Raw genomic sequence first — 72,089 nt, forward strand, 5'->3', positions numbered from 1 at the left:
CCCTTCAGTATTTCAATAGCTTTTTCTGCTAAATAAAATATGGCCACCATTAAAAAAGAATACACCACACTGACGGTATCCCCCCCCCCCCCCCCCCCCCAAGTCATGATTGATAACACAAAATTAAAACAAAGTATGGACTTTTACTCTCGTAGTTTAGTAGGTTGTTTAAACCCTTCTCCTTCAATGATAAAACGATTCAAAACTTTTACAGACTGAAGCCTCTATCTTAGGGATACATTTTAAGGCAGTATTTATATTTCTTATAATAGTTAATTTTGGAATAGAGAAATGTAATTGTTGTTTTGAGTGGGATGTAATTTAATTAAATTAAGCTTCAATGTACTGTATATCCAGATAAACAAATAGTATTATGATTAAACACGAGAACATAAAATGGTTGCATATTTTAACACTGGGTTCTCAACTGAAGGCAAATGTGGCAGTAAAGCGCACATTATAATTCCATAGTTCATGGGAAACGTCTAATTTTGAATGTAAATCTTAAGATGGCATGGGGGGTGGGATACCCCCGTCTTCCGTGCATTCCTATAACTGTGCTGTCAACACAGGTCAAAGCGATGTGCCGCCATGATGCCAAACAATGCATTTGACGTCACAGGCCAAGAGAGACATAGGGTATCCCCCCCTCCCCCCCATGCAATACGATCTCCTCACATCAAAACAATGAGATTTAGTTTCAAAATCGGTTCAATTTCCATTTAAGTGGATAATACAATATGATTGGCAGCCAACCATTACGAATTATTCTCAGCCTCAAAGACCTCAATGTGATCTTCACCATTGAATCGTACAATACAGGTATATATACATATATAAAAAAACGAAAGTAACACAATATTGTGAATGTTTGATCTTCCTGTACAAGAGGAAAATGATTTACACCCAACATAAACGTCCGTACCGTTCAACTCATGCGTCATGCATGACTTCAGTCTGATCAAAAGTACATTATTTTAATGTGACAAGATGACGACTCAAACCCAGTTAAGACAAAGGCGACGGATGTCACACGGTGACAGGATAAAAGGACGTCTCACAGCTCTCGTCCATGCGACTTCCCGCGAAAAGGTCGAAGGCAGCCACAGCGGCTAGCTGGCCTGCGTAGCGGCATGAGCAGCGGAATGAATGAACAGCCAATGGAATGTCATGGAGGAGGCCTAGGCAGAGGCGAGCAACAGCCACTGTTTAAAGCCCGATTAATGTGACCCGCCGGTGTCGCGTCGGTGCCGAAATGCAAGCTTGTTGTAGATCGGCTCATTTCAGGGTAGGCGACGCCGACACACGTCACGATAGCGTACAGTATAAATCGAGCATTGGCGCACAGATCTGTGGGTCGGATAAAGCCGTATTTATACCCCTTCTTTCAAAATGCTTCTTTGTTCGGGAGTTCAACCTTACTGACGGGAAAAGAGCTGGTCGCGTTGCAGATGATTGACAAAACAGCCATATCATCCTTCTTTTTGTGGTCTCCTATGCATTTTTGCACAGTTACAAACTCACCCTGACTTGTATCTATGCAGTATATACTACATTTAACTGATTCTCAAACGTTTTCTTTTTAATTTATTTCAAGGATCCCAAGTTTGGTTAGGCCACTGACACCCATAACTCAAGAGAGTGCACAACTGGAACCAAATGGACCCTTACAGGTCCATTTGGTTCCATTTGTTCACTCGCCGAGTTACAAATATACATAAGAGTTCATTTGTTTCCGAACTAACTAATCTAGCTGGGGGAACCCAGGACCCTAGGACCCCTGTGGGTCACTCTGAGAACCACTGATATGTATATTTAAGATATTTTTGTAGGAGTATAAATTCAGCTTTGGTTCTCCACAAAGGGGACCATCGTTTGGCACACTTGGCAAAATGTTTGTGCACCTAGATCAACACCTAGAAACTTAAAAATAAAAATAATAGAATTAGTGATTTAAAAACATAAAAGAAAAAAGAAACAACAACTGCTGAATGTCTGGCTGTCGTGTGCTTCCACGAGGAGGGATTAAATATCCATTATAAGTGCAAAGAACGCTAACAGTACAGGAGACATAACGTGTACAGTTCTGATATGAAGGCTATTACTATTGCTTGGTCTGTGAGATTGTCAGGATCAACAAGTAAACTGATTTTGTTGACAAAAGCAGTACTTTGAAGTAAATGACTTTAAAGTGGGAATGATTGATTACATTTTAGCTGCACAACAATTGCCGACAACTTTGAACGATCAGACGCATTTCGCAAAAACTTCAATTGAATCAAATTCATTGATCCTGATTTTGACGTGCACTGATGTGACGTCACAGTTTGTACTCTCCCTAGTTCGACGAACGAACCGTCGCCAGCAGCGTGGTCAAACTCGAATAAAGCACATCGAGGACTTTTCTTGTTACCCTCCATAAACTAACATAACACTTTGTATGCAAAAGAAACGTTCTAAATTCACATTTTAAGCTGCTGACTGTAAAACTAGATAAAACAAACAAAACAAAACATAAAAGGCCTAACAAGGATATGTCTCATTTTGGCTACAGACGGATTGTCAGCCCCTGAAAACCAGCGGCCAGACAACATTTCTGATAATTAAACAAAACTTTGTCTCCGATGATCTTTGTTAAGGCCTTGGCAGCTGCGGTTCTTAACACTATGCGCATAACTTCAATACTTGTGATGATCATATCACATAATAGAAAATAGCACAGTTACCAAAATATACAGTGTATATATATACATATAACAAGAGAGACTTTGCCACAATCTAAAGCCTAATTTATACTGGGTGCGTACAATGGTGTCGCTTACCAGAAATAGCTACAGAGCAATGCTTTTTTGAAATTATAAAGTCTATTTTTGGCATGCGACAACGTCAAACGACTGAGTATGAACTAAGCATGACACAGAGCTCTAAGACGCTTCTCCCACGTGAAGGGGGGGGGGGGGGCATTTTATTTAGACTCCGAAGATTTGTCGCCGCCAACACGTTTTCAGAACGATAAAGCAATGGTCACGAGCTGCTGTTTTCATAACACTATTGTTATTGTTAAATTCTGCCGCAGTGCCTCTTCAAGGACACTGGGGGGGGGGGGGGGGGGGGGGGCAGTAGTGTTGTTGTGTCTGGTGTGGTGCGCAGGGCTAGGACTCAGTGGCGCCGCTCCAGTGGCCGAGGCTCGGCACTGCCATGGCCCGGTGACGCCGGGACGTTGTGATACACAGCGGGAGTTGACGTCACAGGCTGATGATGGATGACAGGGGCGACATAAACAAGCCACAGGTGCACCAGTCATGGTTGATGGGACACAGCACAGGTTGACAAGGGGGGGATGAGGGAGCAGGGAGGGGGGAACAACGGCACACCAACACCAGGCTGAGATGGATGAGTGGTGGGCTGCTGGGCTGTGACAGCCGATCTACAAGCGCACAATATACCACGCTGTGAAGCATTGTGAGCTTGACAATCTGCTATTTTAGGTTGCGCAACTGCCCCTTTTTTGTGAAAAACGCGTCAGGTATTTACAGTCTTGAGGCACTCTTCACATTAGCAGACCGTCCACTGTCCACCGACCACAGATACTAATGCACTTTATGAGGCAAACGTGAATCTGATGACTATACATAAGGGCATTATAATAATATGATCCTATCAACGGGACCCGCTCAAAATATGCCTTCCTGGTTTGGGTTTGATCCGTGTTTTCACAGGAGAACACCGCAGGAATTTAATTGCTTTTTTCCCCGTCCTCTTTTTAATTTCTATGGTAGCTTTTATGGCCATGGTGATAAGCTCTGAGCAGAGCTGGTGTTTTCTTCAAGCATTCCTTCAGCAGCACAGCTCTGTGGTTCACAGAGAATGAGGGGGGAGGAGGAGGAGGGGGGACACACATTGACGCATCACACACAGGCCAAACGGGTGATGTCCATGAGACACTTGGAATGGACACGAATGAACGAACGCATGAACGAATGAATGAATGAGATTCAATACACATGCAAGACTGGACCGGCGGCAACATGGCAAACAAAGACTGGACCGGCGGCAACATGGCAAACAAAGTATGCTTAAGGCTGAGAAGCACGACATCGACACGTCCTTCTGGAAACCCTCCCTCGGCCCCGAAAAGGCCGACCCCCCCCCCCCCCCCCCCCAACCGCCCCGACCCCCTCCGTCCCCCTACTAGAAGCCAAAGTCGAGGACGATTTGGTCTTCGAAGATGGCGATGAGCAGCATTATTGCGAAGCCGGTCAGCATGCCAATGTTCTGCAGGACAAAGTGACCCATATGGCAGCGCTTGTGGTCCTCGCTGTCCCCGTGCAGCATCTCCGGAAGCTGCAAACAACAAACAAAAAACTATTTGGACCGAAAGAAAATATTTTCTCAAAATGTAGCACTGTGGCTTCACTGGCAGGGTCACTGGGAGAGCCCTTTACAGATGCCAGTGATGTTGTTTGAGTTAATTAGCTCTATATATTCCCATTGTAATTACTGCTTCCCAAACAGTGGGTTGGGGTCCATGTTTCGGGCTCTAAATAAATAAATAAATAAAAGCAGATCACAAGTTTGCAACATGGTTGTGAAGTGACTTGTTGTGAGCTTTTAGTTCTGCTATTTTCACTAGTTTGGGTCCTGGGACATTCTACACAAAATTAGGAGTCAAATATGACTAGGTCTAGGGGTTGCGTGGCACTGGTCCGACCGCTCATTAGTCCAACCATACTAACCCTATTCCCAAACCCTAACCGCACGTGGACCATACTAACCCTATCCCCAAACCCTAACCGCACGTGGACCATACTAACCCTATCCCCAAACCCTAACCATACGCGGAGGTTTTAACAGTCCATGTAGTCAGACTAACGGGATGCCGGACTAATGCACAGTCCCCAGGTCTAGACCGAACTTGACCTAATGTCTGCTGGACAATGACACCCGGCTTGTTTGGCGTCGTGGAGCATAAACAATGGCAGCTTACCATATCCACCAGAGCCACATAAAGGAACATGCCAGCGGTTACAGCGAAGATCCAGCTGGTGACGTTGTGCGTGTTCTGGCCCACAGTGATGCCGATCAGCATGCCCACGTAGGCCATGAGGGCCGACAGCAGGTTGTAGACGATGGCTTGTTTCACAGACATCCCCGCCTTGATCAGCACAGCAAAATCACCTGTCGCCACGAGGGAGAGAAGTCAAAGACTTGTAAACAGGACTCACATTCACATGTTCATTCAGATGCACCAAGGTTATGGTGATCAGGTGATTCAGTTCTTGTAAAGCAGGTTTTTATTTTGTTAAAAGGCTTAGATCGGGGTCCCATTCCCATAGATACAAATTGCATCAAATGGGGGCCTGTGGCCTAATGCATAGTAAAATGGGGGTTCTTCAAATTAAGTTTGATCAGGAACAGAAGTCACACACTACAATTTCACAATCTACTTTCACATTCTGGTGCCTAACTTGCAAACTAAAGCACCCCATTCAAACACACTCCAGACACTTGCCACCCCATTCAAAACCCACTCCCCACACCTGCCACCCTTTTCAAACCCACTCCCCACACCTGCCACTGGTTGCTCTCTGCTGGGAAAACGTATATGAGAGAAGAACAAGCACGGAACAAAAGGAAAACATGTAGTAATGTCCCTTCACATCCAGTCATGATTACACATGCATGCATGTAGCCTTTCTAGCCTCTTCAATCTCTGCCATCCCAGATGTAGAAAAGGGCCCTTAGTCTCAGCGGAAACGGCCTGGATTTGTAGAGAAAGAGATGCATAGAAAGAAGAAAGAAAGACAAAAAGGGGGTGGCCTACATTCCCTTGCACAGTGGAACGAGCGGCCTCTTTTTCCTTGCTAATTACCACCATGAATATATTACCAACTCCTCACTCATCCATCAATCACATCTGGTACACAGGCGGCGAAAAGTTAAAGAGAGGCGAGGAATGGAAAGGGCGGACCCGTGTTCCGCCTCGCGCTTCAAAGTTCTTCAGGCTCCCTCTCTCGGTTCCTCCGGTTCCGCTCCGGCACGTGCCCAGAGACGCGCTGCTCGCCACCGCCCGTCCACCGCAATTAACACACACATCATCGCCAATTAGCTTCACTCCGGGAGGCTAAAGATCTCTCGTAATGATCGTCTCTGCCTCCTAGCTGCAGCTGCCGCCGCTTGTGGGGGGGGGGGGGATCTTTTGTCTGGAGGTGGAAGCGAGCGAGAAACCGCTGGCTTTCGTCTTGCGCTCGCCTTGAATGGAGCGGGCGGGGGTGGTGGTGGAGGGCGGGGGAGGGGTTGGGGGGAAATTAGACGGTGGCGGCGCATCAACTCAAGCCACTCAACAGGCGAATAACATCCAGAGCAGAAACGATGAAAAACTGTGGTGGGAGATAGGCCTCGTGTTCCTTAATAATTAATTGTATATTTGCTGAGGGTACAAAACATAACACAAAGAAAAGAAAGGGAGGCGCTGTGTGTGTGTGTGTGTGTGTGTGTGTGTGTGTGTGTATGTGTGTGTATACACAGTACATGCGTGTCTAGATTGTATTGGTTATTGGTTGGGTTTTTTGTACCTTTTTTGTGTTTTTGTTTCTTGTTATGTCTTTGTCTCCTGCCCCCCTTCCCCAAAAGGAACAGGGTCAGGGCAAAACACAAATGGTATTTTGTTTTTGTCTGTTTTGTTTCTCCCCATGTCCCCTGTCCCCTTGTCTATCCTTTTGAATTAAATTTCAATTAAGTTTTCAATCAATCAATGTGTAATGTGTATGTGTGGTGGGGGTGTGGTTTGAGTGTACGAAAAAGCTTATGTAGAACAACTTGTAGCCTAGATAGCAACACATGGCAGTGAGAGTCGACGCTACAAAAAAAAAGCACTTCTTCATAACGGTTCCCGGCGGTGTCGGCGGCGTGCCCCAAACACGAATGACTAGTCTAGTGTTTCTGCTCCACAAACCCTTCCGTCGGCGTGGTGGCCCGTTTGTACCACATTTGTACCTGTCCAGACGGCACTAATAGTAGGATGCCGTTAGTCAACACAAGGGGGAGGTAGGCAGCCGGGAACGTGGCCACTTAATCACTCACTACCTGGGCTATGGCATGGCTGACAAAGCTCCATTTATCACATAACACATTCTGACCTGAGATCAGATTAAAAAAATATCTTCTACATCCTGACAGTTTTCTGAAAAAGCTATATGTTTCTATGTCAGTCGTTCTTCGATTTTTCAAAAATAGCAGACCTACAATCTTGTAGATCTGCTATTTTTCAATAGCTAAAGCGTGACATAATGCTAACACCAAAAGGGGTTCCCGCCCAAAATGGGTTAACACATAGCGGGCTATACACCACGTACAACCAACCAACCATCATCACTGCTGATATGGGGTCTGGAATTCTCCTCTCAACTGATCTTAGACACATACACACAAACGCACAGGCACATTATTACTATACTAGTGAAGACATAAACATATTAGGACAGTTTCTCAGCGGTAGAGCGGCTGGATGGAACCGGGAGGTTCCCCAGGCGATCCCGGACTCCCCCAGAGTTAGTGTCAAAGTGTCCTTGAGCAAGATGCTGAACCCCTAATTGCTCCTGATGTGCAGGTTGGTGCCTTCCACGGTTTCCTCTGACATCGGTGTGTGAATGGGTGAATGTAATACACAATCTCTAAGTAAAGCGCTTTATATAAATGCACCATTTACAGTAATTTTATAAATGCCATTTTTTATCTTTCGTCCTTTTTACCCCTAACCCTTAGGTGTCACCGGAAATAGCCAATCTACAAGTTCACAGCAAGCTCAAAACGTGTCAGAGCGTGACAGGTTGTTGTTGTGAGCCTGGGCTAAGTTTTGATGCACAGCACCGGGCCCACAAACTACAAATCAGGCATAAATTCCTAATCCTAACCCGAATATTTTCCGATTTGTAAGCCTAACCCTTACAATGTCTGTTTCTCATAAGTATAGCAAAACAAGTAAACACGAGCTCACATGCACACACAAACACGGCCCTCCTGGTGTTAAGGCACAAACATGAATGTTCTCTCTAGCTGAATTAAACTTTAAAACGTCAATAGGCCCTTGTTTTGTCACAGAAGAGTGCGTGACATGGAGGTGTTGGGGGGATAGCGTGTCAGCATATCCTTGTTTACTGAGCAGTGAGCGAGAGAGCACCGGGGGACCGCTTATCATCCACGCTGACGGACATATTGACAGGCATGTTTTTGCTGCCGTCAGGATAAAGAAACACTGTAACAAATAACCCACAAAAAAACCCAAGGAGTTTTATTTTTAAAGACGACGAGGAAAGAAATCGCTCATGCCCTTATCAACGTCAACGTTATTTCCAGGATTAAAACAACGGGTTTGTTGATAGATTCCCAGGGTTTCCAGGGTCATGGGAGTCAACACAAGCCCAGCACAAAATTAATAGTCTAAACATTTAATCTATGAAAGACAAAACACCAGTGTGACAGCTACACCAGCGTGGCAGCTAAACTGTGAACTAATTGCTATAGTTTATATTTTCAGTATATAGAGCGTCGCAGTCCCGCCCCCTACCAGGGCCCAGGAAATGATTTCCCATTAATTTTCCTCATAGACATTTCAGAAAGACCTTTTAAGCCTCGTACAAAGCCAACTCGAGTTGTGAGAAATCATGACAACAAACAAAATAATTCGTTCCGAACAAATAATTAGAAAGAAGAAGAAAACAGGCAGGTTAAAACACTTTTTTTCTTGTTTTTCTTCTTTGTAATTATTTGTTTGGTTCAAAATGTTGTTTGTTGTCATGATTTGTCACAACTCGAGTTGGCTTTGTACGACGCTTAAAAGGTCTTTAAATAAATAGTCTAAATAGACTGACGCTCTATTAAAGAGCGCTATAGCAATGATTACAATTAGAAAAGCTGATAATGTTTTGGTTAAAACAAGATCTATATTCTTTCCTCCAGTGAAGGTACCAGTTTTCTCTCGAGTGGCCATGGTGTAAAGTGGAAGCGAGGCCTAAAAAAAACAACCCTGCATTGATCGACCCGCTGAGTGAGTTAAGAGATTCCTGGCTAAAGAGTGAATGTCTATTGTGTAACACCAGGCAGTTGAGGGTATTTTTTCCCTCATCTCTTTTCACATACAGCTATCCACTTACCCAACTCATGAGGCAACTCGTGGCAGAAGACAGCCACAGAAGTACTGATGCCTCCTGTAGTGTTGGCACTGAACGCTGCCCCTGTTAGAAACAAAGAAAGAGACATCAACACGCCGAACAGCCTGAAGATGACAGTTCAATTTGCTCTTGAGTTTACAAATGGCTAAATTGACCCAGGATTGTTATGGGACAATTAAAGTAATTCTAACTGATTATAAAAATGGTTTGAATTGATCCAAGTGAGAGAGATGAGTAAAGTTAGTTTTTTTTTGGTTCCGTGACACTTTGACAAGAGAGCTTTTAATCAGGCTTAAGTCTAACCGTGGCCGATGCTAAATGCTTAGAACAAGCAATCAAAAATAATTATTTGACTGACTGAAGCTGTGACGAAATGGGGGTAGGGTGATGGGGTGTGAATGTTTACTTGAGCCAAATAATCACGTTATTACTGTAAGTACAGCTAGAGGTATGCATAATTACGAGGCCACGTCTTTGTGGATCAGATCAGACGATCCGCATCCTTTGGCAGAGCCTGTTGAGTTAGGAATTAATGAAAGCGCAAAGTCTTTGAACAGAATATCTTATTCATATAAATGATGGCTGGTATAACTCCTCCATGTGGGTGTGCCTGGCCTTGATGATGACAACACACAATCTATCTCTGGTGTTTCAACTTTCTGGATTGGGGAAAAATGTTTCCCCAAGTAATGACTGGAGTACTGACTCAAAGAATATACATCAAATAGAAAATAGATGTTCAACTGAATTGATCAGTCTGATGTGTTGTACATTTTTGTACAATGGTGGTGTACAATAATAGCCGATCTGAGCAGGTTACAGTGACAAACTGCTGTGTGTGGTGTCTTGACCACTGTTGTTGTCTCGGTCGGTGGTGGAAAAACCCGACCGCGAGTATCACAGCGCCTGCTACAGGCTGTTGAAAACACTTGTTTTCACCAGAAACGGCCCCCTCAATGTCGTTTCTGAGATACAGGGCTTTGAATGCAGGGCTTAGAATGGAAGTGGATGTGCGCGCATCTTCAAAATGGCCACGGCCACTGTCCCACTTTGTGTTGTTGCGTTAGCAAACAGTAGCTAACGATACGATCGGATTAAAACATGGACGGTAGTCACGGTACTAATTTAACCCTCCGTGTTGGCCGTTTCTGGCGGGCTCCGTGTTAATGTCAAGGATGCCTAAAAGTACACCACCCACCTATGGCCAGGCCGTCGCTGAAGTTGTGCATGCCGTCGCCCATGATTACCATCCAGGCGATGCTGGCGATGCCGGCGTCCTTCACATGGAATAAAGCAAAATCAAATCTCATGACTTGTTTAATGATGTTTAGCCATCGTGATTCTAAACTGGATTTGAGGCATTAACCTTTTGTTTTATGGTTCCGAGACCATGCCTGTTTATGGAAGATGCTTCTGAACATGAATTATATCGCTAGTTTGACTACTTCAAATAAAGAGAACTAACTAAACATGGGCGATCTACAAGCTCACAACACGTCACACAGCGGCGTGTTGTGAGCTTGTAGATCTGCCATTTTCGGTGCACAACATGCTTTCATAGACGACAGGCTGGCTTCTATGGAATAAAAATGACTGGAATCAGTCAGTGAGACGGAGAACTTGAATCCATGCCTTCATCTCCTGGTCCGAGTGGCAGTTGGCGGCGTGCGAGTGTCCATGTCCGTGGCTGTGGCCGTGTTTCTTGGCCTTGCGTCCGTTCTCCTCGACAGGCGAGGTGTGGCGGTCGCCGTCGGGCGCCAGCGGCGTCTTGTTGGTGGGAGAGTCGGGCGGCTGGAGCTCCGACAGCTGCGTGTCGTTGTGGCCGTTGTCGCATGAGACCACCGTGCCATCGTGACCTTGGAGGGGGAGGAGCAGGAAGGTTATGTCGGGGGAAGCAGCTGGTTGCTAGGGATGTTATTATTACGGTAGTTAATCGATTCATCGTTAAGAAATTCTTCAGGGTAATTTTAGTTAATAAAACAAAGTTTTAGAATAGAGCACCGAAGTCTGATGGAGTTTACATGTCCTAGTTGGTTTGCATTTTCTTCCCCATTCTGAATTACCATAGACTTGTTATGAAGCATCAACTGATGGCGAGAAAACGCTAATGTTACTGCCGCTGAACTAGTTACATTTTTGCTAGAAACAGACTGTATGAGTGACTGACTATCGTAAACGATACAGTGCCACCTGATGTTTGGACCACAAACAATGCTTATATGAGACGACTTTAAGAAACCCAATTTTATTCTCCATAGAGGAAAAACTTCCAGGGGATGAACGAGTGACCTCTAGACTTCTGTGCTCTATTGATAAAAAATAAATACTAAAAAAGGGAAAAACCAAATTGCATGTAAAATCATCTTTTTGACAGGTCACCTGTCATTCATGCATTCATTCATCCAACCTTTTTCAGCTTCTGTAAATCAAGGCTTTCCTCATAATTCCCAAAACTAATATAAAAAACTAAAACAAAACTAGCCAGTTCTTAAAAGTAAAACTACTTATGCAGTAAAAGAACAACAACAACAAAACAAAAAATTGCTAATATCTGTGTCTGTAGTACCTTCGGTCAGAGGTTTGAGGTTGAGCCACTCGGCGTCCGAGCGGCGGTTCAGTTTGTGATCGGACAGCTTCCTCCCGATCTTGGCCTCGTCGCTCCGCCTCTTCCGGCCGCACAGACGTCCCTGTGAGGAACACAGGAAGGTCAGTTCAGCTGCTTCTGTGCCATTTGAAATTGGGAGCTGGGACATTTGCCACCAACGCGCTCATCGGGGGTAAATGGAATGACCCCGTTTTTAATCAGTTATCATTATTTTATATATTTTCTTTTTTTTAATCTTTGAATATATATTCTTTCACAGTGAACTTTTTTTTAAACTAAAATCTTTGCTTCTGGGGGTCCCTGGAACATCATATTTTGAGATGAGGTCGGCGGCCAGATAAATATAATTGTGGGGCTCCTAGACATGAAATAGTTTGAGCACCACTGACATATAGGGCTGTATTTTGTAAGACCTGGAGGCGTGATCAATGCCATTTGGCTATTCTGAGTGGCCAAAGATCATTGATCACGCCTCCATGTCTTTAGTTTACTCAAGTTAGGGAATAAGACCTGGTACTTAAGACACGCAAAATACAGCCCATAGTCTTTTCAGAAAACTCGTCATGATCTAGAAGACATTTTGTAGAATCTGGTCTCAGGTCTCAATGGCTTAAGAGCGGTGCTCTTGGCCTCAAACTTAGATAAGTGGGCAGGCACAGGTAGGGCACAGGAAGGAAAGGCCCCACCTGGCCTACACACACCATGGTCAGGTGACCTGTCCTGATTACTACAGACTAATAGCGGGAGTAGGGTCAGACGTCGAGTCCAAGTAGCTGTGCGCACAAGTGAGAGGAAATAACTCCATGCCAGGAGGTGGCAGTATTCTGCAGTGTAAATAAATAAAAACAACAGAAGGATTTCAGAAGCATAAACAGCATAAACAGACAGCACATACGCCTTAGAAATCTGCACATGCATGCGTCTCTTTCACACACGCACATACCTAATGCCCAATTCTGTCTTGACTGTCCTCCAAGATGCGAGGTTACTCCGTGGTGAGATTGAGAAATAAATAAAACAAGAGAATGACAGCATGACGCCCGCGACAGACTGCAGCCTTGTAACTAATATGGTTTATTCCGTTTGCTTTGATTGAATAATTGATTGAACACACGTGTACGTTGTACTATGATTTGATTTGGATGTGTTCTAAATAAAGCGTCGATTATCATGTATTAATCCAATTATAGTAAACACAATAATCAACACAAACACTTTATTTTAGAACACAACACACCCACATCAAATTAGGGTGTACATGTTCAATCAATTATTCCATCAAAGCAAACAGCATAAACAATATTAGTTTGCCTCTTCTACAAAAGAAATTGTTACAAGTTATAGTTCTCTTGTATCATCTATTTGTATAATTTCCCACCACAGAGTAACCTCGCATCAGAATCAGACTATCCAGCATAGCTATATCCACCTCGGAGGACAGTCAAGACGGGCAGGGTCGGGTCCCCTGGGGAGGAGGTAAATTACTACAACCAGCTCAGATAAGTCATGAAGAGCGCACAGGCGAGAGCCGTTAGGGGTTAGGTAACTTGCTCAGGGACACTTCCACACAGGCTGGCATAAGCCGAGGGTCGAGCCAGCGGTCTTCCAATTTCCAGACAGCCTCTCTGCCCACTCAGACACAGAAGTTAGAACATACACTGTAAAGTCCTTAATGTACTTTTAAGTCAAGAGAGCGTACAAATGTAACCAAGTAAACCCTCAAGACCTGGAAAAAATCATGCACGCTTTCATATCCTCCCGTCTGGACTATTGCAATGCACTCTACACCACTCTGAGCCGATCATCGCTATCACTCTACACCACTCTGAGCCGATCATCACTATCATTATCACTCTACACCACTCTGAGCCGATCATCGCTATCACTCTACACCACTCTGAGTCGATCATCGCTATCACTATCACTCTACACCACTCTGAGCCGATCATCGCTATCACTCTACACCACTCTGAGTCGATCATCGCAATCACTATCACTCTACACCACTCTGAGCCGATCGTCGCTATCACTCTACACCACTCTGAGCCGATCATCGCTATCACTATCACTCTACACCACTCTGAGCCGATCATCGCTATCACTCTACACCACTCTGAGTCGATCATCGCTATCACTATCACTCTACACCACTCTGAGCCGATCGTCACTATCACTCTACACCACTCTGAGCCGATCATCACTATCACTCTACACCACTCTGAGCCGATCATCACTATCACTATCACTCTACACCACTCTGAGTCGATCATCGCTATCACTATCACTCTACACCACTCTGAGCCGATCGTCACTATCACTATCACTCTACACCACTCTGAGCCGATCATCGCTATCACTCTACACCACTCTGAGCCGATCATCACTATCACTATCACTCTACACCACTCTGAGCCGATCATCACTATCACTATCACTCTACACCACTCTGAGCCGATCATCACTATCACTATCACTCTACACCACTCTGAGTCGATCATCACTATCACTCTACACCACTCTGAGTCGATCATCACTATCACTATCACTCTACACCACTCTGAGTCGATCATCACTATCACTCTACACCACTCTGAGTCGATCATCACTATCACTATCACTCTACACCACTCTGAGCCGATCATCACTATCACTATCACTCTACACCACTCTGAGCCGATCATCACTATCACTCTACACCACTCTGAGCCGATCATCACTATCACTCTACACCACTCTGAGCCGATCATCACTATCACTCTACACCACTCTGAGCCGATCATCACTATCACTATCACTCTACACCACTCTGAGCCGATCATCACTATCACTCTACACCACTCTGAGCCGATCATCACTATCACTCTACACCACTCTGAGCCGATCATCACTATCACTATCACTCTACACCACTCTGAGCCGATCATCACTATCACTATCACTCTACACCACTCTGAGCCGATCATCACTATCACTCTACACCACTCTGAGCCGATCATCACTATCCCGACTTCAACTAGTTCAAAACTCTGCAGCCAGAATCCTCACCAACACAAACCGTAGGGCACATATAACCCCAATATTAGCCACACTACACCGACTTCCTATTAAGGCCAGAATTGACTTTTAAAGCTGGCCCCGCCGTATATCGTTGACCTACTGCCTCCTAAGACGAATGAAAGACCTCTCAGGTCCTCCAACAAAAGGAGCATTCGTTGTGGTAGCTCCCACCCTATGGAATGCCTTGCCTCTGGCGTTGAAAAATGCTGAGTCAGTCGACTGTTTTAAGAGTCTCCTAAAGACTCACTTATTTGTTAAATATTTCTCCCATGTACCTTCGACCTGATTCATTTTATAGCCCTATGTTTTTGTTCTGCTGCGTTTGTTTTTGTTCTTCTCACTGTACCACTGTATTATATTGGCACAACTGTGTGATATGTTCATTGTTTTTAATTTGCTTCTATTGTTTATACTGTGTTAATTGTTCAGCACCTTGTAACTTTGTTTCGAAAGGTGCTTTATAAATAAAATGTACTTACTTAATGAGTCCATTTGTTTCCATGTGTACGCTCTCAGAGCTACAGACCCAGTTAAGGTATAACATAATTGCCCAATCATTTGCAATTATTTGAGGTACGGTAATCACAATTACTTCTGCATAATCTGCAATCGTTTCGGCCATACATTTTCAAAAAGAAATTCAAAAGTAGCAGAAATAGCAGATCAACCATTTCCGCTATTTTGTCAATTTTTTGGAAGGGAATCATTATTAAAAAATGATTAAATGTGTCAGTGATTTATTTATCTGCCCTGTGCAATTTGTGATACAAAAGCCTACAAGACAAACGGAAAATTGTAACATTCCAATGTTCAATGCAAAAAAAACACAATACAATTGTTAATTCGCATTATTTTTGTGACAATTAATCATTAACTGAAATTTGAAATCCTAACAGCCCAGTTGGAGGTGCATGTGTTTGTTCCGTACAGTTTGCCAGCCGTGGAGCTTACCCCTTGATCCTTGTAGTGTTTGAACATGCCGATGCAGTGCTCGATGATGAAGAGGAGGTAGATGCCCGATAGCGCCGTGAGGCCCTTCCACACGCCATCAAACTCCACCAGCATGCTCTGCTCCTCCCGAGGCTCTCCCGGGTTGCTGTGGTCGTGCTGCCCCTGGGACTGAGAGAGAGCGAGAGGGGTGTAGAGTCGGGGTAGGGATAGAAGGGGAAAGATGAAGCCTCATTTTATACTATACTTTGACTTTTATGGGGGGGGGGGGGGGGTCGTCAAACCAGCGACACGCTGTCAGGCATGCGCCTGTATGTGGTACGTGCCCAGACCGCTAGGCCAGCAGGCGCCCAGATATACTTTTAAGCCAACAATGTGAAGCAAGCGTTGTTGGCTTGAAAATGTGTTCTTTTTAGCGATCAACAACGCTGTGCGACAAGATCTGCATTAGTCTCAACGGTTAGAAAGGTAAACAATTTTAAGTATCAGGAAAGCACAGTTTTGAACCTCAAGCCTTTTCACATGTGTATACAATGATCATGGTATGAAATAAGCCTTGTGCTAAATATTTTATGGAAATGTTACAATGCATGAGAGTCTCATACACAGACACGCATAGGCACACTGTTCAATAAAGCAACATTGTCTTTTTTATGAGCCACAGCCTGTTTAATTGAATGGGGAGTAGATCCTATACTACGCTATATATAGTGTATACCGGGGTTGTTTTCATATACAGTATATTGTACTGTGAAGCATTACAAGCATCCCTAGGTTGATGCAATGATTTAGTATTCAAGACAGCAGCAGTTTGTCTCCCACACACACGCTAGATGAATGGCCATTAAGAGTCAGCATTAGCAACAGCAAGTTCTGGTTCATTCATGTTTTGTTTTAAGAATCTAAATCTGCAATGTAACCAACTTACTCAAGCTTTAAAATAATTGTAGCGAAGTGAAAAAGTATAATATCTACCTCTAAAGTAGAGTGGTAAAAGTACAATATTTATGCATTTAAAGTGTACAAAAATCAGGTACAACTGATACAACAAACGGACTTTCCAGTGGTTCCCAAACGTCTTAGCCCGTGACCCAAAACTGAAATTTGATGTCTCCCCGGGGGCCCAAACTATACTTAAACATTCAGTTTCTAATTTATGGAATTTCTTTGATTTAATTTTTCTTCATGAAATTACTGAAAAATAATTATAATAAAAAAACATGAATTTATGTATTTATTCATAAATTATTATGCTTTTTGAAAATGTTTCTGAAATAATAACAATTAAAAACAAAATGTAGGAAAATAAAGGGACCCATAAAGAAATGTGTCTGTGACCGTGACCGTGACCCACACAAATTCGTCCCAACCCAGTGTTTGGGAACCAGTGGAGGATGATTGGAGGTAACCGTGTGAGTGGGATGGCACGCAGGGGGCAGATATGGCAGGGAGCAGTGAGGTGTTTTACTGGGAAGTGGCAACCGATGAGCGACTGCTGAGAGAGAGAGAGGTCGTGTGGATCATAGTAGGGGGAGGACGACGCCTCTGGGTCAACCCTGGGTACCAGCTGAGGGGAGGGCCATTTGAAATGGCCAGTTTCATTCCAAAAATGAGATGAAAAGTGAAACTGAAACAAGAGAAAATATATTCACTCCGCTAATCAACAAAATGGACCCTGAAAGGAAATCAGAGCAACGGCTGCGTTAAGTCTGACCCGCTAGGATTGCTATTGAAGTTACTGCATCTGTGTCTAACCGAATCATATAAATCATGGAAGAGGTTGAAGAGGTTTTTAGTTTAGTTTTTGGAAATGAAAGCCTGCACATATAATTGCAAAGCAGAATTCTGAAGTCAAGGGGTTTGGGGTTTTATACAATACGGATACCGGTAGCTTTTCTGGGGGAAAAGGCACATTTGAACAACGTGAAACATTGTGGAAATGATTATACTTTGATCCCGTTATATATATATATATATATGGATTTTTCTCCAAGTATACAATAAGAGTCTAATGAGTGTTTGGAATGGGATGTGCGTGATTTCATCCGCATCGAAGGTGTATGTAGTATCCACTTCTAAATCAGTGTGTGACACCAACGTTGTCACATCCAATTAGACTGCAGGCTTTGTTGGAATTGCTCATAGGAGGCTGCTAGCCGATTGTGCTTATAAATATCCACCCACTACACCACACTGTTTTAAGAAGAGACAAGTCTGTGTCGTGTTTTTGAGCTCCAGAGACCGAACGAGGAGGTTTTTTTCAGACCGCATTTATTTTCAACATCTAAAAACGTGAGGTTCATCCGTGGGACACTTTCTTGATATTACTCATCTGTGTCACCAACCCGCTGGGATGGGAGCAGAGCGCACAGAGAAAATACAATAACTCCCACTTGTTTAAGTCATGTTTTGCTTTTACCGACCAATTAGTCACGTCACAGCAGTTGCTCCGCATGGCAGGAACTGTGACGAGACGCACTGATACGTCAGATCCTTCCACACGCAGGGTTGTCTTGTTAGGACCAAGTGGTCTGGCTTTCCTGGACAGTTAGATCAATATTTCTCAACTTGAATAAGTCTCTCACAATGCTCAAACGCACCAACATGACTGTGAAAAGCTACAGTTCAGTCAATTTGCTTTTGTTCCCACAAGTATCAAGCTTAGTAATATATCATTGCTTTGCTCAAAGAGAAAACATTCTCAAAAATCACACCCGTGTGAACTGAGTGGTGCAACTACACATTTATTGTTATAGTTACTGTACACAAAAAAAAAAGGTTTCCGATTGGCTGTCATTGGATGGATAGGCTTCTTTTTTGGATAGGCTTCTTTTTTAATAACTTCAATATTTGCATTAGCATTGTGTTGATACGTGCTAGGCACGCATTGTGCAGGCACGCGCATTGTACACACACGCGCAAATTTCACGCATGTGCACACCACTCGTGCTTATTGAGGTACACAAACAGGTACACGGACATTGCTGGTTGTAGGAGTGGTTGCACCACTCAAAAAGGCTAACATTACCATTCACCCATGAGGTTGGCAGAGTCATTAGATTTAATGTTATGGCAATGTCAACCGTTAAACCAGTGTTCTAGAAATCACCGTGATTGAATGCTAGTTATACTATAAAACAGTATAATACGCTTTTTAAACACGTCTGGGCTAAACAGCCTCATGCACGAGCTAAGAACGTGCATGGGTGTGCCCGTGTGGTTCAAACGGAGCTCATTCACACGAAAGTGTTTTCCGTGCATGAGACCAGAAGTGTTTATGTGAACCATCTCCAAAATATAACCAGACGTTTATTCAGAGTCCGTAGCCTGGATTGCATCGAACTACTGGCCCTTGAAATGAAATAAGCCATCTGTGTGTCCTGTGGGTAATGTGTCGTTGTTCCGACCCATTACTAACCCTAACCAGAACCGCACAAGGAAGCCATGGGGTGAGTCTGAACCGGTCACGTAGTCGGACTAATGGGAAGTCCCCGTCCTGTGTTGGGTGTATCTCTCTCCTAGCATTCAGGTGTCCTGTGTTGGGTGTATCTCTCTCCTAGCATTCAGGTGTCCTATGTTGGGTGTATCTCTCTCCTAGCATTCAGGTGTCCTGTGTCGGGTGTTGATACTCACATGGGGCAGCAGGTGAAGAAGGGCGTCGCCGCTCAGCGTGCCCACCGCCAACGCCACCAGGAAGGTGAGGAGGTACTTGAAGCACGACTGGTTGAGGATGGGCACCAGAATCACACCCAGCAGGGACAGCAGGCTGATGATGGTGATGGACACAAAGCCCCACACCCACACCCACACTGGAGAGAGAGGCAGAGAGACAGAGCTATTTCAAAATGTAGTTCAGAAATATATATTCAGGACTAGAAATACGGTTCATATCAAAATGTCTAAGACACATGCGCGGTCGACGCCCACTGCCCAGATACATTTTTTCCCGTCTTCGGCAGCTAGGATGGGCAAGGACTCAACTGGCGAGGCCACTGCACAAGTTGCCTGACACTACGCTTTTGAGTTCTGACCACTAATAGATGTACGTAGATGTGATGTATGCAAAGTCTTTCTCATAGAACGGGCGTTAGAGGGGTGGTGTTCCCTTAAGTACCTGGCCTGCAGTACCTCATATAACCCATGCGCTGGTAAAAGACAACTACGTACAGAGGGGACTCAACTCCACGTCCTTGGGAGGAGGCAATGGGAGGCCAAAAGCAAAGGCAGTAAATTGTATATTTCAGCAAAATCCCCCATCACCTCATTTTTCATTCAAGTCTGCCGATGGGAGACGTGAAGCAGAAAGCAGGGGGAAAAAGAAAGAAATCTGAAAAGCACAGTGTCATGCAAAGTGTCTGTCAGCGGTGCCAGCTAAAGAAGAAGAAAAAATAGAAGCTCCCAGTGCTTGTTACAGAGGGCAAAATGTTTAATGTAGTGTGAAATTCAATGTCACACCAGAGCTGCTGGTGTGTCTGCTAAACCGTTACCAGACCCTGCACTGCTGGCATTCAGATATGGCAGTCCTGTTGACAGAGAGGCAGCAGTGTGTGTGTGTGTGTGTGTGTGTGTGTGTGTGTGTATATACTTGTATTACTATACAAGTATAGTGAGGGTCCCCACAAGTATAGTACAATGTGAGAATGTATAATGTATAGTCACTATTCATTGATTCACTGGGATACCAAAAAGAAAAAAGGTTTCTCACTGTTCTCAGGTTGATTATCGATATGCGATTAAAATGCGATTAATCAAGATTAATTAATTACAAAGACTCTAATTAATTAGATTCAAATGTTTAATCGAGTCCCAGCCCTAGTATACACGCATGAGTGTGTGTGCACGGCACGCCGACAACTCCCACCTCACAGACAATACTCATCTTACACACAATTGACATGAACGAGGCATTCAGGGAGTACTAGATGACCATGGCAGCAGAAATTCCACCCCTGTACTGTGATTAAGGTACAATGAATGCAATGTACACTCTCTCACACACACACCCCCCAACCCCTTGGGGGTAGTTGGTTCAAACAGAAGTCAGCCTTGTGACTCCTTTGGCCCAACTTCTCTTTCTTGAGTCTTCATTTCCTAACATACAACAAAACAGAGGTCTGTAAACAAACCTTTTACATTTGATCGATTGATTCGTGGTAGAACCAGTCACATTCCTTCAGTCGTGTTAGTTTTTTTTATCAGAAAAGCTTTACTTCACAAAAAGTTTTTGTTTGTCCTTTTTGAACGTTTAAAAGTTATACAAGAATCTCAGATATCGTTACAATTCCAGTGAGTTATTTCACAGCTATTTAAAATTGTGACAAATACCGTACATCTGGTATTTATGAAATAAATACTCATGTTGGGGCGCCCAGATTTTTGGGACCATGTTGATGTTCTAATGTCTGTGAAAAATTAAATACATTAATTACAAGATGTATTTATATCAGCGACATGATGTCTTGTGTTAATTATAGGCATAGATTATAATTAAGCTCTCAACCAATATTAAAAGTCCATAGACTTGTTTGGCCTATGCCGTAATTACTTGGATGTTTTGGCTTGACGGCTGTTTCCTACGTTTTCCTTTAGGGGTCATACGAGGGACACCCTTGTGACTCTTTTCCCCTAATATCATGTTCTTCCACCCCTCTTTTTGGGAGCATGTGATATCCTCATGTCCTTTTTCATTGTTCACGATGTATTTATATCGAGAGGACATCTTACGTCATCATTTACTGCCAAAAACACACACATTAAAGTCCATAGACTTTGCTGGCAAATAATTACATAAGAACTACCTTAAAACAAACACATTAAAGTCCATAGTACTTAGTTTAGACTAGTCATTGGTTAGACCAGTCATTAGTCCTACAACCTATCTCAAACCGTCACCCTAACCCTAACCTCCCACGGGGCAGCACACCTAAACCTAACCTTAACCCTCTCCCAACCCTTGACGCATCCCTCACAAACCTTAATCCGGTCGTTTTAACGCACCCCTCACCAACCTTAATCCGGTCGTTTTAACGCACCCCTCACCAACCTTAATCCGGTCGTTTTAACGCACCCCTCACCAACCTTAATCCGGTCGTTTTAACGCACCCCTCACCAACCTTAATCCGGTTGTTTTAACGGACCCCTCACCAACCTAATGTCTAACCAATGACTAGATAAACTAAGTATGCCCCCCCCCCCTGGCTTGCAACGGGGAATTTATAATTAGGCTCTAAATAAACATAAAAAGTCCATAGACTTGGCTGCCACATGATGTAGTTTATTAGCAAAAAAAATGGCTGATCTACAAGCTCACTATAGAGGGTATGCGTGTGACATCATCATCAAACCCAGAAGTTATGCAGCAATGCCTACTGAGTGGCAAAAAACTACTTTGGCCTTGACAACCCATGCATCCAAACAGAAAAGTCGTATCTGATTGCATTAAACCACATTAAACAATGTTAAAATCACTTTGCATGTTGCTTTGCCACTCGATTTGCCACTCGATTCATTCCATTCACTTTAAGCATGCGCATACCCTCTATATGTCACGATGCGTTGTGAGCTTGAGAAAAAGTGTATAGGTTTTAAGTGGTTAACACGACGGAGCAACCGTGCACAATTCCACTGTCCTCCTCAACGCAGCTGAAGTACTATAGTATAGACAGAATGGGGAGTTAAGTGCCTTTGCTCAACTGCACATGGACGATAACTGCTGGGTCATGGACATTACTACGCATTCACATTTCTGTACACAAGTCAGTATGGCAGTTTAAAAAAAAATAGAATATGCGTAGTTAGCACACAAAGCGTCAATCAATTAAAGAAGACACAAAAGCCGACACTTCGCCTAAGGGGGAAAATGTCTTTGACTAAATACCAATTATCATTTAGGGAAATCACATTAGGACGGAGTCAGACATGCATCCTTCCCTTCCCTAATCAATCCCTAGTGGTGTGAGTTGCGAAGATGAGATATAGGAAGTGGAACAGCCATGGAGGAGGGGGGGGGGGGGAGAGAATCAAGCTGTTCCTGTCCCATTTAACAGCTGGAGGATTTAAAATTATTACGAAAAGAATGTCCCCAAAGGCAGCAAGTCCGCTCGAGAAAAATAACTAAAACAAAAGAGGGACTAGAGTCCCTCCTGGGAGGGCAATCCTAATGAAAGAGGCAGGGCTTGACGCTTTAAGTGCTAATTACACAGCCATTAGCTTTTGGAAGCCTGCCTTGTAGCCTTGACACTGCGACAGTTTGACATAAATAGGGGAAAATGTTTGTGTACACATCATCTATCCAAGTAATAGAACTTAGTTTTTTTCTCCATGAAAACATTTTTACTGTAGCCTAGTACATTTAGTGCGGTTCTGGAGCAGCACTGAAGTACCAATCCAGATAAACCCAGGTTTACTGTAGGTGTTACTGGGTCCACACGGGATATACCAACAAGGTCTGTGTCTGTGAACCTATTTCCAACTAGGGATTTAAGTGGGGTCTGGGGTATTAAAGGCAGAACATTGCTTGCTCTGCGCGATTAAGGAAGCGCTACAAAAAACCATGACACAATGACTAGTCTCTGATGCTGTCCAATTCGTAGTTTGTCGCCTGCTCCAGTGTAAACAATCTTTGAAACGCCTGCCTCAAAACTATAGAGATGTAAGATCTGGGTCTCAGTCAATAGCAGGCTGAACCTATGCTCACTATCCCACGTCAACCCCTTGAGTCAAACAGTAGTCAAAGCGTGATCCTTTCTTCCAACCCATCTAAATTAAATTAGCCCACTTCACTGAACAAGACACTGTTCTCTTGTCATAAGACCCCAGAGAGTGGATCAATGTGAATAAGATGGGGGGGGGGGGGATTATTATTTTATTACGTTTTTCAAATTGATAAGAAAACGTTTAATTTGACAAAATGAGTTAAAACGGCGGTTGAGGACTCTCAAATTGGGATCGGCCCCTCTGTCTGGCATGGGTCGGGCTCTAGTGGATATTTGGTGTTGGAGGGATACTCCAGCTGAGAGGGAATGACAAGGAGAAGCAAAACCGAGGAGAACCGATGGTCTGTGTCCTCTGTCCAATTACTAGTCTCCTGCAAGCCATGGCTCAGAAGAAAAAACTAAAATGGCCCTCGGTTGTCGCTTAGGCTCTCCTAATTGGCAAGGCGCAAAAAAAACGAGACAAGGGGGAGGGGGGGGAGGGGGACTGAGGAGGGCGGGGTGTGAGCGGTGTGGAGAGTAGAAAGAACCCGAATGCATTTTTTCCAGAAGACCCCCAAGGATATCAGCGGGAGGTAAATGAGTGTTAGCGCCTTGGCATGGTTGTGTCTTTGGCGCATCGTGGGAGAGCATCCACTGCCTCCAGCTCTCCGTTAATGAGGAGTCACCGCTGCCCTTTTGGCTCCTATATGCCATCATCCACAATGTCATCAGATTTCTTTCAGTGTTAGCACACTGCTGCCAGATCTGAAAGTGTTGTGGCCGTCTCTGGAGTGCGAGTGTGTGTAATAATTACAGATTTAAGAGGAGGGTACTGCCGGGGACGTCCTCCATTCTCGACCTGTAACTTTAACACATGCTCAGTCTGACAGCATTATTCAGTTCTTTAGTGGAAAACTTTCTAGACGTCTTTTTATTTTTAATAAGCGCAACTCTAGAGGCATTCACTCCCACACAAGACCTCACCATGTGCTTTGGTATTCATTTGGTAGTTTGGACTAATGGCACACACTTACGGAATGAAAAATAATGAAAGGAAATGCTCTAAACTGGAGCTGAAAACAAATGCAATGTGAAAGTAGATGCCTTAAAATGATGATACAAGAGTCTGTAGTGTGGAAATGGGTTTTACGTCCACATAAAACGGCACCTAACTTCCTTATCATGACATTTTAGTAGAGTGAGGATAAGCAGGCGGGACATAACGTTGAGAGGAATGCGGTGGGAATGCATTGCAAGTGATATTTCTTTGAGTAAGAGAAAATCAGCTTCAATTTTACAGTGTTCCAGTTCCATTTTATCTGCTAATAACTTCCAATTTAACTTTTTCTCTTGTATGAGTTTTCTGTACCGATTGGTTAAAATAGGTATCCCAACCTGAAAATGCTCTTGCCATTTACTAAAGATCTGGAGGGGTACTCCAATACAAACACTCTATACTGCAATGATAACCATCATCAGACTATAATTTAACACTTATTTTAACAAAAATATATCTCATAGATTGATGGGTGGATGTTATTGGTTGGTTCAAGCCTATAAGCAGTTAAGCACAAGGTATATTTTGTTTTACAGGAAGAAAACATAATTGGTGTTCATATGACAATAGAGAAAAACATTGTTATTTTCATTTAATTTGTGGTATACATCGTTCTAAAAGGTTTAAAACAGCAGATCTAAAACACGTCGCAACACGAGGCATTATAAGCTTATAGATCTGCTATTTTTGGCACTTGTTCGCCCCAGAATAGGGACGTTATGGTTGATGTGGTATAATGTGAGGTATAATCCCAGGTATACAGTAAAGGTGGCCGTACACTAGCCGATAATCAGGCATTTTTGACGCTCGGGGGTGCCCGACTCAATCGGTAGCGATTCTCAGGGATAAATTATCGTCTAGTGTGAGTGTATAAAAGATCCAATCGTAATCCCTCCGATCTGCTCGGCCCGATCAACATCAAGAATGTTTGATATTTGCTCTGCCCCTCTCCTCTCCACTCCACTCCCTCGGGGCCGAGAATCCTTGGGTGCGCTGCGTCCGAGTTTTAAAACCGTGTAGTGTGTGCTGCATAAAATAATCGGATAAAATAATCGGGCCTGATTATCCTGTAGTGTGTGGTGCTAGTGTAAGGCCACCTTAAGTGTAATGCTAGCCAGTTAGCTGTAGCCAGGCGGCCTGTTTTGATCTATTGTGGATGGTTGTTTGCTCCACACCGTATGGGCCAAAGAGTACACACACGCACATAAATCTCAAGGAAAATGCTGACTTTAGTTTAATGCCAATTGTATAGCTTGTTATTTTTTCACCTAATACTGAAACCAGGCTTTTATATTGTTTGTAGCAAGCCTTTGACTTTTATAGTTTTATGAGAATTTCATGACCAGGCATTCGTTAACTTTAGAACATTGATTTCACAGTAAATTCTCATAAACCGCAGGACCTCATGAGGCCCTAGAGCAGTCCTTGCTGTTTGGTATGCAATGACATGCTCATCTGTACCTGACACGTTTGAATTTGCCAATATAACCTCCCTTCCTGTTTGTGGCTTTTCTATTTGAACGCTATCAATTTAGGGATGTGGTGTGAAGCATAAAGCATAAAAAGGGGATAATCGATACTTTGAGAAAGGATCACCAAGCCATTGCCACTAGACATGATTAGGAGGGATAGAAGAATACAGGAAGGCTGTAATATTCTATTTTATATGAACTGAACAGGTCAAGACCAACCCCTGTGGACATTGATCTTCAGAGGGAAAACAGAGGCCTCTTTGACAGTGTGAGGAATACATTTTCTCACATTTCTGATCGTGTACGATTACAATATCATAAACCATCCAGATCTCTCTCAGGTCATGTCTGCTATCTTTCTGTTCCCCCAGAATCAGAAGTAGATGTGGAGAAAGTGTTTGTAGTATGCACAACATATCTGGCACTAACACACAGAAAACCGCAAGTCTGCTAAGTTCTTTGAAATCATAGCAACAAAAAACACACGTTAGTTTGCTGCTGCCTTTTGATATAATTTTAAAACAATCTTCTGCACTGTAATTTTACACTTTTATTCTGTTCTTTTATAATGTGTTTATTTTGTATTTATGTATGAATGATTAACGTTTTATGTAAATAACTTTGGACTGCCTTGCACCACTGATACAGCAACTGTTTTTATTTAGCAGACATTTTGTAGCCTTAGGTCTTACAGGTTAGAACGATCTCGTTGCTGTGGTAACATAATACCTAATGAAAGATGATGCTTCTCATCATGACAACAGATTTGGTGAGCATATTAGCTTAGAGCGTTGGTTCCCACTCGCCTCTGATTGGTTCATGTGTATATGGCGACGTAACATTCATGCTGCAGTACTTTCAAAACCACAACCATCAACGCAAAGTTTACTAGTTTACGCAGAAGCAATAAGAACAGCAGTTATTTCAGATATAGACGGACATATATCCAACATATCTAGCTCACGCATGAAGTAGAAACTAATCAGACCTTGTTGTTTTTAACGTGGCATCGTGTCTTTCATGCATGAGGAGCAGACTAGCGCACTGTGTGGTGACGTCAGCTTTTTGTTACACTGATTGGCTAGATGGGTCTGTCTGTCAAGACAATTACTAACGCACACTTTACATGCTGCCTATGGGCCTCGACTCCAGACTTGAGGGGAGGAATCTTGAGCTCACGACGACAATTTTATTATTTGACAATTTGGTCAATTATATATATATATTATTATTATTATTGTATTATTATTATTTTATTTATATATATACACACACACACACCTCTGTTTTAAAGCAATTGGATTCGATGATATATTAACAACTTTGGCTGGGGACGCCGTGGAATGTCCCTCAAAGACCCCACTTATAGGAAGTGGGCTTTGGTCCAGAAGATCACAAGACAACATTTTCAAAATAGGAAACAAACTTCTCCTTGTTTATTTCTTCTGACAGCATCTTGAAAGGAAGTTGTCTCATTAGCTAGCTAAAGCCAGAAAGTGTGAATGTGTGCTGCTGTATGATTATGAAGCACAGTATGTGCTCAGCAAATCCTCCCCGGGAGGAATAATGTAAAACAACATTATAATAAAATAAAATAAGTCCTGAGGTTTTATGGTTTTGTTTTGAACAGTTTAAGGGCCCATGACGTAGATGTCATGGGATCACTCTACGGTCTAGGAGTGCTTGTTGCGCAATCCTCTGTGTTGCACAACAGTGACATCGAAAATGTTCCCTGCCTGTTTAGCCGACAACTAAAATGTTAAAAAGTTAATAACTTGTGATCTAAATCATCCTGTCCAATTCTAAGACGAAGGTGAGGATACACATTGTGATTGGCCGGAATGAGATGATGTATGATGATAAGGGTGCCCCTCACTTCACACGGGTATGACTTTTGAGGGGTGCCAGCCCCTCAAATATACCCTATAGAGTTTTTCGTCCCGTCACGTCTCACATTTGCCATTGACAATGAGGAGGGTTTACGTCATATTTGCCTGAAATGACGTAACTTTGTGGCAACACAAACATTAAATTACATTGACAATGAAAGGACAATGTAGATGAGCAAATCTGCTAACGAATCAAATTAATTCAGTTGTCATCTTACATGATAATGGTGAAAAGATGAGTTTTTTTTAAACATTGTATCATGGTTAAAAGATAACATAAGTTGACAAATAATTAATTCATGAAGAAGTGTATACATTTTTTATTGGATGATGTACGATGTCAAGAGGGCCCTTCACTTCACACGGGTGTTACCTTTGAGGGGCGCTAGCCCCTCCAATACACACATTTAGTTCAATGTTTGTTTTGTAAACGCATTGCCAATGAAGGGAAGATTTACGTCAAAATGTGTCATTTACATCATATTGTCTCTTTATTGTTAATGGCGTTTAATGTTTGTCTTTGCACCGTTTGTTTTACATCACCATTACATCACCTATTCAACATGAGTTAGACTTTAATATATTAGCGCCCCTCACTTCACACGGGTGTGATTATTTTGTTTACATTCTGTTGATCCAGGAGCTCCTTGAAGACTTATAGTCTACGGTTTTATTTTTATGATGATGTTGACGATGGTGTAGGGCCCAAGCATTGGTGTGCGTGATGTGAGATGGTTCAAAGGCAATCTTTAACAGCACCACCAACCAGATCATGCGACTTGTTCTTGTACAGCTTTTGGCATAGACACAGCTAAACAGAGGGACTGTAATAAAACTCATGAGGGGGGAGGGGGCAGCTACTTTCCTGACCTTACGACTGGTGCACGACCATCACAAGCATGTCATTTTGCAATCTCAGGGCCATTACAAGGCTGTGGTTTCTCCATCCCGCCTATAAAAGTTAATGATGCATTGGTGTTGGGGATGGGGGGAGGACGCAGGAGGCATGAAATTGGTAACCAACAATGGCCAATAACACTGGGGTTTGGGCCATCTTGATTGCATTCTCATCTTACTTTAAAAAAGGCAAATAGCAGCACTTTTCAGGGCTCAAGTATCTTCCGTTCCCATACCCTGAGACAGTTTGAAATGTAATTGTGACTATTGTGTGCTGATCTGTGTCGTTCCAGCTCTGGGAGTTCTGCCTGCGCTTCTGCACCAACAACCACATGAAAGAATTCAACAGGACATGTTAAAATCCTCAGTGTTCATGAACTCCTTTAAAGTGTACAAATGGGAGATTTGTAACTCCCTCGGTCACGAAAAAAAAGATAAATCAACACTGAAGATTTTACAGTGATTTTACAATTATTACCACCATAAAATTAAGATTTTAGCTCAGACAGAGGCGGCAGTGGCTCAGGAGGTAGAGTGTCCACTTGGGAATCGGACGATTCCCAGTTCAGTTCGATGCGTCCTTGAGTCACTGATCCCCTAACTGCTCCCAAAGAGCAGGTTGGCGCCTTGCATGGTTTCCTCTGCCGTCGGCGTGTGAAATGTGTGAATGTAGTGCACAGTCTAAAGCGCTTCTAAATTCACTACATTAAATGCACCATTTATCATTTTACAATTATTGTCATCTCTGACTCACAAAGCTCCCTTCAGGAGGGCATTAGGTTGTGAATCTTTTATGGCATTATGTTAGGCAATCAATGGCTTAGGAGGGTTGATACTGTGGTTTCCATGTTATTACCGAGAGTTTGTTGTCTGCTGCATATCTTTTCATGCCGGCCTGTAGAAAATTTCTCGTATATGCATTGCCTATGTTTGTGTGATTTTAATGTGCATTCTGCTTCGGCTGTGAATCCACCAAATGGTTTCTTCCCAGCTGAGAACGCAAGGCGCTTGCCTAAAAAGAGTTAAAACCCTTCCAAATGCCCCAGTTGAAAATATACAATAACTCTCGACAAGCAGATACTGTATAAATGCCACATGTGAACTGACTACAAAATGTCTAGAGAGTTTAAGTGGTTAATACAGGTTTATTATTAAATACCTAGCACTTCACTTGCTGTATACAAAAGGTGCTTTTTTCTCACTATTATTTATGTTCATGCATATTGACTCGGGGAGCATACTTTGGTCCGACATATCATTGGTTCGACGGAGCATTGGTCCAACTAGGGATAGGGTTGGGGGTTAGATTTAGGTGTGCTGCCCCGTGCTCGCGGTTATGGTTAGGGTGAGGGTTTGGGGTAGGTAGTCGATCGGACCAATGGTAAGTACGCTATTGACTCGAGTCCAAAAAGCAAAAGGAATAACATGTGTGAATTGAGTGGTAGCAACCTTTTAACTTCAACCATGTTGACTCAGAACAGCTTCTGTGATTGTATCCCAGTGATTGTTTACTAAAGGGTCTAAACAAGCCTGTGACTTGATCCATTGTGCAAATACAAGCTCTACAGCAGTCACACCACTGATGAGCTCAGACGACGTGTCAATAGACCCGTGCGACACCCCAGCATTAGTGACAATTGGTTTGCGGACCCCCGGGTGATGCTGAGGCCAATAGAAAAGGAGGAAAAGAAACACGTGGTAAACAGCAAAGTTGTCAAGGTTAACGCAAGGGTTACTTTCCATCCCTCTAGGGTTCGGGTGATATAGACAAAGTTCATGATCATAGCCCACCATCACACCTTTATTTAGAAATTTCACTAGTGGTAGCAGATCTACAAGCTCACAACACATCACTTCGTGCCATGTTGTGAGCTTGTAGATTATTAGCTATTTTCACTACTTCTTAAACATTTGTTTTCTAATGTATGGAATTTCTTATATTTTTCCTTTATTTTTTCATGAAATTACTGAAAAATCTAATTGAATTTGTTTTGAATTCATGAAAAATAAGCTTTTTGGGAAGGTTTTGAAATAATAATTTAAAACAAAATGTAGGAAACCAAAACATTAAGGGACCAATAAAAATGTGTCCCACAAATGGGTCCCAGTGCACTAGACTAGTCTAGAGGATAAGCCCCTTGAGATGCAGCATCTCATTTTCGAGGGTAAGGGGTCCTCAAAGCAGGAGCAAAATGCTGGCGCATGTGGTGTAAATATGGTCGACGCGGCGGCCGTCTCTTACCGGGGTTGACGTGCTCCAGGGCCTCCTCCTCCACGTCTACCACCTGGTGGTAGTGGTGAATGCAGACCCTCATGTCTATTTGGTAGAGCAGAGCCGGACACAGGAAGGTGAACTCTTCGGGGGAGATGAGCGAGTCGGGGCTCAGGCCGTAGTAGGAGAGAAGCTGGGTCAGGTTCAAACACTGCAGGAGGGAGGAGGAGAGCAACGGATTTGTATCAAAATCAAACCAGTAGGTTACTTATCAGTCGAATGCAGGCTCGCCTGGAGCCTACTGGCTTTGATTAGGAAACGTTCAACGTGGGATTGGTCGCGTTGTCCAACTATTACTGACTCTAACCCTAACCTCAGTCTTAACTGGCCTGTATGTCCCCTAACCTCATATCAGTCATAAATGTTATCAGTTCAGCGAAAGGTGAGCCTGCTGGCTTGATTGTGTCCAGTATAGTAACCTACTGGTGAATATCGGTTGATAACATTTGAAGCGGGTGAGGAGAGACTTTAGTCACGGTTGGAGCGGGGTACAATTGAGTTTTACTGCACTGAACCCTTTTGGAGCTGCCCCAGAGTAGCTCTGCTGGAGAAATTAGGGATTAAAGTGTCTTGCTTAAGGGCACAATCATTACCCATCCTTTAACTCGAAAAATATAACGATTAAAAGACCCCCCTGGGGGAGAATGATAGATTCAGGAAGAGAGGTAATTGTGGTTGGTGTTTATCTACTCTACCCAGACACTCTGGCAAGTAACAAACTATATTTTGTGTCTACTCGGTTTCCGTAAAATCTAGTTTGATAGCAAATAGTGAATTTGGCACGGGGTGGGGTGGAGGCTTGGATGTAGCAGCACCGCTTGTATATGCCAGTGGAAATGGAAGGATTTCTGGCAAATCTGCATGCAAGGCTTACCCTTTTCATTTTATAATAGAAAGGTTAATATAGCATGTATGTGGTTTGGAGAGAACTTGAGGTTTCAACCTCCATTAAGTTCAATAATTGGTACCAACCACTGCTTTAACAAGGAGTCTTGTCAATTTACGCCCCATCCCCAAATACAAAAACATAAAATAAATAACTGTTGTGAAATCAATGGGGGCCCATGTCTAATTATCAGTCTAAACATGCCCGCTAAACATGGCCCTATATTCTGTATGTTTCCGTTTATGCACGCAGCTTCCGCCATATTGAACCAGAATAACTCTGATTGGGAGCCAATTATTATTAGGCAGTTTATCGAATGGTAACCTTATTTATGGAACTGCTACTTCAGGTAAGTTCTCTGGTTAAAGGCATTCCAATACATAATAATCATACTGCTGTGTGCATACAGTACATCCAATAGCACCCTTTCATAACAATCCCTGCTCGACAACTCCTTGTCCCATTGCTTCTTGCATTCTGATCCTACAACACTAAAAAAACACAGTAGATGTTAGTTGTACCTCCTCGTGCTGGTGAGGGTGAAAAATTCCGACTGAATGCCCTGGCAGAGCTGGCACGGTAGGCTTCACATTCCCACTCGGTGCCTCCCTCTTTTTCTTACGGGAATGACTGTGGTTGTGATCATCGCCGCGATTCTGTTCGTGATCGTTATCCTGGTCATGTTTAAGCCCCCGCTGCTCGGTTGGCACGGTGGGTGCCTCCCTCTTTTTCTTATGGGAATGGCTGCCATCATGGCTGTGGTCGTGCTCGTGAGTCTGTTCATGATCGTTATCGTGGTCGTGGTTAAGCTTGTGCTCCGCTGTGGGCGGGGGCGAGACGGGTACGGCCGTTTTGTTTCGCCCCCGTTCCCTGACCTTGCCCCCCCTAGCTGGCTTCCGTCCCGGCCTCTTGGGCCTGCTGTCTGCGGGGGCGGTCGGGGCAGCGGAGACCTCAGCACCAGAGACAAGTGACGACGACTGGACGACCGCTGATGTGCTCTCTGTCGGCTGCTCCTGTGAGACCTGTGAACAGGTGCAACAAATTTAAGTAATCGATCATTTAAACATAATTAAAAAATTGAGAATCCATACATTTATACTATTCACTTGCTACGTCCAACCAAAAGTAGCACGTGTGCGCCTACGTTGAAAAATCTAGTAGCACACAAATTATTTTAGGAGCACGATGAAAAATGATGTATTTTTAAGGGGCGCTAGCCCCTCCTATATACAGCCTTTGTCCCCACACATCTCAAAATGAGCCATTGACAATCAACATAAATTAAACGCCATTGACATTGAAGGGAAAATGTATGTCATATGCAAATCAGCTAACCAATCACAGGCAACAGGCATTCTGATTGGCCAGTATGAGATGATATCTGATGATGTATGATGACAAGAGCGCCCCTCACTTAACATGGTGTGATTTTTCTTTAATGAAGTGATATGAGGTAGGGGTGGAAAATAATATGTCAAAATATTATATTACTATCTTTTCAGCAATTATCACAAAATAGTGATATGCATCATGAAATCATTGTTATGTTTGTTTTCATATAATCTATATAATCAATTTGTTTTATGCTAATACTTTGTAGATAGATCGATAGTAGCTCTGTTCCATACCTCTAATACGTGCAACACATTAGAGCTATGGACCAGAGCTAGATAGATAATATGTTGCTCATGGATGGATAGACAGGATATCCGTTTTTATCCTGCCGTTCTATCATGTTAGTGTGACATTCAGACAGTGCAGAGGCTGCTCAATGGTGAATTAGTATTGTAACATTCTCCTTGGCTTTGACTTGACTGATATTAATACGTTAATCCAGCCAGTTCGGTCATTCGCATTATCATTTATGCTGGGCACACGCTTTTGTAAGCAAACGCTAAGCAAGGGTTGTTTTTGATAAACATCAATCCGTCCACTCCATGTGTGTGTGTGTGTGTGTGTGTGTGTGTGTGTGCGCGCGTGCGTGCACGGGTGCACGCTGTTTCACCCGCGTTTGGTTAAAAGTAAGTTACGTTTGAACTTTGAAAATTACAAACAAACTTTGCAAATAACGTGTCAGGGTCCAAGCAATTCCTTCTGAATCTGTGCTATCATGCTAATGCTATCCCGCTGAGTTCGCTCTGACTTCTTTTCTGTCTGCCGCTGCTGACAGTCAGCACTCAGCAAGCAGTGACAGGGAAGAGCACGGAGCAGCAACACAGGGAGGGGCGGTGGGAGCAAAGGGGACAGATCTTCAAATGAACACCGCATTGAGCCTCGACACATTGTTAGCTTGTAGCTCTCCTCTTTTTGGCGAACGACACCGCCGTTCAGAAATATAAATTTAGGTATAGAACCACGACTATAGAATGTGCACTTGCTGTGAACAGAGACTTGTCTTTATCACGATTGAATGGTCAAATCCTGTAATCCTGTGCTACAAATTTAATTTTACAACTCGCACGGTGATATTTTTAGTCGCAAATGCGAGTACCTAGTCGCACTGTCGAGCCCTGCCCCTCTCAAGAACTCCTCATGCATAGAAGGAAGTATGGGGATAGTCCGTTGCTCTCCCCGGGTTGGTATATCCCAGGATTACATTAGAATTTTCCACTACTTTTGTACGACACCGGTGTGCGACTAAGAAAATAAATAAATTAAGTGGTAAGGATTAAGAGGTTAATCGATTTGTTGATATATGTAAATAAAGATAAAAAAAATAGTATTCAATGAATTGAAAAAGTAATTGATATAATTATTGCTATATTGAAAATAATCAATAGATGCAGGCCTACCTGTGAGGGCTCCAACTGAGCTGATGATGGCGGCTGCTCCTGGCGGATGGGAGGAACGTCTACACTCTGTGATCGTTTGCCATCGTGATCGTTTTCATGTCCGTGCTCGTGATGCCCATGGTGGTCATGGTGATGGTGTCTGTGATCATTGTCTTGCTCGTGAGCATGTTTGTGTTCATTGTCTTGCTCGTGAGCATGTTTGTGTTCATTGTCTTGCTCGTGAGCATGTTTGTGTTCATTTTCCTGGACCTTTGTCTCATCGTGGTCATGGTTGTGTTCTCCTTCATCATGCCCGTGACCGTTTTCATGATCGTGGTCATGGTTATAGTCATTCTCGTGTTTATGGTCATGGTCCATCCTCGGAGCACTGCCGCCAGGCGGAGGGGACTGCTGCTGGCTGCTCTCTGTGGGTCTCTGTTCTGTGTGATGGTGGGTGTGCGGGTGGTCTAGGCCTTGCGACGCGGCCTTGCCGTGCGAATGCTTGTGCCCGTCGTCGTGGGTGGGCACGTGCGAGTGCAGGCCCTCCTGCACCTCCAGCACGTCCAGGTGAGCCACGTGGTCGTGGCCCAGCTCCTCGTGCTCCATGCCCACCACTTTGAGCTCGCCCAGGCCCAGGCTTCCAAGCAGACGCTGGAAGCCCTGGAAGTCCAGCGTGTCCTTCTGGCCGTAGCGGCTGAACAGCTGCTGGATGTAGAAGCGCTGCTCTTCCTCCAGCAGAGGAGCAGCAGTATCTCCCGGCGAGGGGCTCTCGGACCCTGGGGACGGAGCAAGGTTATTATAGTTAGCAACAAAAAAAAAATGTTAACTGAACTAAATAAAAAAAAGAAAAAAAGAACGGTAACTGAAACTATTGTGTGTTTACTAAACTAACAAAAACAAACTGAAATGATAGACAAAATGCCCGTATTATTACACAATATGCCTTCTTACGCTGACCATTTTGAATCCTGCTGACAAATAACAAAGTATGAAGTATGAAGAACACTAAAAACAATCTAAACTAACTAATAATAATAATAAAATAAAAACTAGCAAACCCGCTCTAAAAACGAATTAAAACTAACTAATTATATATATATAGAAATGTCAAAACTAACTAAACCTAAACTATAATGAAAAATCCCAAATCCCAAACCTTGGGACGGAGTGGCACCTAAATAGGGTGCCTGGGAGATCTGCCGGTCGTCGTGGGTGTGTTCGTGCTCGTGATCGTGGTGGTGACCTTCTTCGCCATGGCAGTGGCTGCACTGATGGAACAGGAAGGTGAGCACGCACAGGAAGCAGAACTTGGTGTGCACGTGGACTCGCATTGTCCCCTCACTCGCTGGTCCCCTGTGGAAGGGGGACAAATAACATGTCACTCAGGCGTCTGCCAAAATGTTTTACGTGTTCATGCTGTGGGAATGAGTCTTACCTTGAGTAATGTATAATAAAGACAGTAAAGTACAGTATCAGTCCAACTGAGGTCCAAGTAAAAATGTAATTATGATAAAAAAAACATTTACACACAACGCAGTTCATCCTGACATCCAGACACAAAAAGAAAATCAGGTCCTGTACTGCCAAGGGACAGTGCATGGCAGAAAACAATAGACCTTATAGGCTACAGGCTCAATATAATGTAATACATACACAATATTATTCATAGCACCCACATGTAGCTCCCAGCAACAACTTTGATATAGATAACGATTGGACAAATAATGAGCTCCCAGGAACACAATAAACTCTCCACTGAGAAACATGTAACTAATTGCTTGTTTTTTCCCCCACCAACCAAATAAAAAGAAAAAGCCGGAAGCAACGATATCATTCCAGTCAAATGATCCTCATAAGGTCTCCAGTGGAGCCTGTGGGTGCTTGGGTAAGAGACGGAGGGAGGGAAGACGGTGGGGGAGTGGGAAGACTACTGAATAGTAACTACAATAATTGAAGAATAAATCTGTTTTTTTTTAAAGAGTGCATAGAGAGAGAGAGAGAGAGAGAGAGTGAGAGGTAGAGGTAGAGGGTGAGGTAGAGGGTGAGAGACTGCAGAGATGACCACACAGCCTCTCTCACAAATTGCCCACCAGGGGTATACAGTTGGAATGTAACTCGGAGCGGAGGGCTTCAGCAGTACCCCTCGCCTACGCGTGCTGGACATGTAATGAGCTCACACTTCTCCGATGCCAGCTTGTTAGTGAGCTGGTTGTGCTGTACATGTGTCACCGGAGACTTGAATGGTCATCGCAGCAGAGGTTTCTCACAACCGAACTAATGTCGAAAACAAAAAGGCAAAGAAATAGGCACTGCTCCCCACAGGTGTCAAAGCAAGCCGTTAACCACAGATTGCACACATGCTGGTAGGTGTTAACAATGGCGCAGGCAACAGGGGGCCGGTGAAAGAAAGTCAGCAAGAACCGGCTTTCTGAGCACAGAGATTCCAAGTGACCAGTGAACAAGTAATATTGCACAAGAGCCTAACTTAAAAAAAAAACATTAAAAAAAAAAAAAAGGTGATGACACAGGCAATCAATAGCACAGTGTAGAGCAATAAAATAATGTTTTGCAGTAAGACAACAATCTTTCTTTTACCACAAAATACGAATCCAAATCACCTCCAAAAAATCCATTTAAGGTAGATTATGCTCTGGAGAGTTATTTTTCTCTCTCTTTTTTTGACCCAACTTTAAATGCTGACTATGCAGAAGATTCGGTATCAGCGAAAACTACTAAGTAAAGTGTTAACGGCTTTGCAGGTGGAACTTGGTTACAGAGGCCCAGTGTGTGTGACTCAAAGCCTCGATAGATAACGCTGCAGATGAGATCAGAGCTTATCAGCAGCTAACTATTAGCTTACTATGCACTTCCTCATGTGGGCCACGTCAGGGTGCACAGAGCTACCTCGCTACGTCAGTTCACAACATCAAAGAAAGCAGCATTACCATACATACACTGCAATCCTGAGGGTGTACGAATGGAACCAAATGGACCCGTAAGGGTCCATGTATCAACACGAAGCATTAACTGTCAAAACTAAATGAAATCCGCTTTGAAAATAATTTAATCACCCCATTGTACTGAAACTTAATTAAACAAACTTTAAAAAAAATAAAACACAGAATCCTCACCAAAAAAAGGTACTTCAGAACCCTGTCCAATAAAATCAATGACATGCAGTTGAATGTATAACGAGGCTTCAAATTCAAAATTAAAACAATCCGTGGAAAATTGAGAACAAGGCTACTTACTGGTGCGTGTGCCTTCCTTTCCTTTGACCGAGCGGTGTGTGAAATTGAGTTGGATAGAATAAGAGTTGTGTGTGTGTCTATGTGTGTGATGGTGTTTCTGGCTCTAGGCAGACATACAAGCCTACTTCACTGCTGCCAATAAGACAGTGTTTATAAACACGAGGCACCGATGACCTATGAACCCACGCAGAGAGAGAGAGAGAGATAGGATGGGGCAAGACCGGGACCTATTTTAAGAGTGCACACACCCGCCTCCTGCAAACAACAACACAACATGGTGTGGTCACCCTACTACTGCATGACAGCTTTGTGGCAAATATGAAATTAGAGGGAGACAAGCGAATCTGTACGGAGCACATGTAATATTTAAGGATTAAGTAAACAATAATCTTGTTAAAGGTAAATCAACACAATATGACGAGTGAATTGCGACTTGTTTACTACAGAACATAAGAAACCCAGTTAAAATGATGTTGCTCAACACTCACATGTCAATTAAATAAATGCCTCAAGAAATAACTAAGCTAAATAAAATATATATTAGCTGACATATGCTGTACTGTATAGACTAGTCTAAAGCCAGACAACTCTTCCACAATCATAAAATGCCACAGTCTGCAATTCTGCATTGTAAAAGTTATGCACAGGAAGTGGTCATCTGTAATTTCCATTCACGAAAAAAAATATATATTTTTGAATATCCATTTCTGCTAATCAGCAACCTCAATAGCATTCACATGCATGTCAGGAGAGACTATACTGTCAACTCAAGTCTTTGCAACACAAGACCAGACAAGGGAAAGAACAATGAAACAAATGCCATAATCCAGTCACTCCCATTGTAAAAAAAAAAAAAAGGAAAAAAAAGGCATGGGTGTTTCAATTGGAGTCAAAGTCAAATGTATTGACATCAACACTTTTAAAAACAACTCTCTCAGCACAACCAAAGTGCTGTACAGACCATAAGTAAGGAGCCGTGGGAATCAATGATTCTCAAGCCATATGGCTCATAGAGTAGGTCGGGATCCTCTCTACTGTTTCCATAGCGTAAGGCAGCTTGACATCGCCCTGGACATAACGCTAGTACAGTATGTCTCAGGGATCCTTACCCCCAATCCAACTCTTGATGCTGAAGGCCAAGCAGGGAGGCATTGGGGTAGGCCGTCTTCTGTATGACTTGGCCAGGGACTGAACCCCGGGCCGCAACCTCCCAGTTTCAGGGCAGACACTATTAACACAAGGCCACTGCACTTGTACAGACCAGAGGAGGTAGCAAAAAATAAAAAAGTGTGTGTGTCATGTTTGTAAGTGATGTAACAACCTAAAGTTATTCCACACAATCATCACAACGTATACTGTCACTACAATCAGGATTGACAGTGCTGAGCTCACAATAGCACTTCAATTTGAACAGTTAACAGTTAAAAAAAAAAATCCTGAGAATAGAAATGTGTATAGGATTAGGAGTAAACTGTAAAACTATGATGAAGTGACATGAAGTGCCTTTCTCTCCAGTTATGTGACAATATAAAATAGTAAAATAATGAGAATGTGGTGGATGTGGTGTGACTTACTGTAATTCGTTCCACCTTCTTGGGCCCCCAATCCTGATGCTGTGAGGGGATTTCTTCTTCTCTTCACAAATATGCACCCTGGATAGAAAATATTTCGATATGAATGCTTATCATAACATTTGATATCATAACAAATCCAACCTTTCGTAAAATAATGTACAATGTACTTGGCACACACCTACAGTGTACACACTGAACAGTCTCATGTGTGTGCGCACGTGCGCGAGTGCGCGTGCGTGCATGCGTGCGTGCGATACAGCAAAATGCAGATATGGGGAAACAACTGGCCTGTATTAGATTTTTCAGTACTTAAGTTAATGCATGTAGCCTAAAACATATACCACATCATTAACTGGCTTTCGCTAGCTAATATTTGTTAAGTACCTGGAAGGACCTCAGAGATCATTCCGGGTAAACATGAAGCAAGTGGTTCTACTTAAGACTGAATCCATAAGACTTTGACGTGCGGCGTGTTGAGCGGCACATTTTAAAAACATGAATGAATAAGCACCAATAAGCTTAAACCTTTGTGTTACAAGAGTGCAGTAGTGCACAGTAGTAGTAGCATAAAAGTATTGTCAAGTTAAGTGCATGGCTATAGTAGTGCATATAGTTCATAAGCTGCATTTGTTTTACAAGAATAGAAAATCTACTACCACTACTAGAGTCTGCAGACCATTGGTGTCATCAGTTACGAGTCATGGAGTGTCTTGTTTACGCTCATCCGAATGTGCTATTCAGCTGCTCATCAACTGCTATTCACTGGCTGCTGCACTGACCAATCAAGATGATTACATCCTTCAAGACCATTTTCACACAAATGATCAATCATACCCTAATTATTAATTATTACACAGCCACAACACTAGAGAGCGAGAACAACCATCTGGGACCACCCACTTTCAAATCAAAACAAATATGGATACATTCTCCTTCTATTCTACAGCACTGTATAGACAGGCCTGAAAATCCACCTTTCTGCAGGCCCAGGGAGAGGAAATGATCACTTCTCTTAAACAGGTGATCAGTCCCCCCTTCATTTACATGGCGTTTTATTTTGTACGGATATGATGATTTTTTTGTTGTTATTCTTCCTGTCGTGTCTATGAATTGATTGCATATGGTCTAAATGGAAACAAGACCACAAGGACTTTTTTTGTGCCATCCCTTTTGTGTGTTTGACTGTACTAAAAACGATGTATTAATTGATTCAATCATTCTCTCTACTGAATCTAATCTAACAACAATAACGCTCTTATAACACAGGATTACACTTACATTAGGTTGGACTACTAATGCACTCAAATTATATGCAGTTATGCACCCAAAGTTTTGTTTGGTTTTTCTGCCAAAGTGCAAGGTTAGTTCCATATGTATTTTCTTTGGCATACAAAAATGTGAATACTGTAGTACACAACATAGGTCATAGTATGAATGTCAGCCTTCCACAGAAGTAATTCTCAAACATTCCAAGGAAGGACTGCACCATATTCATTTGTAGTCTAATCTTCTAACCAATTAAAACTGATATACTCACTACACTATATTGACTACACCAAATCTCTTCACCAAAAGTAGATGATCAAGGCCTGGGCCATGGCTCAATGGTCCAGGCACCTTGGCTGGTAATCCAGTCTGGCAGTGTGCCGCGGGTTCGACTACCGATCCCGACGGCCTTTACTGCATGTCTTCCACCCCCAACTCTCTCCCCATTTCCTGTCAGCCTACTGTCTGTCTATAAAATAAAAGGCAAAAGCCACAAAAAAACATTTAAAAAAAGTAGCTGATCAACAACCCCACAAGTTACAGAACCCTCTCTATCACTCATTTCAGACAGGGGAAGGGATGAGACGAGGGAGAAAGCTGACTAAGACCCTTAAACTGCCTCATATGATCCTCACACGGCCATGCCAAGGCCTTCCTTCTCTTTCCAGGGTCAGGCCAGTTTGTCCACGACTGGAAGAATAATTTACACATCTCCTTTCAAAGTAAAAACAAAGAACTAGAAAAGGGCACTCCTTTGAGCGCAGGTCTCCTCTTCACCATTGGAATGTAATCTGAAAATTCTGACTTGGTCCCATGACTCCTGACACAACGTGTACCGACTACTCACATTCTGGAAATGGAAAAGCGTTTTTTTTAAGAAAATGCAAAATGGTGGAAATGTAATCTGGCACAAAAGGCCCCGTCCCGCCGTCCTGTCCTATCTGGGGAGTTGCATAATGAACCAAGGAATTCTGTGGGTAAATTCTACTACAGTTTAAAAGTGCCGTGATTTTTGTAGGTGGGAATAACAACACATCACTGACAGTATCTGGATCTCCTTATATGGGGATAATGACACATCACTCTGACAGCAGACTAAATAGGATAAAAGAAACCTCTCGGCTTTCAACCAATGAACACGGTATCTTCAACGATCTCAAATCCTACAGGACCCAAGCAAGACACAGGATACAGGACACAGGACTCAAGACACCACACTCAAGACAGGGGCTGATGTCACGATGACCCGGGGGCTTGTCTTGGTTGAGTGACGCTGACGGGGAGAGTGATGTGTCAGAGTGACGGGGAAAGTGGGTTAGGTGTCAAAAACACAAGGTTTCATAGTTATCTAAATCAATATATAATGAAATATGCTACCAATAATTTTTTGAGCTTTGGAATGCAATAGTTGCTCATAATAATAATGTGGTTCGAATATATAATGTGGTTTCTCAGAAAGAGAGAAGATATCCAGCCCCTTGAAATGCCATGAATCTTCACAAAGGCAATGTGGTTTCTGAGTTTGTGGTGCATACCAAAATCAATTGTGCTTCCACTGTTTCATGATTCAGTATTGACCAAAGGACTTTGTACAGTAGATAGCCAGGAAACCAAAGAATGAATTGTGCCAGATGAATTCACAGAGACCAGGATCTGCATTTTCTTACTAGAGCTATGAGGAGACCAAGTGCAGATGTCAGCTGCCACTTGGACACACACACAGCAGATGCCCTGTGGGAATCAAGGACCATAATCTGGAAACATCACATGGCAAGGCTTCAGAAGGCTATGACACAGGTGGACTGTTCATACAAACCTCCTACAAGAAACTAAGTAGACTTACAAAAGAAAATGTATATTGTATCGTTTGCAGGTCATGGCGGATAAAACTGTTACTTATGTACCATGCAATTTAGTGGCACCAGTGCCGTTAGTGACCGGTCAGACAAAGAGAAAAAAAAAGTGTAGTTATGTATTTCTCAAAAAGCACAAGCAAGTATTATTCTTGTTGTATAATCATAATTTGATTTGATTAGGAGCTATAAAAAATATATAATTGAAATGGTCCCATGCAGTAGAAAACAAAATATAGATAGATGTCAGATAGATGAAGACAGTCAAAGCACCACAATCACAACACAGCTGAACAGAAAGCAAGATGTGTGGTAAGATGTGTACAGTCTGTAGACTGCTCCTGGATATTTTAAGTGAAGAGATCTACAAGCACAGGTATGCATGTATAATGGTACCCTAATCTCTTAACTCTTAAACGCTAGCATTTATTGATGAATTCTGATATAATTCACGCCAGCATTTTTCCCTGTTCAGCTCTTATTTTGAAGAGCCAAAAATGTTGTGATCTTAAGTTGGGGTGTGTGACGATGCAACATCATTCCATGTTTACCACGGGTGCTGCTTTAACATGATGCAGAAGGATCACATCGTCGGCTCTGGGGCATGGAATAAACCTGGTTTTGACCAAAAATGCCATCTGGGACAAGGCATAGGATACAGGTGATTGAAAGAAACAGATAGAATGGATGATTATGGCCACGATGATCTTAGCTAGTAACCCGACGCTAACGTGAGTAGCATTATGACTTGATCAATCGAAAGCACTATAAAAGCCCAATTGCCGTAGCAATACGCCAATGGCGTTAAGCATAACATTGATTAATTGGCTTTAATTGACGTAGATTAATGGCAATGGCGTGAAGTGGGTTAACAGCTAGCCAGATTGCATGCATTAATATCCAATTTACACATTAGCAGCAGACAGTCCAGCTGATAAGCAAAGAAGAACCAATGACTCAATGTTGATCAGCTAAAAACAAAATTATTGCACATTTTTTCAAAAACTTTATGTAGTTTGCAACGTTTCTAATATACCAAGGATACTCACAACACAACCCCCAAAGTCTCCAGAAATTGGATTCGGTTTTAGTAGTGCCTCAAATAAAAGTTTGATCAGGAGTATGAATTGGGATATCATTTTCAGTGAGTGCATTTCCATTTTTATAGCACCTCAAACATGAACTTGTCTTCAGAAGGAGGTTGTGAGAACTGCTCAGTAACCAAAACATCTTTCAAGAACAAGCCATTCCCGTCAACAACTGAACATTTAACTCTTAAGCTGCATCCACCGCATTCTCTCCACCACAAATAATGGGAATAGAAAGTCTATTAAGCAAACACGCTCATGTGAGAGTTGAGAAACAGGTTAAAATGATCAAAACAACTCTGTGTGGTAAACAGACACTCGCATCATGTCTCTCAGACAATAGCCTGCCTCTGTCTGGAATCTGGAGAATTAAATAACAAGGCTTATCAGGCCGTCGGGATACACAGAAGTTCATCCAAAGGTCATAATCAGCAGGCCACAGCCACCCACTGTACACCTTACCAAGTCTAATAAACATTCACACCGCAGCAGCAAGCCAGCAAGTGCCACATGAATGTCAAGTCTTGTGTGTCATCGTTCCACGAATCAACACCGGGCCCTCGGAAAGATCCTCGGTGAAAGATGAATTGGTTTGAAAGACTTCTCATGTTCTCTCAGCAGCAAAAGACAGCACAGAATGGCGTGAGATTGCCAGGGGTAGGATACATGTGCAGAGCTGATGTTAGAGCATGGGAGCCAGTTAATCGTAGCAGAAAAAAAGGTTAAGTGCGCAAGGCTACACCTACAGACGAGTAAACAGAATTATCAGCCATTAAAAGTACGCCATGCGGTTACCAAACAAAACAATACCTCGAGGTGAGTGCTGCTTACCCTCCTGTGAAAGGTCAGGACTTAGATGGGAGGGCTGCAATGGCGGGGACTGTAAATATCTACGGTACTTCTCCTACTCAGAAGGGGCTAACATAGGGAACAGGTCGGAGGTTCTTGAGTCAAATGATTCACATAACGGGATGTTGGTTGTATGGGGTGGATGTGCGTGTGTGTGTGTGTGTGTGTGTGTAGCTGCAGGAGCTGTTACTAGGATCAGAGTTAATTAACCACTGAACCGGCTATGTACCACTGAGAGGGGGGTGGGCGGGGGTGGGGGGGGGTGGAGGCTAATATCTGCCAATGTAGTGTTTGCAGTGGTTCAGGACATCTGGACAGGCAGCAGGCATGGGGTTAAGACCATGGTTATGCAACAGCTGCCAAGTCAGGGATGGAAGAGGGTGAACGAACACGAGTGTATCATAGGAAAATGAGGAAACAACAACATGCTGATGTTACAAGAGATACTCTTACAGACAGTAAAACCAGTGAACCAACAAATATTGAGAGCTACAAGGTTACAAAGTGTCAATAACGATGGGAAAGAAGAACTGAGGATGATGTCGGAGGTCAAAGTTCCTGTAGATTTTTCACGCACTGTAAGTGGGACACGTACCATGGGAACAATGCAGGCAGTGTCATGAGAAGCAAACTCACTGGGGCAGCAACATCCAGGCAAGACACAGAAGCAAAAGATGAAAATATGGCTTTTTTTTTTTAAATGGTGTGGTGGAGTGAAGTCAAAAAGAAAGGTGAAGGATTGAGGTAGATCCTTAATCTGAAGGGGGGGATTTTCTACGCTTGTCAGGCTGTCAGCTCTATTTGCCCGCTTGACTGCAAGATCCTTTGGAGGCACGCACAATACCAACGGAGGCTTAAGTCTTACGCACACCGAAACTCAATGCACAGTTGCACACACTAACACGCTAGGGTTACTTAGCCCAAGTCAGACCAGGTTCATGGACATGCTGACAGAGGCCCAGTCTTAATACTTGGGGGGAGGGGGGGGGGGGGGGTAGTAGATGTTGTACTCATAAGGGTTATTGAGAATGAACTACTCTTTATCATAAGTGATGAAAACAGCAACAGCGGTTGTTGATCAACAACAAGAGTGTAGAATAAGTATATAATCAAAAACAGCTCAGGCCAAGTTAAGTGAGTCTTCTGCTCCTCAACTACCAGTTGAGACCCAATCCTGGCATCAAGGGATTATACGGTTGGTCAAACACTACAGGTATAATATCAACTGCTAAATAGCAAAGTTCACTTCAAACTCCCAGCAAGGACATGAACCTCATGCATTTGCTGTGTATATGCATTCTAGTAACCACCAGTAATCCAAAAATAAGCAACAAAGCCGATTCGTTCCATGAACTGCTAAACATACAGCCTGGGCCCATGTTAGTTATGAAATTCTGTAAACATAGCGCCAAACTAGCTTACAGTAGCATTTTAATGAGCACTGCTAAAGGCAAAACAGGCTACTCATGAAACTGCATTTCAGATGACACAACCAAAAGTCGGAAGAGGGAAGTTAGTTGTGCTGTAAAGTGTAAACTCACTTGGGTAGATGTACCTTCATCTTCTTTTTTCTTTTAATATTTATTTATCTGTGAGATGTTTGCTGAGGGTGCACAGCACACTCATTTATGGTAGCAATCTCCCTCACAGTCATACAGTTGCACTTCTTGCAGTCTAAATCTTCTGAAGCCTACTGTCCAATGGAGTCGTATGGGCCTGCTAGAGATGTAAGCAAAAACACAGAATACATTCAAATCTGCAAGCACAACAGCTCTGCACACAATAACCTACCTTTAAGCTATAAATCCATGGTATGCATTGCAATCATACAGCTATAGAGGATATGCACATGCATAAAGTGAATGGGAAATCAAGTGACATGGCAAACTGAGTTTAATGTCGTTTAACGTCGTTTAATGCAATCAGATAGGACTGTTCTGTTTGGATGTATGGGCTATCAAGGCCAGAACGTAGTTTTATGCCACTCAGTAGGCGTTCCTGTATAACTTCCGGGTATGATGATGTCATGCACATACCCTCTATACTAGTATGCAGCAGCCTAGACATGGCCAAAGAAATCTACTCAATCATTCAAATAGCCTAAAAGTTTCAAGCTAAGGCAAAAGATCGAAATAAGTAGCTCTCCGTGCGGTTAGCTCAACCGTCTGGGCACCTAGGCTGCCGAGCCAGCCGGACGGCGTGCCGCGGGTTCGACTCCCGAGCCAGACGGCTTTTGCCACATGTCACTCCCTGTCTCTCTCCCCCTTTCCTGTCTAATTACTGTACCCTATCAATGAAGGCAAAACGCCCAAAAATATCTTAAAAAAAGAAAAGAAAGGAGTAGCCCTAGTGGGATTTCATCATGCTCATAAATGTAAACAATGTAGGATCATGGGAATAGCCTATGAGTGAAGTCTTATTTTATGCCCTTTAAGGGTTGTATACCATCGATGTTGAGACTAGTGAGGACTAGTGAGCACACTCCATTGTAACAATGGAGTGCTCATTCTATCTCAATGGGATAGTTCCAATGTTTTGGAACTACAGCCCATAGCACCCTGCTTAGTGGCGAGATCAAAGCGTGTCGCGACTCTCCTTCTACGGCTCTGGTGAGGACCTAGTGGACACTTTTTCATGATTGGCTGCCTTTAAGCCAATGGGAGATAAAGCCCATTTGCTCTTTGCTGCACCTTTCTCCCTCTCCTAATAATACAGTGCTTAAACCCATTCAGGCCTGACCTCAAAATTAAAAAAAAATCTTCTAAATCCTCCAGTTTTCTGAAATAAATATTTTCACGCTTTAAAAAAAATAGCAGATCTACAAGTGGCGCGCTATGAGCTTGCAGATCTGCTAAATTACAACATAATGTTTAAAACACCAAAAGGGGTTCCCGGCTCCCGCCCAAAATGGGTTAAGAAATCCTTACCACCAATAACCACGTGAGGGTTACTGAAAATGGCCCCCTTACAGGACACACAAGAGATGATCTATATTGATCATTCATTACAATACTTAGGCTACAAAATAAAAATTGGTAGCTCTGTTGGGCTTTTTATAGGTGAAAGGTTTAAGAACATTGGATTTGGATTTATTATTACAAAAATGGCAGATCTGCAAGCTCAATGTGTTGTGATGTGTCACATTGAGCTTGCCTTTGATCTGCCATTTTCACTATTTTGCACAAAATTGTTGTGAAATTATACAATACCTCTTAAATGGTTAATTGATTTGTTGACATAAAAATGACACCTCTCAATTAAAAAATAATAATCAATTAGAAAGAAAATAATCAATAGTCCGTCCTAGATCCTGACGTGTGTGTGTGTGTGTGTGTGTGTGTGTGTGTGTGTGTCCGTCCTAATGACCAAATGATTAGTTTAGGAATGTGACAAAAACGGGAAGGCTTCGTGTGTAATTGATAGAAAATACATTGTTTTGGGGCTGAACTACTCCTTTAACACTCGTACAATCTTGTTTATTCACTAGGCGGAACACTTTAATACCAAGACCTCCAGACGTTCCACCTTGAAAGCCAACAATGGCCTGAATGCAAAACTAAGCTCAAAGCAAACCCTGAGAAGAATCCTCACTCTCTCCATTTTGAACTGGATGATTAAAAGCAATCATCTTGCAAAGCCTACATTGAGTATTAATATGTTCTGCAGAGTAGACTGCACTTGCTAAGATATCACTGTATTAAAGAACTTGTTTTTCATGACCATGCCCTTAATATTTCTCGTCTATGCTGGACTTGTTGGGAAATTAAAGATTTTCCAATTTTAAACCTCCCACGAATGATTCATAACATAAAAAGCACAGCTGCTAGCCTATTTAAATCAGGTCAGCTGTGAGTGTATTGTAAGCTAGTAAAGTAAACTTTTTTTTGGTGGATTGTTTCCGGGTCGTGGGTTTCAGAGTAAAAGCGACCAGACAACTCTGGCACCCCAGAGCTCCTATTTTGAAGAACTTCCGGCACTGATTGTGTTAATTAATCAAAATGTTTTTAAAAGAAAAAGAAAAAGAAAGAAAACGGATTGTTTTCCTTTTTTTTTATGAGACTAACAGTGATTCATCCCTTCACAGTTCACATGTGTGGCATTGCCTGGCAATTAACTGATCTTGTATGCCTTCATTTCTTTGTTCTGTCAATTGTGTTACAGTGACTCCTGTCCTATCCTGTGTTATGTGAGAAACCACCAAGCCAAATGCATACAAATGCGATCAAAATAACCCAATTCTTATTCTGCTTCTTTCTGAGCAGTGACACTTTATGATTCACTTCCAGGTGACACAATAAAAGCAATAATTCAAATGCCACACCTACACACAAGCATCATCTCCAAACATGTACAACAGAATGATCCAGAACCAGATCTGAAGACAACAATCCCATTGGCAAAACACCAAAACATAGCAATACTGCCGGTAAACACCACCACCCTACTCTAGTGGCTGATAACTGCTGGTATAGAGGCCAGGGAAATGATAGTAAAAATGTATTTATTATTGTGTTACATAAACATAGGGCAAAGTTACATACTTTCCTTTAGTATCAATGTACTTTAATTATAAGTGAATTTGGCAAGGGGACATTATCCTAGATAGTTGACACCAGCTTTAAGGCAAGAGTTCTCAACATTTTTGGCTGGGGACCCCCGGAAATGCTTTGGCCATGTCTTGCGACCCCCGCTCCGCCCCTCCCCAACCCCAATACAAATTGACCGCTACAATAATCCTTAATGATTGTATCTGGTTTCAGTATTTATGATGTATTTTCTCTATTATTAAGGCTATAATAACCTTAATAATAGAGAAAATACACCTTAATAATAGAGAAAAAAAATACTGAAACCAGATATAATCATTAAGGAAAGTTTATGCATGTACTACGCGTAGGCGTAGTATCACGTAAACTCTTCATTTCCATTTTCCAGCCATTCAGTCGCAAAAACATAATCTGGGGACCCCCCCCCCCCAAAATAAATTGGCGTCCCCCCAGGTTGAGAACCCCTTCTTTAATGGACACTTGGACAGTCACTGCACAGTGTAGGTCTACTACATCTCAGCAGCAGTCAAGGCTTAATACAGTCAAAGTAATACCAAGCTCAGCTGTCTGTCAAGCAGCTCATACCAAAAGAGCATGTATTAGAGGGACCATCAGTACCACTACCTGACTGAGCGGATCATGTCAAGTAAATAAATAAATAAAAGAGCCATATAACCCAGCATGAACCAGCTCAGCTGGTGCCGTGCCAACCTTAGTAGGCGGCAGCATTTGGCAAGATTATCTTGTCAGTTAAATCATTTCACCATCCAACTTTTCATCACGGATTCAAACGAGACAGACAAGAGGCCAGATGATGTGTAAAAAGTGGAAACCATTAACAGTATTAATTGCCAAAGAAACAGAATTCTCTCTCGTCTTATGTGAATTACTTAATCTTTCACATTAATTCAAAAAATGTATATATAAGCATTTTAGTGCTACAAATATGTTTGTGGTTGTCAATAATTAAAAAAAATCTCACTCTCAACTCTCACAGAACCACCCAATGCACGCCTCTGGTAGTTGCGAGGTATAAATGAGCCCATGCTGGAGCAGATAAGGCTCTTTTAATAGATCAGTTGAATGACATGTTTCATGAAGGCACTCACTAATGACCAATAACTCGTTACTATTATTATTATAGTTAGTCAGGATGTTGAAAGACCTGTACTCAGGATAGTTACACTATCCATGTCCTGTGTGTGCGTGCATGTGTGAGAGAGAGAGGCTGGCATCCTGTGGGAGGTGTACTAATGTTACAAATGTATGAGGCAAACCTTAATTGCTTAAGTAAATTTTAAAAAGTATTCTTCTACTACAAAGTCACTAGACGTTACATAGTACAAGCAACCTGATAGCTACACTCAAACTACTTTATAGCTAATGTTGTCAGTAATGATTGAGGAAATGTTGACACTTGAGTGACTAAATAAAGCAAACAACTCAACTGCATAAAATCTATGCAGATGGAGAATTCTCTTTGATGTGATGACAAACTGCACAAAAAACGAGCGTGTTTTGGAATATGATGTTGATATGCCACTGTAAACGTAGCGAGGGAGCTTTCATCGAGCTCCCTGGGCAGGGTACAAGAAAAATAAGCTCAGAAAATATTTCATTTAACCCTGAGAGATAGAGTGCAACTCACTCTGAGTGTACAAATGAATGTTCCATTTTGTACACTCAAAGACCCATTTGGTAAGCCCCAAGTTGTACTTTTAGCCATTTGAAAATGGCAGAATAAGCTCACAACTTCACAAGGCACATTTTGGGACCCCGGGATAAAAGTGGCTAACCCCATCATGAACCCTAACATCCCTATCAGGCGTTGACAATGAGGGTTGCCCACCTGGCACCTGCCCCTGTCAGGCAAATAAAACTTCTGGGCAAGTGCTCGTTTGAGAGGGACACAACAGTTTATAAATACAACACGAGAGATCTGTCTGTCTAAACACCTGAACATAGCCAGAGTGATCCTGGTCTGTGTTACGTTACCCATCAGTTTATAATGGGCGATTTACTTTTCGGGCAAGTGGGCATAACCTTCGTCACCTGTACTTGCCTCTGAGACCTTTAGCGTCAGAGGCAAGATAAACATTGTGCTTATCTTCCATCTACATGTTCTAATTGTGTAGTCTTCTTGTAAATTAAGTAATGCAGATGTTTAACAACCCATTATGGACAGGAACCCCTTTTTGCAACTTTAACTTTCAGTACGGGAACCCCAGGTAGTTGTTGCTACAGTTTATATCAAAATACATTTGTCATTTATGAATAAATATGACGTTTTCAGAAAACTTAGGATAGGATTTAGAAGGCGCATTCAGGACAGGATTTCAAAGGCCTCAGTCCGAAATGGGTCATAGATTTAGCTGGAGACCACCTGGAAGGCAGGAACCCCCTCAACGAAGGACCAGTTTGAAAACAACTGGGGACCGACCGGGATAGAGGGAGGGGTAGGGGTCAAGTACAGACCTCCTGGGGCCGGGGGGAATCTTCCTAATGCCCACCACTGCCAGCAACAAGCCAGCTCCTGCTTGGCTGGGTCTGTCTGTCCACTGTGTCCCCAGGGCCCAGACTAGACTATAGTGATTTATGCTGGCTTGCTAAATCATACACGTGGTGCGCATAATCAAACAGCAGCAGGCTAGTATAGTAGCAATGCTAACGTTAGCTTCCCTCCTCCCCAGTCACTGGGGCTTGAGGTGGGGAGAACGCCCCTTAAACTGCAGCGTCCTGCTAGTCCTAAAAACAACGGGGTGTGAAATCAGTCAGTTAAACCGATGATGTCTGGTCTGGTGGTGAACAACAAGTCCATAGCGTTACGTTTGAGCGGAAACAAATAAACAATAAAGAGGATAACAACCTAACCACCAACCAACCACGAGGCACACACACACACATCCCATTTTAATCATGAAGAGCTTCGCCTTGGATTGGATGGTGTCGGTCGGTTTCAAACACAAAGCTCAAACATAACGTCAAACATCCACACACAAAAACAAACAAGCTAGGCTAAGTAGCCAGACAGACACTCCGGTGTGTGTGTGAGATTCACAGGAAATTAGCTAGCACATCCTTGTTTAAAACCCCGTCCTGTATACGGCGTAGAGAAACGTGGATAAATGACTGAATATATAAACCCGATACGTTGTGTTGCTGTTGTTATTATACATAAAGAAGGTTAGTAGGGCAGCGCTCGAGCGGCGGCTCCATCATGTTGTGGGAGTGAATGAAAACAAATGGTGGTGTTTTATATAGTTACCTCACCACAGTGCCGTGTGCATCTCCCTCTCTCCTCTCCGCTCGGTACCAAAAAAAAATGTCCTCTTCCACCCGGCCCGTCGGTCGGTCGACTACAGTACAGTCACGGTACTAACTAACACGCACTGTGACGCACATCACGTACACACACGCACAAGAGAGCGCCCGCCACGTCCCATAGCCCGGAGAGAACGGCATCCGCGATTGGCTGATCCTTGGGTTGTTGTCGGGGCAATGAACGCGCGGTGCTCCGGGGAGGGGGGGCGCACACACACACACACACACACACACACACACACACGCACACACACACACACACACACACACACACACACACACACACACACACACACACACACACACACACACACACACACACACACGCACACACACACACACGCACACACACACGACCGCCTGACAGCACCACCAACAGACCATAGCCCGGAGGGACGGTTGCTCGCGCTGTGATTGGCTAGTTTGGTTGTCGAGGCAACCATTTACAGTCCTGCCTGCAGTCCCCGAGACCCCGACTACACACACACACACACACACACACACACACACACACACACACACACACACACCGTGACAGCATTGCATTGATCTACAAACTTACTTGTTGTGAGCTTGTAAATCGGCTATTTTCATGTTTTGATTGATTGAATACTTTTTTGGCAGAGATGTAAACAGTACAGACTACAGGTCAAAGTCAAACATATTGATTGATTGATTAATTGAAGTTTGCAGAATGGGTACATTTCACATGAAAGCACAACTTACTTACTGTGGACGACACAATGATAAAGCATTACACTTACATGTTTACAACAGGGTCCACCTTTTTCAATTCATCAGAACAGAGACGTATGACAATTTAACACACGTCGTCCAATCATTGGAAAAAGTCCTTGCGGTCTTGTTTCCATTCAGGCCCTGGGTATTCAATTCATAATCATGAAGTGAAGATATTAACAAAAAACTAAAATGTACAGGTTAAATGTTTTTTGTCAGGAGTGGGATGTCACATGCTTAGACAAAACATTATGAATTATTGTTGCCTACACGTGTCACGCTCACACGTGACATTTCATTCAAGACGGGCCTCTGGTCTGCGCCATTTTAAAATAGGACTAAACAGTCAGTTAAAACCAATGCAGGTAGCCTATTCCGGTGCAGTAGCCTATTCAAAAGTTTTTTTTGTGGTGAAAATTCCTAGTTTTTGTTGTTTTATCGACTTTTCCGTTTTTAAATGTCAGCTGACTACTTTGAAGGGCTTGCGCCAAGCGCGTTAGCTCGGTAGGCTATAAATAAAAGTTGGCACCCCAAAATACCCGTATGTGAGTGTTGCTTTCCTTTTCGTGGCTGCATGGGGAACAAGGAAAAAGTCAATTTGTTGCTGCTGTTTTTGCAGTTCCCAAGACTACTAGGCTACTAACCTACGCTATATATATATTTTAAAGTGTGTGTATATAGGTCCCGTAATGCAATTCCAATGGTGCAGAGTCCCTGAACCATGGCGGATTTGGCCACGCCGGGCGACACCCCTATGTGTGTCTCAAAGAATTGTATTCATTTTGAAGGTTAGAAAAGGTCTGACAACAACATCTTGGCTTAATAAGGTATAACTTTGCGCTGTACAACATAACACCAGCATATATTAATAGTAGCCTACATTGTTTTTCACCCATCATGTCTCTCACAGTCTCTGTAGGCCTATACCAGCTATGAGCCACAATTTACAATTTAGGCATTTAGTAGACGCTCTTAATCTAGAGCGACAAGCAGGAACATACAAGGTAATACTTCAAATACATAGAAATAGTCATCAAGAATCATAAGCAAGCTAATAAGAACCTAATATCTGTCTAGTGAAGCTATATTATGACTACATTATATAGTGCTACGTCTAAATAAAACACTAAATTAGAATCAAAATTTCCAGGGCCACTGAAGAGGTGTGGTGGTGTTTACCTGCAGAAACACACTGTCCTGATTCCTCTTCCCGTAGCCCTATTTAGTTTTTGTTTTCACTGTGACTGTTTGTTTTGGTGTAGCCCAAAAACATCCCTGCCTACCAAAACAGTGAAAACACAGAATTGCAGCCAGTCAAACACAAGATCTTTCTTTATAGAGAGGTTTACAAATGTTCTTTTGTTTAAGCTCACCAAACAAACAGATACAGAGACGGCATATTTGTCCTTCAGCTAACCATGCATGAGACGCACACACCTGTTGGAGTGGAAAGAACATTGTGAGTGTGTGTGTGTGTGTGTGTGTGTGTGTGTGTGTGTGTGTGTGTGTGTGTGTGTGTGTGTGTGTGTGTGTGTGTGTGTGTGTGTGTGTGTGTGTGTGTGCGTGTGCGTGTGCGTGTGCGTGTGCGTGTGTGTGTGTGGGGGGGGACGACGACTAAAAGACACATGATCAGTTCAAGCCCTGTTATCTGCATTGAGACGGACACAGAGGCACAAGTCCTGTTTGGGTTGTAAGTAAGTGAGTAACTAGCCTTGGGAAACAAGCCATGTGGCACATAGCAGACAGCAGCATATCTCCTCTCCCGTTTCTGTACAAGTACACCCCCTGGACATGGTGCTAGTACAAGTACACCCCCTACCCCAATCCAACCCTTGATGCTGAGCACCAAGAAGCAGGGGGGCATTGATTGGGTACCATTTTTAGTCTTTGGTACTATGACTCACCCAGGTTATCAGGAGAACACAACCACAGGGCCAGGGTCTCAAAGTCTGTGACTTCCTGCATGTGAATTTCGTTTGTAAACAAAAGTGACAGGGAGACATGAGGAAAAGCAAACTATATACATGTTTTACCGTGATGATTAAGTTTAAAACAAGTATACACACTGTCTGATTGTCTTCTTGAATTGGATTAAAAACGGATTAGTTCTTTAATCAAAACCAGCTGTGGAGGAATCAGGAATCAAACTGGTGAGGTTCATTTTTATTGGCTTTTATCAATGTGTATCTCTACACGTCATCACGCAGCACGTTTTCGTTTTCAGGAAGTAATTAAAAAAACATTTTATGGACTTTTGAAAACACACAGAAATTAGATTTTTTTGGCATCCATTGATAGTTATGCCCATATGATGACCACAGATATGGTCTAAAAGTGTGAAAAACTTATTTTGTATTTCACTACGCCTTTAACGGACTCACAAATGTACCAAGTGAGTGATGATGTGGACAGTGCAACATGTATCTCAAACCAGATTTTCTTTGTTTATGTCCGTCCACTATACATTTAGTTTAAATGTTAAACACTTTAATATAATAATTATATATAAATATGAAACACCTGCTTGAAAGTTTTGGTTTTATTTCTAAACAAAACTCTTCAAAGACTTAACTTGTTGAATTGTTATTGTATTTACATTATATCGTTCTCTTACACTTGACCCTCAGTGAAGTGGAAAACAAGCCAGAGGCCATGTAGGAGGAAAAGGTCAACTTGATTCCCGATTGATAAAGTTCACAGCTTTATAGCTTATGGCGTTGCCCAGCTGTCAGCTGTGAATGACGAGTAAATGTATTACAAAATGCTAGCTTAAATATAGTTGTTTTCCCTTGCTGACATCATGGTTGCACTTGCAGTGTGTGTGTGTGTGTGTGTGTGTGTGTGTGTGTGTGTGTGTGTGTGTGTGTGTGTGTGTGTGTGTGTGTGTGTGTGTGCGTGCGTGCACCCCACTGTAACTGCACAGCTACACTCCTTGGAGGTGTGGACCAATATATAGATCTGCTCTAGCTTTTAGCTCTCTGTAACTGCACGCTCCTTGGAGGTGTGGACCAATATATAGATCTGAGCTTTTAGCTCTCTAGGGGCCTCATGAACTTCATACAGGAAGCTCAATCAACAATCATAACTATTTCCCAATAATTTGGTATATGGTTTAGCAATTCATACGTTGATATACAATACTTACATCATATATTATGAGTCATGCAGAGGAAGGTTTATGCATTATGTGTCACTTACTATGCTATTCTACATTATACTACATATAGGTGAAGGTTGTGTGTGTGTGTGTGTGTGTGTGTGTGTGTGTGTGTGTGTGTGTGTGTGTGTGTGTGTGTGTGTGTGTGTGTGTGTGTGTGCATGTGTGTGTGCAAGAGAGAGTGAGAGAGAGAGAGATAGATAGAGAGACAGAGAGAGAGAGAGAGACATCATTCTCCAGTGCTCGCGGTCATCAGCTGGTTCCTCTGACCTACAGTACACCCTATAACACCCACTTGCACTTCCTGGAGGCCAACTACAGATCAGAGAGAGACAGACAGACCCCCCAACCCACCCACCCACCCCACATAGCAAGACCCCTTGCCCCCATCCCACTGCCTCATGCTGATCACGGGGAGATTAAGAGACATCGGCGGCCATATTGGCACATGGCACTCCGGTCATAGTGCCTCAGGGTGTACTCCGGCAGTCGTATATCCGGACGGTGGAAGTGACGCCGTAGCTCTTCTGGGCTGTCATTTAGCAGGTATCGAGGGCCAGCACATCCAGGCGGATGAAAAGTGCCAACGGCTGCTCTGAAATACGAGCTGGGTCACAGTAGCCTATAACCCAGTGCAGGGAGCCGTTTCCCTGCACTCAAAATGCCTCTCGCTGCAGATTATAGGGTAATATCCTGGAGTACTGTAGTTACGGTCCGTGGAGCCATCTATACAGAGTAAAGTCCTGAGTGTTCGTTTAGCTCTGAGAGTGTACAAATGTGACCATGCACACGCGCACGTACACACACACACACACACACACACACACACACACACACACACACACACACACACACACACACACACACACACACACACACACACACACACACACACACACACACACACACACACACATTGTATTGTATTTCTATATAACTAGCCTGTGTCCCGACTCCCAAGGGTTTTTGAACGATGAGTCTATACAGTTCTTTCAGATAAAAACGTAGTAGTAGTAGACAGTACATAAAGCTATACAGAACCTCATTACCAACCCACGGAACTGGAGGCAAATCATTTAGGCCGTCCGTCTTCGCTTTGTCCTATGTGGACGCCGGACGCAATTCTGCAGGTAGGCCTGCAGCACAGTCTGACACACCTGTTCAGTGTGTGTGTGTGTGTGTGTGTGTGTGTGTGTGTGTGTGTGTGTGTGTGTGTGTGTGTGTGTGTGTGTGTGTGTGTGTGTGTGTGTGTGTGTGTGTGTGTGCTCCCTGGCTGCCATTCTGCAGAAGTGCAGATGCACAGCAACGTTGGCACTGCAGAAGGAGCAGGACGGTGCAGATCCCTGTGACTAGAGAGAGAGAGACACAGACAGACAGACAGACAGACAGACTAAAATATTAGTCGACTACCTTCTTTCACTGATGAAAATTAAATAAAAAGCTAGACGGATTATAGTGGAGAAGACATCTATAGTAGAACTAAAAAAATAATAATTTGGTTGCGCTCAGGTGTTGCGCTCTGAGAATAGCAGATCTACAAGCTTGAGCTTGTGAGCTTGTATATCGGCTATTTCCAGCATGCAACCATGGGTAAAATCAACCATTATGACGCCATCAAGGCCAGGCCAAAATACATTTGGGTCGAAAAAACTAACTGCACATTTAGTCGACAAAAATATTACGATATTTAGTCGACTAAAACTAGACTAGAACTAAAACATTTGAAATATGACTAAAACTAAATTACATTTTACTTAAAGTAAATAAATCAGAGAGAGAGAGAGAGAGAGAGAGAGAGAGAGAGAGACAGCAGACCCTGAGAGAGACTTAGCTTAGCATTAAATATAACCTCATTGACCACCGGCAAGGCTATCAGATATGGATTTTCCATTCCCTTTAATCGTGTTAAAAGAGGCAGAGAGACTATTATGCTGGCTTGTTTGTTTCCTCACCGGGCGTGTTGTCCTGAAAGACACTTTAATCCCAGCTCATCTTTTCAATAAGCACCCGACACGCGTGTGTGTGCATCATCCATCGATTCCAGGGGGCTCCAGCTCTAAACTAGCCTCATCAGGCTTGACAATAAGGTCTGTTACTTTGAACACCCATGTATCGACGAAGCAGTGACTGGTAATTAAAAGTATTGATATGCATGGTACATTAACTCTGCACCGGACCATTAATTCATGTTAAAGGGCCACTTCCCCCTTTTTGCAACCAGATCTTATATTTAATGATGTTTGGGAGACAATTAAGAAACACTTTCCTGTGGGTAATTTGTGTTTTTAGATATTTTAGTATTTTCAAAGTGCGATGTCATGGACACATGATATGGGATCGCACTGGAATGGTTGGCACGCCACGCCCCAAGACACTTTGAAATAGTCTACTAAAACGGCACAACGGGCGTTGGGCCTGGAACGAGACTGCACTCCGCAGCACGTTCCTCCAGGGTTTGAGTGAGGCTACGAGGGACACCCAAGCCGAGAGAGAGAGACCCTCCTCTGGCCGAACTCATCTCTCTGTCCATTTCCATTGATGAGCGACGCCGTGCGCGTAAGCGTGAGAGGGCTTCCCAGCATCACACTGCTCTCAGGCCATCTTCCTCAGCCCCCACCACTGCCCACCAGTCTCATTCGGTCCGAGCAAGTTCCATCTGCCTCCACCAGTCTCACTTGTGTGCAACTGGGCCAAATCCATGTGACTTCCAGGGGTCGCTTATCTCCGTCTGAGCGTGAGCACCGCCGACTATGGACTCTGTTTGTATTGTGCCAGCTCAGCACACACTGATCCCTCCTATCCCATTCTGCTCCCCAAGGTGTCCTCTTCCCGGCCACCAGGGAGCGTAGTTTCATCCATGCTGGGTTTTAGGGTGAGTTGCCTCACTACTACTTCCCAGCCCCTCAGTGTTGCCAGATTCCCTGTCACTCTCGCCTGACAGGGACAGACACTCACCGATCCAGCTCTTATTGACTCCGGGGCCGATGAGACCTCCAGTATGCTGAGAAGGTGGGCCTCCCTGTGTCTTCTCTCAAGAGGCCTCTGTCTGACTTCGCTCTGAATGGCTCGTTGGGTCCCGTCACGCACCGGGCGAAGCCTATCACCCTCACTGTCTCGGGAGATCACGTGGAGAGCATCGGCCCCCTACATTATTCACTCCCCACCCCACGTCTGCTGTTATGTCTCACTCCCCATCGACCAGGGGCGTATCCACACCTGGTCCTACCTGGGCCTAGGCCCAGGTGTTTCTGAACTCGGCCCAGCCACACGGGGAAAAAAAGAAAAAAAATACGTTTGTAATATATGATGACAGTACTGTCATTACATAACATAATGTGAATGCAATCACTGCATTCAATTTAGCAAAATATGGCAGTGGGTGTATTCAATCAATCAATCAATCAACTTTATTTGTTCAGACTCAAGGTCCAATAACAACAGACAACATAAAACACTACATACAGAGAGAAACACCCCTAACCCATAAAACATAATTTTACAATAAACATTCATACCAGTGCTTCCAAAAAGCAGACCGGTACCTGGTGCTACTGAAGCTGGGGTTACATATACATAGCAGCATAATTATACAGTTTTTAGACTCATTGAGCCGACACATCAATTTGTACATCAGGTTTCTCAGTAGGGCATGAAAGGTGTAAACTCCCACACTACAGAACAACTCACTAGCACTGCTCCACCTCATTATTATTCATCTTGTCCTATTTGGATCCGTAGCCACTGGCACTGCCTAGTTTGATCTGTACCTGCATAGATTGATTGGTCATGCCTGCCTGATGCCTGCCATCATGTGCTTGTTTCTAGAATGTGGCAGATTTGTCTTTCTTCACACCAGAAACGTGCTTCTTTGTTTATGATTAAATATAAATGAGAAGCCTCTCTGAGAGTATCCTAAATGTTAGCCTCACAATGTCAAACGTCTATTGCAAAGTTTTTGGAATGAAAGGAAGTCAGCATGAGTCCCTAGAGGAGCTAGCTTATAGGCTACTGTACAACAGTTGTATCCTGAGGACTTCAGCTTTACTGGGAAACTACACACCAGTGTCCGCCCTTGATTATGGATTACTACATGTTTGAAGACATCAAAGGTCAGAATTTAATTGTCATTTTTGCTGAATGGATTTCCATTGATTGTGCCCATGTTGTCTGCTGCTATGCTATGGGGTTCTATCTTGCTAATTTGTCATTTGGAAATGAGTTGAAAGAAACTAGCTGTTGTTACACTCTGCAATACTCAACACTATACTTATACTTCAATACTAGTAGGCTGCCTGGGAGAGTGTACATGTTGTCTATATGTCCAGCTGAGGGTTTGTGTAAACACAAACATTGTGCATGTAAACACAAACATGGAATGCCATTAATGACACTTGTCAATAATGGCATTCCATGTTTGTGTTTACACAATGTTTGTGTAAACACAAACATTGCGTAAACACAAACATTAAAGGCGAATATTTTTTAGGAAATTGAAGGCAAAAATGAGTATTAATTAATTAAAAATGGGTAATTAATGCCAAAATTGTGTGCCCAGCCCCAGGCAGATTTTCCCAGGCCAAGGTAATAATTAATTCCTGCATACGCCACTGCCATCAACTCCACATCTCTGTGCTGTGAGTGCTCTGTGCCCACCATAGGGTCCCAGAGCACTCCATAGCACATCTCAGCAGACTTGTCTCCCGATGCCAATCTCCTCACCTGAGCACCATCAGCAATCGGCTTCAGAGGCTATAAAGAGACAGCCCCACCTGGAGCTCTGCGCCAGTTCCTCACCAGTCTATGGTTGGTAAAGTAGAGACAGCTAGCTAGTATCAAATTCCCAGTGTTTGAGTTATGTTGCGTTCACACGGGGCCGAGTAAAAGATGCAGTCTACCATTCATTGTCAAAGGAAGCCAGCGACATGACGTTGCAAACTGTTGTTTTTGGCAGCAAATTTCTATTTTAGTTTAGTCATAGTCTTTGGACTGAAACTTCATTTAGTTTTAGTCACATTTTAGTCACCTGGAATGTCTTAGTGTTAGTCTAGTTTTAGTTGACTAAATGTCATAAGATTTTAGCCGACGAAATCTACAGTTGATTTAGTCGACTAAAATGTATTTTGGCGGGTCATGATGCCGTCGTAATGAGTGTTTTTACACTTGCTGAAAATAGCTGATCTACAAGCTCAGCTTGTAGATCAGCTATTTTCAGCATGCAACCAAGTGTAAAATGAGTTATACTGGATCTCTTGTCCACTAGTCCCTTCCTAACATTTTAGTCTAGTTTTTATTTGTCGACGAAATTGTCAGTATATTTAGTCTTAGTTTTAGTCATCATAGCTTAGTTTTCATTTATTTTCCATTTGTTTTTGTCAGTGAAAATAGGTAGTAGACGAAAAATTTTCGTCTTAGTTTTAGTCGACGAAAACAACACTGGTTGCAAAGGTGCAACGATGCATGTAGCTGCAACAAATCAACTCACAACGCGTCTTTGCATGGTTTCATCTGCCCATGTGAACGGCGTACCATTAGACAGTTTAACGGCACGCCGTTACTGGGCTTTTCCTTTTCTCCTGTGTCACTGACGTCATCTTCTCCCTCCTCCACATTGCTTCCGACCGGGACTCCAGCTGAACTCCACGGCCTATATACGGAGCCCTTACTGCTTTTTTCCCCCTGTGTTGGTGGATAAAAATCCACAAACACAATTTAACCTCTCCTTTGCGGCCTCTCCTTGCTATGCATTTGAGTCACACCACACTCGAGTCATAACAGAAGTGGCCCTTTAACAGTCTCATGGCATTCCTTTGTTAAGCCCATGCTGCTCATTATGCATTCTTGACATGCACGTGGTGGATTACAGGAGTCACCGTTCTCATCCACTATACACAGTGGTGGGAAGTACATTTATTTCAGTACTGTACTTGAGTACAATTTTGAGGTACCGGTATTTGTACTTTCCTCCAGTTTCCAATACTTTTACTTCTACTCCACTACATCTTGATCTTGGATCCAAATATTGTAGGCTATATCTCTTACTTCCCTACATTTATTTGAAAGCTTTAATTACTAGTTACTTTGTAGATAGTGATTAGTATTACAAAACATACAATTCAATTCAAAGGGCTTTATTGGCATGAGAAAACATACGTTTACATTGCCAAAGCAGAAAGAACATACATTGCCCACTTCAGCCCAATACACATTTCGGCCATTTGAAAATAGCACCTGTCTACAATTTTGCGTTGCGATGCCACACATTGTGAGCTTGTACTGTCTTGTTTTTATTATTTATTATTTTTCAAAATACTTTTATACATTTGAAAACTTGAAATGGGACATTTTGCATAATGAGTAGCCTATACTTTTGCTCTCTGTACTTTAAGTAGCCTATTCATTTTGATGTCAATACTTTTGTACTTTTACTGAAGTACATTTTGAATTCCGGACTTTTACTTGTAACATAATTCAGGTCATCATGAGCTGAGTTGATTGGGTTCAGTAGCCTATACTTTTACCCGCTGTCAGTACAGTGTCGGGACACTACATGTGAAACGCTGAACAGCTCCCAGTTAAATGAGATTCCCACAGTAACATCTAGAACTGACTGTCCTGGCCTGACGTCTGGCCTTGGGGGCTGCACTCCACTCCATATAATCTCACACTGTTCTCTCCTTCACCCCAGAGACACAACCTGACTGCATGCGCGTCTTTTACTTGATATCGTGTTAAACATAGTTGATCATTGATCAGGTCAAAACCTGTGTGCATTCCTGTTTAGCTAGCATACTAATTAACTAAATGCAAAAACCATGCGTTTGGATGGATATATTTGTTAAATCTTAAACTGCATTAACAAAGCAATTCCTATAGGCTTACTTTTGTATTTGCTGAAAAAGAATGCAGGCACACACACAGTCCACACACACACACACACACACACACACACACACACACACACACACACACACACACACACACACACACACACACACACACACACACACACACACACACACACACACACACACACAACAACGACTTGTTCAGGAACTAAGCCTAATTTGTAGAGCCCTCTTGGGGTCAAGAAGAGAACTACAGTATGAGGGGTATGGATTGATTCCTACAGTCCTAATAATGGGTGTTGCTATTTATTCCACCTAAACACTATATTATACATTGACAAGGGACATTTTCAGCCTGTTTACTTTACTGATATGAACCCTTTAACAACTTACTGTAAACCTAAACCCCTTGTTGACTAAAGGGTCATTTCGAAAAGAAGGAAGCACGCACAATTCCAACTGTCTCAATCTCTTGGAACATTTTACCGGGTGCACGGTCAGGAAACACTTTAGAAGAAGGAGAATTCCAGCACTCACGGAGTAGTCCCTTAAGGCTCTATATTGTTTCATCTTACATGGGAAAGGTATGCTGCAAACGGCAACACCACGAACGCGTTTCGGCCAAGGGCCTTCGTCAGCGTTGTAAAGGCTGTAAACAAGGCGAAGTGTCACATTTATATTGTCCGACGGTGTGACATTCTCCCCTGTCCGGGTTGATTCACACAACAACCAGCTAAACCCATTAAACCCAACACAACGAGCACACAAGTGCAAACACAATTAAGTTACATATTCAACAAAAAATATCACAATGTTTGTCCATAAGACTTCAGGAATTCATAAGGCACAAACTGCCGGTATCAGTCTTAAGTCCATGTTACAAATACATAATATATCCAACATTATTAAATACGCTCACAGGGCATCACTGGCTGAGTCCTTAAAGAGGCGGGGGGAGTTAAGAAGAACTACACATTGCAAATAGTAAACACACATGAAGTGCCAAAGAGGCTACAAACAGACTTATTCATAGCCTAGTTGAAAAGAGAGATTGAGCAACAAAACCCGCTAGAAAAAAACATTTTTTTTAAAGTATCGTCCTCCATGGCTCTACCTGGTACACTTGTGGTTATGGTGTTAGGCCAGAGATTCCAAACCTGTGAACCTGGGTCCAATGGTCCAAATTGCCATTGAGTGTGTTTCCAAGTGGTCCCTGATAAGGTTGGGGGACCACTGCTGTAGACTACTAGATAACACAGTGAAGCCTTTGTCCAATTTGTAATATAAAGAGGATTATGTAGATAACACAACGGAGAAGAGGGGATAACATGGGATAACCTGGGTGGCGAGCCATCATGACATCATTAATGCTACTTCTTTGCTTCCACCAAACACAAGGTAAAAATCAATCCATGAACCTCCATCATCAGTCTGCTACAGCAGTGATTTTAAGAGTTAAATTATTGTCATACATCTGCATTAATTAATTAATTTACAAGACGTCTGAACAATTAGAGAATGTACATACCGGTAATTGTTGTGTTTTTATCAATGTTTGCCTGTTAATATCTCTCCTATGGTATACCAACATCAACACTGCATGGAATTGTGGACAAAATCTTATCCAACGACAACAAAATATTCTACATCTTGGCTAAATCTCATCAAATGGTGGTCAAATGCCGAATAAATAATTGGCCTTGACATGAAAATGGTTGAAAACCACATTTCTATTGCAAATCACTCTTTTCTTCAGGGACTATTACCAGCTGCATGTTTCAAATCAATCTCTGCTTTCTAATTGATTAGCCATTAAAAACAAAACCTGCAGATGGTTACACTTTCTGGGTTACAAAGGAGGATTTATTTTACTGTGTATAGGACAACATTTGATCAATTTCTGTCACTGAAAGATACACACAACTGGCTGCAATGAATGTGTGGAGATGTTCATGAGCAAGACATGGTATTACTACTTTTACTTGAGTACTTCTTCCACCATTGCCACCCAGGGATAATTCTGTCATGGCTATCTCATTCCAGTGATTCATCTCCATGCTCGCCAATCATTTCTTATTTGTTTGGTATCACAGAGACATAAATCTTTCTTAATGAAGGTGAGGGATGGAATTACAATAGACCAAACAAGATAAGGTATCTCCCCCGTAGCTTAATTATACTGTTAATTGCAATACTAATATGTGATATTCATCAAGGCTTTGGCTGGCTATTTTGTAATATTGTTAGACAAATTGTCTTAATGCTATTAACCCATGTTCACGGATGGGTGTGTAGGCCTACACATAAGTGTGTGTGTGTGTGTGTGTGTGTGTGTGTGTGTGTGTGTGTGTGTGTGCGCACGCGCGCAAACGTGCATGTGTGTGTCTCTGTATGTGTTGTATTGTTAATACTAGGCTATCCTCATTAATCCCAACAGGAACAAATCACTGAAATCAGACTGCATGTCTTGAAAAGTGTTAATTTAACTCAGAGCGTGGACAAATGGACCCTCGCCGATGTCTAACCCTAGTGTACAAAATGCAACCACATGGATCCAGGTCCATTTGGTAAATAAACACTCAGGATTTCGCAGTGTGGGGTCCAATGCTCATCGGAGCGTTGACTACTCTGAAATCCATGTGACAGACGTGGATGTATCTCAAGTGTGACAAAGTGAAGATAATTGGCTCATTAATTTACGGTTAATTTATCTCCAGAGCTGCCTGAGTGAGTTCAGGAAGGTCGCTCGGTGACTTATTAGTAAAACTGTTACTTGTTTCCGACGGGACTTCCAAGGAACCGCTACACCTCGGTAGTAGCGTCTTCAATTCCTCAGTGGTAAAACACCCTCTAGTCTCGTCGAGATAACTCGCTCTTTGCACCTGTGTTTCTTTGATCGTCAATCAGCAGTGGTGGAAAGTACAGTAACTATACTTACTTAACTACTCTTTTGAGGTACTTTTACCCTCATGAGTGTGTGCATTTTTCCATATATATATTTCCAAGTATTTAAATTGGCGGAAAATTGACGAAAAAAAAAAGTGTAATACATTAAATATGTTGATAGCAGTTGCCTTATACAGTAAGTATGTAGGCCTACTGTAAGAAACCGAGTATTTCTACATTGTGGTGTTGCTACTTCTTCCACCACTATATCATCCTTGTCATCATGGAGATGGATTTTGTATCAAGAAGCTGGCAACAGAAGAACATTCCTTGAAGTCAAATGTCTTGAGTTTATCACACATGGAGTGCTCGACTGCTCGTGATTCCGTGACAGCCCTGACATTTATCTTAAATCTAATGGCAGTCGCCCAGGCTGTCAATAATGTGCAGCGAGCGGAGTCTTCATGAATCTCGGGGAATGGCATTACATGGGGGGAAATCTGGGACACTCAAAAGACTCCCAGCTGAGAAGAATCTCTTCAAAGGTGTGTGCCGGAGGCCTCGCATGGGGAAATGCCATGGCACTTGGCAGTTCAAAGTGAATTAGACTTAATTTGGCTTTTAATGACGTGACAAAAAAAGAAGACCCATGGAGCGAGCGCGGCAGAAGCAACTTGCCATGCAGTACCTTGAATAATGGCACGAACTGTAAAAGAGACTGCCCGTTTAAAGTCTGCAATAGCCCATGTGTTCGCAGATGACTCATGATCGGTGGTGGAAAGTAAACCAAGTAGGCTACTTTCCATTTCTTGATACTTCTCAAAGGATTTTTTTTACTCCAGCTTTAATCAAGCTACAAAGTTACTTTGCAGATTCAGATGATTGATGAAATTTTCTTTGTACACTTTCGTTATTAAGTTAAGGATTTTACAGTGCAAATTGGGGTCCAAGAGAATTGAAGAGATTAAAATAACAGTATCAAATGGGGGTCCGTGGCCTAATGAGAATCAAACTGGGGGTAATTTAAATGAAAATGGTTGAGAAGAATCATTGATCTGTCCCACAAATCCAGCCGAGCCAATCACTGACAGAACATCTGTCTCTCTGTCCATCTGCCTGTGGTTCCGTCTGCTCCGCCGCCACTCATTTCCTCTGACACCTGTCTGCTTCGCGTTTCTCGGGAGATCACACAGAATTATTCATGAGGACTGTCGCTCAGAGGACGGATTCCTTCCGACAGCCATCCATTTACGCTCCTTTGCATGTGTTCTGTATGCCTCCTCCGGCGACAGCCATGGCCATGAGGCGATGTTTTCAATCCCCCGTTGCATACGCCCATCCGTAGATCTGTCTGTCTGTCTGTCTGTCTGTCTGTCTGTCTGTCTGTCTGTCTGTCTGTCTGTCTGTCTGTCTGTCTGTCCGACCGTCCGTCCCTCTTTGAGACCAAGAGGTCATTGTTAGAGCAAAAGTTAAATTCAGTCAGGCTTCACGTTCACAATGTTACATCATGAACTCGGCGATGAGCTTGTTTGAAGTTGATCATTCAGAAGGTTCTCGAGATATGCGAAGGAAACACAGACAGACACACACGTATGCACGTACGCATGCACCACCCACCCATGCACGAGATTCTGTCCACTCTTTCTTTCTTTCTTTCTTTCTTTCTTTCTTTCGCACACACACACACACGCACACACACACACACACACACACACACACACACAAAACTTCTCATGATTCCCATGTTCCAACAAACCACAATGTGTAGCCATACTGCATGTTTTAATAATGCTATTGTTTTTAAACTAATGTCACAGACTGCAGCCTCCCATTCCGAGGTATGACTGTTCATCAGAAGTAGGACGGATTGTGTCTCAAAGGAAAGAGAAAACATGACATGGAAAACTGGTTTTCTTGTATTTTCGTCTCACTTGCGAGGGATATTGCTTTTAATCTCATTGCTCCTTTTCCTTGAAACAGAAGATGTGGAAAAAGAGGAAACATCTTTCTATAACTCTGCTGCCACAGAATCCCTATACATGTGCACACTGCATAATGCAGCAATACAAAAGGTGGTTTGATAGATATAGATTTCATTATGCTACCCGATCGTTATCATCTTTTTATGAGTTTTCTGTCTCATCTGTTATGGGAACCGCTTCTCAGATACCTCCCCCCGTACACACACCCAACGACCCAAATCCGTTTCACCGCCACGTGTCGTCGCGATCCGTCAATTTCATTTGAAAGATCACGTGCGTACTTATAGCCACAAGCGTATAGGGTGTGTTATTCAATAAGAAGGCCATGCTTCATCGTTTATCTGTCACTGCCACGGAGCCAGTGAGCGGAGAAAAACATGTGAGGAGAGGTATGCGTCTTCCTTATCACCCCGAACACGGATGGTTAACTCACGGAACCTGCCACTTTGAGATGTACCGATATGGACACGGAAGGCTCCAAAGGTCATAGATCAACCTTGTGAGGCCTGTGCGTCTTTTTAACAGAATGGATGAGGCTAAATTGAAGAATGATGCATGCGGTGAGAGATTTATTGCGATGATATGATTTGAACACGAGCGGTAGACCTTGGGTTTTTGCATGTGCGTTTGTGCGCATTACACATGCAGACTGAGCAGTATTAGTATACAGTGGGAAGAGGGGGGTATCATGCACCCCCCGGAAATATACTTCTAATCAGTGTTTTCTTATTGGAAAAAATGTGCTGAAAATGATGAGCTATGATAAAAAAAATTCAAAGTGTCCAATCTACCTCAAACCCTTTTGGTATATGGCTCTGGCGAAATTGTGTTAAGGCAAATATTAATTCACTAAAATTACATGAATCGACATGGTAGTCTGAAATTTGTCATGGAGTATCCTGACACATGGGGGTAAGTAGAAGAATAGGATTTTGGGGCTTTAAAAATATAATGGTAGCAAGCCCCAAAATCCTAGTCAATAAGAAAACACTGATTAGAAGTATATTTCCAGGGGGTGCATGATACCCCCCCTCTTCCCACTAGACTATATAGGCTATTTGAATTTCTTTCTTTTTTGCAGTATTTGTAACACCAAGTCTTTGCTTGAATTATTTCACTCAATAATATTGAGCAGTTGATTAATTCATCATATTTGGCGATTTTCATTTTTATATTTTGTGCCTCCCTGGAGAATGAAAATCGGAAATGCCACAACGCTCAAACCAGTTCTGGTAATCCAAGAAATTAGGATTCGTGTTCATACCCAAATTAAATTCGTAAACATGTGCCGGCAAATATGCTGCATGGGAAAAATAATCAGCAGACAAGAGCAACAAAGGTACATAACCATACACAACCTTTCTCTGAAGAATAGACCCTGTCAATTCAGCTGGAGAGAATGTTCTTTAAAAACTGCCTTTTACCTGTGGTTTCATAATTTCTGATGACATTTAGATTGGATGAAAAGGGCTCCCTGTTTGAGTTCATTAATAAAAGTCTGAAACACAATGAGAAAGCAGATAACCCTCTGCTATGCCTCCAAAAGGTCAAGTGCACTCCGTGTAATTATTGAGTGAGAGGCGAAGCAATGAACTCCAGGGAATTTATCAAAGGACGGAGAAACAGAGAAGTAAATACAACTGCAGGAAGAAACTGCAGAACAATCACCTCACCTCTTCATTACTATCTATCTAACCATCTCTCTCTCTCTCTCTCTCTCTCTCTCTCTCTCTCTCTCTCTCTCTCTCTCTCTCTCCCACTGTTAATAGTTAGAATGAATAAAAGCACTGCTCCCATGGAATAAACAACAAAGCTAAATAAAGCATATACAGCTGAGGGCAGGCTTATCAGCCGAGATGGCTTTGGTTGGATATGGTCCATCGTGTTTTTGGCTCCTTCGCCCGAGATAAACTCTGGTGTCTCCTCAGCTACCAGCAAAACATCCACAGTAAGTAACCATGGTTGACAGCCATTCTGTTGTGTGTGTGTGTGTGTGTGTGTGTGTGTGTGTGTGTGTGTGTGTGTGTGTGTGTGTGTGTGTGTGTGTGTGTGTGTGTGTGTGTGTGCGCGCATGTGTGTGTGTGAGAATGAAGGTCATATATAGTTATATATAGGTGATGTATACTGTAGTTATTATGGGTACCTGCTTGACAGAGTGTGTCTGTGACCTACTGTATGTGTTGTTCTAGTATATGGAGTACAGAGAATGTATACATTAACATCTTATCTTATCCCTGCTCCCTGCATCAAAGCATACTTTGTGTCCTTGACATGAAATCTCGATTTAATGCAATACATATAATTATGCAGATGCAAAAAAGTTAAAATGGACCTATAAGCGTCTTAATGGATACTATATGCTCTATCGCTCTCTCTCTCTCTCTCTCTCTCTCTCTCTCTCTCTCTCTCAAAGTAATACATGTATGCTATCGAGACTCGAGCCATGACATATGACAACTGCAGAGAATGTGTCTTTTGGGTGGAAACCATGTCCAAAACGGTTACTTTTTATTTTATTATATACCGGTAGGCTATTTTTTTTTTTATGAATATATCTCTACATTTTGTAACCCATTTTGCAGGTTTTCGACATATTTAACCACTTTCACGTAACTTTTTTTAATCATGAATGCCGAAAATAGTGTCACAACGTCGACACTGCGACACGTGGTCAAAGCAGCTATTTCTGCTACACACTTTTTATCCCACAATTTTTGCAACCCTTTTTTTTCACCCAGTGTCAATTGTCTAATCATGTAATCCTGGGCACTACACTCCCTCTGCCAACCTGGGAAGAGCAATGGGCTGACTTCATGCCTCCTTCAATGCATGAGGAGTCTAAGCCACTTCTTTTCACCTGACGGGGGAGTTTCCCCGGTTGCACGTAGTGCGTGGAAGGAACACGTTATTCCAACCAGTTCCTTGCCCTTCCATCGGGCGCCCCGGCTGGCCAGGGGGAGGCAATATAGAGACCAGGATTTTGTGCAACACAAAAGTTAATGTTATTGTTAATGTACCAAAAAAAACATACAGAGATAATAGCTTTCAGCCTGCCAGCAACAACGGTGGACAACAGCACAAGTACCAAGTGAGTCAGCAGTTGGGCATAGCTAGTCGGACGGACGGACATGCTGGCTGCCAGACATATTTAATAAGGCACTCCGGAGAGCGGGCAGCGTTTAATAAAGAACCACTCTCGTGGAAAAAGCTGCGTGTGGCACTTCATAAAGTGCATGCCCTTTGTCCAGCGTAAGGCAATAAAGAACCGAGTCCATGATGGGGCCACATGTTGTGACGTCCATGTCCGAGGCCCTCGTGTAAAGGTTGCTAATGTTCTCTCTGCGGGACCCGCGGTTGTATTCTTGTTGTCTTTACACACACACACACACACACACACACACACACACACTCACAAAAAACCATTTAATGGAACACCTTGCGCCTGGCCAGGTCACCTGTACATTCTGGAGCCAACATTTGCCAATAACAGGCGATCTATACGATACATGCTCACACCAGCGAAAAGATTTGGTGTAGAGAGAGGAAAACAAAGGGGCCTAACATAGCGCCTATGGGACATGCTGAAAGGTCCTCGCAAAGCATTCTCAGGACATGAATGAATAAGCATTTTATGAAAGAGAGCCATGCACGTTCTTCACTCCATTTGAACCAGTTCCTCTGACAACATCATGGAATTGTCAGACTGCAACTTATCCGAATCCTTTTCTCGATTTCTCCTTAGGACTTTCGAGCTACACACACACACACACACACACACACACACACACACGCACACACACACATACGTCAAAAACATTTTGTTACACTTTGCCTTCATGCAAGCGCCAGAGCGTGAAACAAGTGGTTTCAAGCTTGATAAATGCAATATCCAGACAGAGAGATACCCTATTCATTATGTATAAGCAAGGTTTGGCACAGAATATCTCCGGTGGATCTCCAGCGGTTCGAGCGAGGAGGCAGAGAGAGAGGCATCGCTAGCCCAGAATGTAATTC

The 72,089-nt window shown here is 42.9% G+C and overlaps 1 protein-coding gene across 6 annotated transcripts; it reads right to left on the reverse strand.

The window, feature by feature from the left end:
- Positions 1-4,180: 4,180 nt before the first annotated feature.
- On the reverse strand, positions 4,181-52,476 carry slc39a10 (solute carrier family 39 member 10). 6 transcript variants are annotated; one of them, XM_080785515.1, is made up of 15 exons: positions 52,412-52,476; positions 46,141-46,318; positions 39,544-39,621; positions 35,875-36,071; positions 34,740-35,494; positions 32,469-32,969; positions 31,032-31,212; positions 19,414-19,589; positions 15,784-15,951; positions 11,737-11,857; positions 10,803-11,026; positions 10,369-10,447; positions 9,153-9,233; positions 4,988-5,178; positions 4,181-4,344 (listed from the first exon to the last, which is right to left on the reverse strand). In XM_080785515.1, the coding sequence occupies exons 2-15, from the start codon at positions 46,158-46,160 to the stop codon at positions 4,192-4,194; spliced, it is 2,925 nt and encodes a 974-aa protein (XP_080641641.1). In that variant the 5' UTR covers positions 46,161-46,318; positions 52,412-52,476; the 3' UTR covers positions 4,181-4,191. The 6 variants fall into 6 exon arrangements, with proteins under 6 accessions (XP_080641641.1, XP_080641642.1, XP_080641643.1 ...); XM_080785516.1 differs by having other exon boundaries at positions 52,417-52,440; XM_080785517.1 differs by lacking the exon at positions 46,141-46,318 and having other exon boundaries at positions 52,417-52,471.
- Positions 52,477-72,089: the final 19,613 nt, after the last annotated feature.

The sequence above is a fragment of the Protomyctophum bolini genome (genome assembly GCF_963924005.1).
Source record: "Protomyctophum bolini genome assembly, chromosome: 16".
In the NCBI taxonomy this organism is placed as follows: Eukaryota; Metazoa; Chordata; class Actinopteri; order Myctophiformes; family Myctophidae; genus Protomyctophum; species Protomyctophum bolini.

What these genes read in the sequence shown, in the direction of transcription:
- slc39a10 (XM_080785515.1), bottom strand. Translation starts at nt 46,160, where the DNA reads ATGAAGGTACATCTACCCAA. An exon ending in CTCAGTTGGAGCCCTCACAG is followed by an intron (nt 32,970 to 34,739) that starts GTAGGCCTGCAT and finishes ACCTGTTCACAG; the next exon opens with GTCTCACAGGAGCAGCCGAC. An exon ending in CCTCAAACCTCTGACCGAAG is followed by an intron (nt 11,027 to 11,736) that starts GTACTACAGACA and finishes TCCCCCTCCAAG; the next exon opens with GTCACGATGGCACGGTGGTC.